The 71,029-nt window shown below is 45.9% G+C and overlaps 1 protein-coding gene across 13 annotated transcripts; it reads left to right on the top strand.

The window, feature by feature from the left end:
• Positions 1–21,209: 21,209 nt before the first annotated feature.
• Positions 21,210–63,430, top strand: KCNJ15 (potassium inwardly rectifying channel subfamily J member 15). Of its 13 annotated transcripts, none has more exons than XM_071566917.1 (3): positions 35,995–36,171; positions 49,734–49,857; positions 61,340–63,430. In XM_071566917.1, the coding sequence occupies exon 3, from the start codon at positions 61,356–61,358 to the stop codon at positions 62,484–62,486; it is 1,131 nt and encodes a 376-aa protein (XP_071423018.1). In that variant the 5' UTR covers positions 35,995–36,171; positions 49,734–49,857; positions 61,340–61,355; the 3' UTR covers positions 62,487–63,430. The 13 variants fall into 13 exon arrangements, 12 of the variants coding, with proteins under 12 accessions (XP_071422984.1, XP_071423037.1, XP_071423018.1 ...); XM_071566849.1 differs by lacking the exon at positions 49,734–49,857 and adding an exon at positions 56,825–57,129 and having other exon boundaries at positions 35,995–36,408; XM_071566845.1 differs by lacking the exon at positions 49,734–49,857 and adding an exon at positions 56,825–57,150 and having other exon boundaries at positions 35,995–36,408.
• The last annotated feature ends 7,599 nt before the right edge of the window (positions 63,431–71,029 follow it).

The raw sequence follows: 71,029 nt of genomic DNA, 5'->3' as shown, positions 1-71,029 counted from the left end.
TTGGGACCCTCAAGATGATAAAAACACTGAGGGGCTGGAGGCTGTGCAGGAAAGGGAATGGAACTGGGAAGGGGCTGGAGCAGCAGCTGAGGGAGCTGGGGGGGATCAGCCTGGAGAAAAGGAGGCTCAGGGGGCACCCTCTGGCTCTGCAATCCCTGCCAGGAGGGGAGAGCCGGGACAGGGGGTCGGGCTGTGCCCCAAGGCACAGGGACAGGAGCAGAGGGCACAGCCTGAGGCTGAGCTAGGGCAGGGCAGGGGGCACAGCAGCAGGAATTTCTGCCTGGAAAGGGTGGGCAGGTACTGGAAGGGGCTGCCCAGGGAGGTGGTAGAGCCACCATGCCTGAAAATATTTAAAAGATGTGTAGGTGGGGCAGCTGGGGACATGGGTTAGTGGTGGGCTTGGCAGTGCTGAGTTGGGCTCCATGATCTTGGAGGTCTTTTCCAACCTAAAAGATTCAATAATATACCTCAGTTTAGCAATCTCTCTTCTTTCCAGATGATGTACCTAACATAAAAAATGTTTTTCTAGTCCTCATGTCATGAGTTGCAATCATGAGTTGGTCTAGGAGGGATTTAGCGTGGTTGGAGCTGTGCAAGTTGGGAAAAGCAGCAAGAATATTTGAATTTTTCCTGCTGATTTATCTCCCCCTGAGCAGGGTCCTTATTAAAATGAATAAGCACAATGTGTAAAAGGTCAGCCTGTTGTTGAACTGCTCCTGGAAGGGAAAGGTTCTTCTGGCCATGGAATTTCAGTAGTTTATGGTTGCTGATGGATAGTTCAAACCCTTCATCTACAAAACAGAGATGGAAAAGTAACATCTCAATGCTTTCCACTTTCACTAATCTGTGAAAAACACAACTTTCAGGGAGGAATTTCAACACTTTCATTCCTGGCCATGATCTGAATCTATGATGGAGTGAAAATGATTATTTTTCAAGTGGCTGTGAGAATTCTCAGCCTGTGCAAGTACCATTGAACAGTAAGTTCCTCTGATTGCTTTCTGGCAAGGAAAGCTTGAATTCTTTCTAGGTTTGCTTTTTAATATCCAACATATCCAACTTTCATAAGAAGTCTTGCCTTGTAGTGACTGGGATATTGATTTCTCGAAACAAATTGTTTAGTGTTTGGCTTCAAATGAAGCAATTCTTACCCAGCAGCTCAGCCTCCCTGCTCGGGGCAGAATTGCCTGGTTAGAGCAGCATTTAAAGTAATGAATCATCTGCCGTTCCTCTGGTTTTCCAATGAATTATTTGCACTTCTTCAGACAATGGAGGAGATTAAGTGGAAACCTTAAGTAATGAGTATCATCCATTGTCTCTCTGAGTACAGCTGAAATTATCTCCTCAAGTCTGTGCTATCCAGGCTGTGATTTAACAAGTCATTTAATCATGTTGCTAACGGTTAAATGTGCAAGAAAGAATCTGTTTTCTGACTGAAATCCTCACTAATTTGGGGCTCCAGACAAGAGGGACTGTTAAAAAAAACTCCAGCTTGTTTTCATCAAAGAAAACCAAAGCATTACTTTAATTTCAATTCATATATAAAATAATAACAGAAGGATGTCTGTTCATCATATATTGTGCATAATTCAGATACAACTGTTTCTAAACAGTGAAAAGAAAGTCAGATTCACACCTTGAAACAGTGATGTAAATCCCAGCCACAGAAGGTGAGAAAATGCTGTAAAAGAAATTATAACTTCAACATTTTGCAGCACAAAAAATAGAGGGAATGAATTCTAAACAGGTGTTTAAAATAAATTCTTAACTGAGTGAAAGTAACTCCCCTGTTAAGGGGAATGTTTGGCTGAATTCAAGGACTATTCTCAGCACAGAAGGGAAAGTTCACTGAGCAACACTTTCCCTTGGATGAAGGCAGTAAACAAGGGAAGCACATCTGGAGCTGTGACCATGGCCCTGAAACTTTGTCCCTCTCCCCATATCAGCAACGTGTCCTTTAAAGACTTCAGGAAGCAGCAACATTTGTTCAAGACATTTCCACAGTGCTCAGAACATGCAGCTGCTCTGGGATGAGTAAGATTCATGGAACATCCAGAAGATGGCATAGATGTAGCAAGCCTGGTGTGGGGAAGCCTTTAAATGTCCTTACACAGGAGAAAAAAAATAAAAAAGAAGAGAAAACTTCACAAATCTTCACTGGGATATATCAATACATAGAGAAAAGGGATGGAGCAAACAGTTTGTGGGGAAAAGTGTGGCTAGGGAGGGGATGGAGCCCCTAACAAAGGCTGGAGGTTACAAAAAGTGAGAGGGAACGTGATGGGAGAGGCTGCAAGGGATGGATGGAATTGAAATTTGGGATGTCTGTAAGGAAAACACTGAGTAGGGAGGCCCTTTGCCCTCAATAGCTTCTGGTGCACAAGGCTTTGAAAGGGAAGGCCATTCCTCTGGATGTTATTGAGATGTTATGAATGTGGATTGTTGTAATGGTGGTTTTATTAGGTGCTAATAATGGCTATTATTAAATTAATTTGACATTACTAAGTGTGCTGCTATTATCTACTTTGCATGGATGAGGAGGTGGAACAAGTATGATTTTAGTGTTTCTACACTCCATTATTCAGAAAATATGTTAAAAAAAAATCTGAGTGACTCCTCTGGTGTTTTTACCAAAGCAGAACTAACACAGAGGCAGAGTGAAAAGACAGTCTCTACCTGACAGAGCTTTCAGCATAACATCTAATTTTAGACAGTATATTACTATAATTCCCTATAATGTGATTCTCTAGAATGCTGTTTTGTCATTGTGCCCAAAATTGTGACCAAAAAATATCGGTCACACCCCAAGGCTGAAAGTGGTGGTGGCAACTTAGAGATGGAGAAAGGCATTAATCATAGAATGGAGTGGGTTGGAAAAGACCTCCCAGATCATCGAGTCCAACCCTTGGTCCAACTCCAGTCCCTTTACCAGATCATGGCACTCAGTGCCACGGCCAAGCTCAGTTGAAAAACCTCCAGGGATGGGGAATCCACCCCCTCTCTGGGCAGCCCATTCCAATGCCTGAGCACTCTCTCTGCAAAGAGTTTCTTTCTGCTCTCCAACTTCAATTTCCCCTGGCAGAGCTTGAGCCCATCGTGCCCCCTTGTCCTATTGCTGAGTGCCTGGGAGAAGAGACCAATCCCCACCTGGCCAGAACTTCCCTTCAGGGAGTTCCAGACAGTGCTGAGGTCACCTCTGAGCCTCCTTTTCTCCAGGCTGAACACCCCCAGCTCCCTCAGCCTCTCCCCACAGCACTTGTGCTCCAGTCCCTTCTCCAGCCTTGTTGCTCTTCTCTGGCCCCGCTCCAGCCCCTCAATCTCTTGCCTCAACTGAGGGGCCCAGAACTGAACACAACACTCAAGGTGTGGCCTCCCCAAGGCAGAGTCCAGGGGAAGGGTCACTGCCCTGGGCCTGCTGGCCACGCTAGTTTGGATCCAGGCCAGGATCCCCTTGGCCTTCTTGGCCACCTGGGCTCACTGGTGGCTCCTGTTGAGCTTCCTGTCCCTCAGTCCCCCCAGGTCCCTCTGCCTGGCTGCTCTCCAGCCACTCTGTGCCCAGCCTGGAGTGCTGCAGGGGGTTGGAGTGCCATGATCTGGCAAAGGGACTGGAGTTGGCCCAAGGGTTGGACTTGATGATCTTGGAGGTCTTGGAGGTCTTTTCCAACCCAATCCATTCTATGATTCTAAGTGTCACAGCCTCGGATTCTCTTTGCTGGATCCTGCTCTTTCTTAGAAATGCTGATATTTCCTCCCATTTGTTCCCTTGGTGCTCAAAGGCCCTGGTGTGAGCACTCACCTCCTGGCTGAGCCCTCTGGCACTCCCAGCTGGGCTGTTGCCAACCACGCTTCACCTGTGACCTCCTTCATGCCACAGGACTTCCCTCTACACCCTTTGCTGGGCTCCAGCCCAAACCTGGCTGCCAGGAAGGTGCCCTTTGTTGTAGCCAGCAGCTCAAGGTCAACCCTAATGGAACATTTCATTTGGGGTGGTCAGCTGGGAAATCATAAAACTTGGGGTGAATGAGGGTTTCCCTGCAGGAATATGATGTTGTTAATAGGAAATGAGCAACCAGCTCTCCCGGTCTGTGGTGTCAAAGACACTCAGCTCCCAAACTTTGGTATGACCTTTAGGGCTTCCACGGTAAATAATTAAAAATACTTCTTGCTTGAAGAGTTGTCAGTTCAATTTAAGGTGAAAAATCCCAATTTCTGTGAAGAATAAGGAAAAAGAAGAAAGCAGAGAGATCAGGTTTTTCTCCTGTTTTAGTGGCAAAGCTGCTGCTCTAAAATATGATTTCTTGCTTTGTGACTTCAATATCACCCTAAAACATATCAGTGGGAGTATCTTCTAAAAAGCACAGTATCGTTTTTCAAGCAAGGATACCAGTGTCAGACTCCCAAAATCAAACTGTTCTGCTCCACCAGGAATACTGAAGCTTTCTGTAGGGACTGGTGTATTTGTTAGTGATGCTACTTGTGGTTGCTGAGCAGGGAGTTGCAGGGGCTTGGAACCAGACAACCCTTAAAGTTCCTTCCAATCCAAACCATTCTATGAACAGGTTATAGATTGTGAGCTGAGAATAAGGAATTGCTTATAATGATGGTTGCAAAACCTGTTTCTATATTCAGGAGGCATAAATGCAGTGTTTGTTTCATGGAAGAGGAAACAAATTTCCTCTTCTTTATCCAAGTGGCAGAGAATTGGCAGTTTGAGAGATATTTCACCACCATTTATGAAAAAATCCTTCTAATTCTGAGATTATATTGTACTTGTTGCTTTGGCCAGAATTCTTATATATAAAAGGCTCTTCAGTTCATTAACTTGGATCCAGGAGAAAATTAAAGGCCAATGAGTTAGTTTAAAGGCATAATTGTGAAATAAAACTTATTTAATGGTCATGTTCCAGAAAAATCATACAGTTTCTTCCATAAAAATGTAGCTGGTCTTATAAACATCTCAGAGTTATATAAAACATTCCCTGGCACATTCTGGCTTGGAGCAATTGCTGGACATTCACTTTGGTGTTCACAGCTTGATGGATTGAGGGGAGCACTGTTCCCTCTCCTGTCTTCTCAATATTTTCCCTCTGAAGTTTGTTGGTTGACTTGTTATATTTAAGTTCCATCACAACTAGATGTCAGCCCAGAGTTTTCTCCCTAATCATGTCTTCAGCCAAAGGGTGGATAAATTGCACGAAGTGCCTCCAAAGAAGACATTCCAAGCAGCTCTGATGTGAGTGTGGTAGGACTCACACAGCTTCAGGATAAGAAGAATACCAGGGCAGGGGCAGGTGGCACAGCAGCAGGAATTTCTGCCTGGAAAGGGTGGTCAGGCATTGGAAGGGGCTGCCCAGGGAGGTTTGGAGTGCCCAGCCCTGCAGGTGCCCAAGGCAGGACTGGCCGTGGCACTGAGTGCTCTGGGCTGGGGGACAAGGTGGGCATCGAGCACAGGGTGGGCTCCAGGGGCTGGCAGGGCTTTGCCAAGGTGGGCATCGGGCACAGGGTGGGCTCCAGGGGCTGGCAGAGCTTTGCCAAATTGGGCATGGGGCACAGGGTGGGCTCCAGGTGCTGGCAGAGCTTTGCCAAGGTGGGCATGGGGCACAGGGTGGGCTCCAGGAGCTGGCAGAGCTTTGCAAAGGTGGGCATTGGGCACAGGGTGGGCTCCAGGGGCTGGCAGGACTTTGTCAAATTGGGCATTGGGTACAGGGTGGGCTCCAGGGGCTGGCAGGGCTTTGCCAAATTGGGCATCGGGCACAGGGTGGGCTCCAGGAGCTGGCAGGGCTTTGCCAAGGTGGGCATGGGGCACAGGGTGGGCTCCAGGGGCTGGCAGAGCTTTGCCAAGGTGGGCATGGGGCACAGGGTGGGCTCCAGGAGCTGGCAGAGCTTTGCCAAGGTGGGCATCGGGCACAGGGTGGGCTCCAGGGGCTGGCAGAGCTTTGCCAAGGTGGGCATCGGGCACAGGGTGGACTCAATGATCTTGGAGGGCTTTTCCAAACTAAATGATTCTGTGATTCTCTGTTTGCTCTACTCCTCATGGGCAGTTGTAAAACCAACTTGGGTTAAGGTGAAGAAGGTCAGCTTGAAATAACCTGATAAAAAAATTACCCATAATCTGAGGGAAGATGACAGTCTCCACCTGCCTCACTGACTCTGCCTTTGAGTAAAGGAATTGAGTAATAAGAAAGAGAAACCACGGGGGAAAATGTAAAGCTCACTTTTCCCTCAGCCTCTGGAACAATTTATTGAGGTCAGCAGAGTGATGTCAGCAGCACTGCTGATACAGTTACCTGAAAACCCTGAAAGCTTTTGGGTTCTGCAATGACCAGAACATGCAGAGAAAGAAATGGAAACACAAGGCAACAGGATTAATTTCAGAGAGTTGCCTGTCTGGGCCCCCCTCTTTGCAGTGAGGTGAAAGGGTTGGGAGGGACCTTACAGATCATCCAGTGCCACCCACTGACACCTCCCACCAGCCCAGGTTGCTCCAAGCCCTGTCCAATGTGACCTTGGGCACTCCCAGGGATGGGGCAGCCACAGCTGCTCTGCCCAACCTGTGCCAGTGCCAATCCAACCAGCCCCTTTCACACCCTCTGTAGGCACAGAGATTTAGCACCAGCAGGGAGTTGAGGGTTCCTGAGGCCAGTCCCACTTCCCATTGTGCTCTTGCCGTGTGAGGGGATGTGGCACCAACGAGGAGCTCCAGCAGGTTGACTTCTCCAGCCACTCATTGCCTATTCCCTTGCCTACTGCCTGTTCCATTGCTGACTCTTGGAGCTTGTGAAGCTGAAGCTCAGACAGCTTAGACAGCATTTCGTGCAGCAAATAATTACCCCACCTGTCCATCAGCCTCGGGAAACTGAGAATTGCTGTGCCAAAAGATACTTGTTTTGTAACCACATCTTTTTTTCTGAGCTCATAAGCCTCAGTGCTCAGTTAGTTAATCACAAATCACCAGGATACTGATTTTTTTATTAACAGTAACAAAGTCCTTAGTTTTGGCTTTCTGCCTTTCTGTAGACTTGGCTGCTCTGGCTGAAATGACAACTTGTGAACTTGAAGTTGCTTCATAAGCCCATTTATTTTTTTTTTGTTTGTGTTTTAAATTCCCCACTGCTTATAAGACTTACCAGTAATCGACCTATACATGAAGTTTGATACTGATTTCCAAACATAAGCCCTGAATTTTAACCTGCCTGGAACTTAAACACATCCCTCTCCTCCTCAAGCAGTCTTAAAGATTAAAACAGTAACTTGACACAGAGGTTTCAAACACAAACATCTTTCCAATCACTTAATTTCAGAGACGGCTTGATGTGTTTTAGACTTTGACAAAATGCAAGAATTTGATGTTTGCTGCTTGCCAAGAAGCTGCACATGCTCTCCTGATAGCAAGTGGAATGCTGCTCCCCTTTTGAGCTAATTTATTGTTATAAATCCAACTGCTGACTCTCCATTTCTAGGCAGAATCAACAAAATTCAACCATGTCAACTGGAGTGGTTGGAACAGCAAAAGAACTCCCCCGGGATCTTGTTCCAGTGCTGAGGAGCAGTGGGTGGAGAAGGAAGGTGCCTGAAGAGCTGGGATTGCAACCTCCCAGGCTAAAAAGAGGTGGAAAGCCCAGAGGTCACTCCAGGGGGAGTTCTGAAGTATTTTAGGAAAATTATCACAGTGGATAAGGACTTTTAGAAGATGATGCCACCTGTGTGGACATTTTGGATCTTCTCAGGAAGAAGCTGCTGAGGGTTCTCTGCCCATCAACCCAACTTTTGCAGGGGCCAGAGTGGGCAACCCAGAATGGTTCTGCACAGCTCCAGACTGGGAGGAGTGCTCTGGGCTCTGCACATAAAATCACAGAATCATAGAATGGATTGGGTTGGAAAAGACCTCCAAGATCATCAAGTCCAACCCTTGGGCCAACTCCAGTCCCTTTACCAGATCATGGCACTCAGTGCCACAGCCAAGCTCAGTTGAAAACCCTCCAGGGATGGGGAATCCACCCCCTCTCTGGGCAGCCCATTCCAATCCCTGAGCACTCTCTCTGCAAAGAATTTCTTTCTGCTCTCCAACTTCAATTTCCCCTGGCAGAGCTTGAGCCCATCGTGCCCCCCTGTCCTATTGCTGAGTGCCTGGGAGAAGAGACCAACCCCCACCTGGCCAGAACTTCCCTTCAGGCAGTTCCAGACAGTGATAAGGTCTCCCCTGAGCCTCCTCTTCTCCAGGCTAAACACCCCCAGCTCTCTCAGCCTCTCCCCACAGCACTTGTGCTCCAGTCCCTTCTCCAGCCTCGTTGCTCTTCTCTGGCCCCGCTCCAGCCCCTCAATCTCTTGCCTCAACTGAGGGGCCCAGAACTGAACACAACACTCAAGGTGTGGCCTCCCCAACTCTAGGGATAGTTTGGAATGAAATTCACTGACTCCATTGTCAGGGACTGCATGTCTTTCTTTTCCCAAGGGACTTCTGCATGGTAATAATGGGGGTATGTAATTAATTAATTTATTTAACAGGTTGTGGGTTTTAAATATTTTTTTTTCTGATTTTTACATGAAAAATAAAACCAAAACCCTTCTTGCTTTAACTCTCCTGATTTCTTGCTATATTAAAATCTAACTCTAGAACCATTTTGGCTTTTGCACTTTTTTTGTCCCTACCTGGCAAATTCCTGTAGGACCACCAGGAATAACTTATCTATTCCCTTCTGCTTGAGGCACTGCACCCTCATGAGGGACAGGACCAACCAAAGACTGCTTAAAATTATCAGGGAGGTGAAAACAAGAGAGAAGTTTGTATGAATTACGTGTTTGGGTTAAGGAAGACAACACTGAGTTTAAACAGCAGTTCTTCAACTACATGAAAGATGTGGGGAGGAAGAGTCTGATCAAAACAAGTCTCTGTGTGTGGGTTCAGTGCACAGAGAACCTGAGCAGTGCTGGAGATGAACCCTGCCCCAAATCCTGTTTGCATCATGCACCATTGGTTCTCTAACCTAATGCTGCATTTAGATCTTTGCTAGGGAAATATCCCCCCCAAATTATCTCAACATGTGTCTTTATATATATATATATATGTCTGTCAGTTTGTTTTCCATTTAACTTGAAATAGTTGTGTCAATTCATTGCTCTCATTTCTCTTGGCTGAAGTTCTGGGTGTAAAAGACTTACATCTGCAAGGCTGAGAAAGTTGTTCTTGAAATCCTGTTTATGGCAAAGGGAAAGTACAATTTATGTAAGAACAAAGCCATGAATTCATTAAAATCTGAAGAATTTAATCCTTCTTCATGAAGAATGTGATGTTGATGTTTCTTCCTCTCTCTGGGGTTCACTTGGGATCATTTTTATCTTTCCTAACATGCCATTACACCTTTGCTTTGACTTTGTTGGTCTCCAGCACCCTCTTAGATCTTGAGTTTACCATACTGAGGGCCTTTGCCATATGTTAGATACTGTTTGTCACTCCTAAAATTGTAGTTATTCAAGCTTGTACCCCACCTCTTGTCCCCTCATCCCTGTTAACCCTTTGTGTTGCATCCTTTGTCTCCACCTCTCTGCTGCCATAGCAAGGTTGGGTTTCTTTCAGAACATAAAGCCATGAACACCTAATTCTGTAGAGGCAGCAGTAACTAAATTTTCTAAAGAAATTAATCACAGACACGTGGTCAGTTGGAGAAATTGCTGCCACAATTACACCAAATAAAAGCAAACTGCAGGCTGAGAAACCTCACTCTCTTTATGACCTGGGACTAAGGATGGCAATTCTGTAGTCCAAGACTACAAGGTTATAGTTCAGGTTTGCTCAGAGCCTCAGGACTACCCAAGCTCAAAGCTGGGGAAGAAAAAACTCCCCCAAGGTGGAAAGTACATGGTGAACTTTCTCTCATGCATCAGTAGGAAGAGGCAGAGTGTGTTAGTCAAGGTGATGGTCAACACTAGGAAAATAATGGCATTTTGAAGTTTGTGGCTTCCAAGGGTAACTGAGAGCCTGCAGGTGTTTACTGAGCACCCTCAGACTCTTCAGAGCCAGCGCTGAGCTCACATCTTTGCTGCAAAGTCTGTTCTCAGATGTCATCAGCCACCTTCCAGCTGGGAAGGGAACAGCTGGAGCTGTGGCAGGGCAGGAGCAGGTGGGATCTCAGCCAAAGGCTCTTCCCCCAGAGGGTGGTGGGCACTGTCCAGGCTCCCCAGGGCAGTGGGCACGGCCTCGAGGCTGCCAGAGCTGCAGGAGCCTTTGGGCAACGGGACAGGGGGGACTGTTGGGGTGTCCTGGGCAGGGCCAGGGCTGGCACTGGATGATCCCTGGGGGTCCCTCCAACCCAGGATATTCCATTTTTTTGTGATTTTCTTAAATTCCCACATGCACCTCTGACGTATCCAAATGAGTTTGTTTTCTGCAGCTTGGGAAGCCCAGAGATGGATGAACATAAAAGGATGTTTTGAAATCCACATATTTAGCAAAGCATTTAGGCTGATATTTCCATGGAATTTGTCTCAGTGGAGAGGGTCACAATTTTCTGTGCCTTGTTCAACAAGGAGATACATAAAGTGCACACGAAGAACCTGCTGAGATTTGATGCTCAACCAGAAGCTTAATTGGTTGAAACCCCCACAGTTGTGCCTTGAGCTTTTCTTTCTCCAAGAAAACCCCTTTGGCTGCAGTGAGATGAGTCACTGCTCCCTGAGTGCAACTGTGCTTATTGCAGTCAAATAATATAAAAATCACCAGGCAGGAGGGCACTGTTGGCTTCTGGTTAAACCAGGAACAGTTGTAGATGATCCACGCTCAGAATTGCACTAAAATCAAACAGAATCTGCTTCCAATTCAGCTTCTTAAGGGGAAAAATATAGAAAAGGGCTGGGAGATGACCCTCTGGACATCAAGGGCCAGAGGAGGATTTCTAGGTAGGAAATGCAGCTGAAGAGGCTCTACCAGGACAGTGGTCAGACTTCAACACTCCTCCAGTCCCAGAAATTAAGGATAACCACCTTCTACAAAAGCTCTTGAAATTCTGTGTCTTGGCTGACCAAAAGGAATTCAGAAGACTAAAAGGGAGATGAAAATCAGGTGTTTCTGAGTCCTCAAGTGGTTCTGAGTGGCAGTCGGGGGTTATTGGACATTTTTGATGTCAAGTTATGTTTTTGCACAGCAAGTGAATTTGATAGAATTTCGATTCAGATCTAATGGATTGGATTGTATTAAAATGTATCAGTTTGAGAATTGGGTAAAGTTTTGAAAGGTGCAAAAGACAGTATTTTGTTCGGGCCACGTATAACTACAGATCCACTTATATACATCTTTAATCCCTCAGAGTGAATGATAGAAAAGGTAGCAGATGTTTCCCTTGCAATGTTTCTTTTTAACCTGGCAATGATATTTTTCACTTCATGAATTATTATATGTTTTTAGAGCACTGTCCTGCTTCTTCCCAGGTTAAATATTTCATCAGGAGTGGCTGGAAAAGTGTTGTTAAAAAGTGCTAACAGTGTTAAATTCTGTGTTTGGACATTCAGGCCCTTACAAGGCTCTTTCTTTACACTCCTCTTTGGCAATTGCACTCTGAGAAAGGGGACAGAACTTTCAAGCACAACCTGAATTCAAGAATACTCTAAAAACTCCAGTGCAATCAAGAAAAGCTTTCAGAGTGTGAACTGTTACTTGGGGAAGAAAAAAACTGCAGATTGCAGGAAACTTTAAACATCTGGGAAATGTAGACTGCACGTGGAACTGCAAAGGAACCCAAACCTGTGAAAACACCCAGTCAAACCACCCAGACAACTTTATCTGGGCTCCCTCTGGTGCTGCCTTAGGCAAGAAAAACAGAAGCCCCCAGGCAACTTTATCCAGGCATTGCTAAAAAGTCTTGTTTCATTAGTTATGGTCTACTGGCATTCCCACAGCCTGGGAAAAGCATCCCCTGGATGCTGGGGGATCTTTTAAGGTTTGCTGGCCTGTGTTTTCACTTGGAGCCTCCAACAAGTGCTGCTCTTTCTAAATGGCTTTATCCTGCCTGAATGCAGCTGTTGGTTCCCTCAGGGTCTGCACAGATCTCTTGAGTTTACCCACATTGCCTTGGCACAAGGAATTTCTGTAGGAGCATTTCCTCTGGCAGGTTGGAAGGAGTGGAGATGTGTCTCCTGCTCATCACTCCTTCTTTGGGGGTAGATAACCAGCATTCCAAATTTCTGCTGCCCCAAGCCCTTCCTCCCAGCTTCTCTGGAGCAGATTCAGAGAAGAGCAACGAGGCTGGAGAAGGGACTGGAGCACAAGTGTTGTGGGGAGAGGCTGAGGGAGCTGGGGGTGTTCAGCCTGGAGAAGAGGAAGCTCAGGGGAGACCTTATCACTCTCTACAACTACCTGAAAGGATGTTGTAGCCAGGTGGGGATTGGTCTTTTCTCTCAGGCAACCAACAGCAGGACAAGAGGGCAGGGGCTTGAGCTCTGCCAGGGGAGGTTTAGGTGGGTATCAGGAAGAAATTCTTTCCAGGGAGAGTGCTCAGGCATTGGAATGGGCTGCCCAGAGAGGTGGTGGATTTTCCAACCCTGGAGGTTTTTAAGGCGAGACTGGACATGGCACTGAGTGCCATGATCTGGTAATCAAAGTGGGGTTGGATAAAGGGTTGGACTTGATGATCTTGGAGGTCTCTTCCAACCCAACTGATCCTATGATTCCATGATTCATAGTGCACAGCCTGGCTCTGGAGCTTTTCAGTGAGTCAAATTCACAGTTTTTCTATTCAGCTTCAGGTTGGGGATCTCAGCCTGTTCTCTCCTCTCTGTGTTTCCTACTGCCAGCTTTCCCTCTTTCCAACTGGCCATTGGATCAACCCTCTCTTGGTTTCCACTACTTTGCAGGAAAGAAAAGGTTCATGAGCTACATCTGTCCCTCTCACATACTCAACACTGGCATTAACATTAAAAACTCAGCATTACTTGTTGTCCTGATTCAGCAGGTGGGACCAGTTTATCCCTGTGTGGGTGTGACCAAAGCTGGGCATTCTCCACCCTCCATTCATTGCCCACCAACTGTTCCCAATGGCCCATTGGCAGCAGCTGCCCAGGGCACAGCTGAGCCCTCAGGCTGGGAGCTGGCTGGGAAAGAAGCCTGGCAGAGGAGCTGGGAGAACTGCCCTGCAGGGACTCCTTGGCACCTCCCCACCCACCTGAGGGCTCAGCTCTGCCCATGGGCCAGCAATGACTCCAAAATCCCCCCTGACTGCCAGAGTCAGATCCCCCAGTGTGGAACTCCCTGCCCTGGGGGAGGCACTGGGGGCTCCCACCTGCACCTGAGGGGAGAGAATCTTGGGGCTTGGGACTTGGGGAGCCACTCATTGGATCCAGAGGAGGAGCAGAACCTTGAGAGGAGGAGCCCACCACTCTCCACCAGACTGTGCCATCATCTGCACCAACAGGTTTGTCCCTTCCTTTTCCTTTGGACTCAGAGGAACCACGTGGGGCTCAGCACAGGGGCCACCAAACCCCCCTGTGTTTGTGCCCCAGGGGGTGGGTTATATTTGTGGGTTTTGTGGGTTAAACCCAAATTCTCTTTGTGCCATTTCATTCATTATAATATTTTTATTAAATTGTTACTCTGACTTATAATCTCTCTTGTGGTGGGTTTGTTTCTCCTGCCGGTTTACCTTTAAACCAGCACACTTGTCCATGTAGAGAGGACCCACCAGCCTTGTGGCCCTCATGAATTACCTCCTGGGCACACCTGTCCATGTAGAGAGGACCCACCAGCCTTGTGGCCCTCATGAATTACCTCCTGGGCACACCTGTCCATGTAGAGAGGACTCACCAGCCTTGTATCCCTCATGAATTACCTCCTGGAAAATGATCCACCATTTAAAATGTCCAAAAGGGTTTCAGCTTGCCAGGATTTGAAAGTCTCCTGCAGAGCCCCCAGCACTCAGCTCCTGGGAGGTAAATCCAATGTGGGAAAATATGTAGTGAAAAAACACCCAATTCTCTTCACTTTCCATGTGCTAAGGAGGGAAAAAGGGGGGAAATGTTTCCTTCTTCCTTGCTTTAAATGTCCCAATGTGTGAACACAGCAGTTACTCCAGGCACAAGTTGAAAGAGGGGCTGAAAATGCAAATCCTGTGATGGATGTTTAGACTCAGAGTCACTCCCAACACCTTAATATTCCTGCCCATGTATGGGAACAAGATGGGCATGTCCACACTCAATCAGCAGCACATTCCTCCACATTCCCCCTTATTTGTTTTACTCCACACAAATGAAGCTCAGGAGCCACTTTACAGACATATAATTAGACAGTTCCCTTCCCTTTAAAACATTTTAGGTCGAGTTGTCTCAAAAGGCACAGGATTGAGGCATGACTTTTATAGAAAGTGAAAAAAATAAAAAAGAATGACCACAAGGAGCAAATTAAAGTAATAGTTAAAAAATGAACTGCTAATTCAACCACATCTTCAATGGAAAATTCATATTACAATGAAAACACCAGCATATTTCTTTCTCCTTTGTGAGTTTAACTTGGAACCTCACCACAGCTTTAAAACTGGATGAAAAGCAAAGAGTTTTGGAGTGAGAATTTCTAGCATCTGTTTTGCTGTGGCAGCACTACAAGGGAAAAAGGGTCTTGTGTTAAAAGATAGCTGAGGATGTTTGGCTCACTTTTCTGACCTTGATCTTCATGTTGACAGAGAAAATCTAATCTCTATACCCTAATTTATTTTTCCTTAGTGCAAACTATAATTCTACATTTTCAGATTATTTCTGTTGTTATTTGAGAGACATTTCCACGACCCCAGTAGGACAGTCAGGTCTTGGGGGTTTTTTTGTTAAATGTTACAGGATGTATAATTTGAAAGCTGTCAAATTAAATAACCAGTACACAACAATCAGTTACAGGAGTTAAACAATCAGTTACAGGAGAGCCACTAATCTGATCAGAGGGCTGGAGACCCTTGCTCTGGAGACAGGCTGGCACAACTGGGGTTCTTCAGTTTGGAGAACAGAAGGCTTTGGGCACAGAGTGGCTGGAGAGCAGCCAGGCAGAGGGACCTGGGGGGACTGAGGGACAGGAAGCTCAACAGGAGCCACCAGTGTGCCCAGGTGGCCAAGAAGGCCAAGGGGATCCTGGCCTGGATCCAAACTAGCGTGGCCAGCAGGCCCAGGGCAGTGACCCTTCCCCTGGACTCTGCCTTGGGGAGGCCACACCTTGAGTGTTGTGTTCAGTTCTGGGCCCCTCAGTTGAGGAAAGAGATTGAGGGGCTGGAGCGGGGCCAGAGAAGAGCAACGAGGCTGGAGAAGGGACTGGAGCACAAGTGCTGTGGGGAGAGGCTGAGGGAGCTGGGGGTGTTTAGCCTGGAGAAGAGGAGGCTCAGAGGTGACCTCAGCACTGTCTGGAACTGCCTGAAGGGAAGTTCTGGCCAGGTGGGGCTTGGTCTCTTCTCCCAGGCACTCAGCAATAGGACAAGGGGGCATGATGGGCTCAAGCTCTGCCAGGGGAAACTGAAGTTGGAGATCAGAAAAAACTTCTTTGCAGAGAGAGTGCTCAGGGATTGGAATGGGCTGCCCAGAGAGGGGGTGGATTCCCCATCCCTGGAGGTTTTTCAGCTGAGCTTGGCCGTGGCACTGAGTGCCATGATCTGGTAAAGGGACTGGAGTTGGCCCAAGGGTTGGACTTGATGATCTGGGAGGTCTTTTCCAACCCAATCCATTCTATGATTCTACGATTCTATGACCTTAGAGCTCCTTCCAGTGCCTAAAGGGGCTCCAGGAGAGCTGGAGAGGCACTTGAGACAAGGGATGGAGGGACAGGACAAGGAGGAATGGCTTCACACTGGCAGAGGATGGGGTTAGGTGGGATATTGTGAAGGAATTCTATCCTAAGAGGGTGGGCAGGCCCTGGCACAGGGTGGGCAGAGCAGTTGTGCCTGCCCCATCCTTGGGAGTGTCCAAGGCCATGTTGGACAGTGCTTGAAGCACCCTGGGCTGGTGGGAGATGTCCCTGCCCATGGCAGGGGGTGGGATGGGATGGGCTTTAAGATCCTTTCCCACCCAAACCATTCTGTCATTCAGTGAGTTTAAACTGGCAATTAAATTGCTCCGTTCCTTTGCCTGGTGCTAATTATTCCGAGGCCCAGCCCTGATGCAGCACCTTCTGCCACAGCAGCAGGACCATGAGCAGGGATTGTCCCCACACATCCATGAGAAGCTGGTTAGACCCTCAGTTAACCTCTGGACCTCTAATTGGTGCAGAAGGATGTAGGAACTCTGAGAGCAATTACTTGAGGGCAGGAATGTACCCTGTGATTACATAAGAACTGACTCAGCGTATATTTTCAAGATTTTTTTCACCAGGAATGGTTAAAAACCACCCAGGATACAGTTCATACACAACAGGAGTGTTATTGATGTGCAAAATGTTGCAGAAGATGATGTACCTGAGCCAAAGATTTAATGCCATACTGGTTCCCTTTGCATCACAGACAACTTTTGTGCCTGCAGATTGCAGGTTGTCTGCCAAAGAAGTGCTGAATCTTGCCCTTTGTGTTGTCAGAAGTGATTTGTCATGTGCTTTCAGTCACAAGTTTTACCACTGGCCTGATGTTCTGAGCAAAAAATGAGAATAGATTTTTTTTTCTCTTTTTTGGAAAGCACAGTGTGGTTTTATCAGTAAAAATACAAGATTTTGGTTGTTTGCTGAAGCCTTCTTTGGATTCCTGAGTTTGCATTCTCAGATGCCACATTGGCACTGAGTTTTAGCTTTCATAAGAAGAAGAAGGAAGGGACTTTATAACAAGCCCTGCAGTTAATGGATTTGTCAGAGTGTCTTTACTGCACTAACAGTCTCATTAAGTGCAGTTTCAGCTGAAAAGAGTGACAGTGACAAGGAGAATGCCAGCAAATAAATTGTTTCTTACAGGAGTGGACTAAGTAATTGATTTTTTTTATCCAAGTTATCTATGGGAAATGCAATGACAGTTGTCCAAGTAAACAGGAAAGAACTAATTTCTCCTCAAGGAAAACTCCTATTGATCAACTGAGCCCCATTAATCACCCACAAGTCAGACCATCAAAAGGAACTTTCAGGAAATCATTTTCCTTGCAATCCATTTCCCTTCCCCAGTACCAGAAATTAGCTTTGACATGACACAAACCTGGTTTGGTGATCCATAATCTCAACTGGGTTTATAATTCCAATCAGTTTAGAACAACTCATTGGTCACACAGTTCTGCTCCTGCACAGGGCCAGCATTTTGCTGCTGAGATCAGCTAAGCCCTGAGTTCCTGCCTAGATTAACAAGGGACTGGCAATTTCTTAACCTCTGCTGCCCCAAGGTCAGAGTTCAGGCCAGGACACTTAGGACACCTTGGCAGAATCAGAACCCCTCACAAGATGTGCCTCTGATACTTTGGTTTATCATAGAGTTATAGAATGGATTGGGTTGGAAAAGACTTCCGAGATCATCAAGTCCAACCCTTGGGCCAACTCCAGTCCCTTTACCAGATCATGGCACTCAGTGCCACGGCCAAGCTCACTTGAAAAACCTCCAGGGATGGGGAATCCACCCCCTCTCTGGGCAGCCCATTCCAATGCCTGAGCACTCTCTCTGCAAAGAATTTCTTTCTGACCTCCAACTTCCCCTGCAATTTCCCCTGGCAGAGCCTGAGCCCATCGTGCCCCCTTGTCCTATTGCTGAGTGCCTGGGAGAAGAGACCAAGCCCCACTTGGCCAGAACTTCCCTTCAGGGAGTTCCAGACAGTGCTGAGGTCACCTCTGAGCCTCCTCTTCTCCAGGCTGAACAATCCCATTTAGTGCATGACAGAGACAGAGAGTTCAGTGCTCAGCTCTCTTCTGCATGGTCTGGGATCATGCCTCAGAAGAGCCTTCTGTGCCTGAGAAGAGCCCTCTGTGGCTGAGAAGAACCTTCTGTGGCTGAGGAGAACCATTCAGGCATCCCATTTCTTGGAGGAGAATTTAAATCAGCTGAGAGCTGATAGAAACCATAGGTACCATCTCCAACCACTGCAAACCCCTGACTTGTTCCCACAAAAAGAGTGTATGATCAAACTCAGAAGAGCTCTGCAAAAGAGGTCTCCTGATTGCTCCCTAGGGTTAAATTTTGGATGCTCCTCTAAGAAGAGCCTTGCATGGTGTCCAGCAAATCTGGATTAAAGCAACAGGACAGAGTAGGAAGCCTTGGCATCTCCAACTAAGCTACAGCAATTTCTGAGGCTACTCAGCTGGAACTCCAGTGAGGGATCTGGATGGCACCAGACTCCAAAATTCTATGTGGTTTTCCCAAAAGGTCAGGGCTTCCTACTTTTCCCTGTTGCTTCACCCTTGAAAGGGTGCAAGAAAATGCTCCTGGGGGCTTTTCTGGATTCTTTAACATCAGTAACAGGCATGATCTCAGGGTTTTGCTGCACACAAAAAACCAGGTGCCTTCCTGCAAACTGAAACCTGCCAAATGACCCACCTCAAGAATGTGGCTCCCTTTTTTCAGCAGATTTCCAAGGAAAACAGTGCAAAGGTAAATCCTGTCCCGTCTTGTATCATGAGAAGTTGGTGTGAGAGACTCTCCTTTTCACATCCCTGCCCATTCAGACAGTTGTCACAGAAATGAGACAAAGCAATGACTGAGCCATCTCAGTCTTGGGCAGATCTAAGAAAATGGACCACCAGGATCAGTGGTTGGAGCTGCCTTGTGGTGAGAGGATCTGTCACCACCCCCTCCCCATAACCCACCAACCTGGATCTGGATATAGGGATTGCCAGGATATCTCTGGCATCTTACTTGGATCTGCCTGGGGGAGACATTGCAAGTGCCAAGGGAGGCAGAACGAGATGAAAATCTCTATAAACTTGTAGCACATGAAATTCTGCAGTTGCTGTGCTGACTTCAACCTCTGCTCTTTCTTCCTCATGTCTCCCTAACCATGTTTGATGATGGATTTGCTGCCAAACCATTCTTTGTTGTAATTTTTTTTTACATTACTGAGATGAAAATCAGCACACATCAATGCAGACACTGATATATTTTCATATACACATTCTGCTTAATGTAACTGGAGGCACGAAATCCTGAAACTTTAACATAAACTCCAAATTCTGCCAGTCCTGGCAGACCACAAACTCTCTGTCTGTCTTTCCTAAGTGGAGACTGTTCCTAAGAAGTTGCAAAGATTATTGTCCCTCACTTAACTTTGACACCTGAGTGTCACAGGCACTTCTCGTTTGAGTTTTCAAGGTTATTGAATTATGTGCATTGTTGTATTTCCATAGAACTGCAAACACTGATCAGGTGTTTTCAACAGAAGATCAGGTTTGACCTCAGAGGCTGTGAAGTCACTTTTGCCTGTTGTACTGTCCTAAAACAAATGTAAATGTTTGTCTTGGTTCTTCTAACCAGGTATCAAAATACACCACTGCTTGTTTAGGAGCCAGTGAGCTCTGAGTGTGCTGGAATGGCTTTATAATCCTGGTGACCAAGAGGACCAGTGGCATATTGGCCTCTATCAGGAATAGTGTGGCCAGCAGGACCAGGGAAGTGACTGTCCCCTTGTACTGGGCACTGGTGAGGCCACAGTTTGAATTTTGTGTTTGGTTTTGTGGTTGTGGCAACAAGAAAGACATTGAGGGGCTGGAGCAGGTCAGAGAAGGGGATGGAGCTGGGGAAGGGGCTGGAGAACATGTCCTGTGAGGAGCAGCTGAGGGGGCTGGGGGGTTTGTCTGGAGAAGAGGAGGTTCAGGAGGGACCTCATTGCTCTGCACAACTCCCTGACAGGAGGGGGCAGTGAGGGGGGTGAGGTTCTTCTGCCATGGCCCAGGGGAAAGGGGGAGAGGAGATGCCTCTAAATTGTGCCAGGGGAGGTTCAGATTAGAGATTAGAATAAAAGTTTCCATGAAAGAGTGGTCAGGTCTTGGAATAAGTGTCCCAGGGTGGTGGTGGAGTCTCTGTCTCTGGAAGTGTTCAAGAGGCACCTGGATGTCACCCTTGGGGACATGGATTGGGGGTGATTCTGGTGGTGCTGGTAAGGGTGGGACTGGATGAGCCTGAAGGTCTCTTCCAACCTTGATGACTCTGTGACTGTGCTCTCTACATGTAACTGCATTCCTCTGTGTGTGTGTCTGTCTGTGTGCAGATCATGCTGGAAGAGTGTGGTTTACTCCAGTGTGTTGAAGTTGTGCATGTTGGACATAAGGAAAAATTGCCCAGAATTATAAATGACTGTGCAGAAATGCAGGTTAGAAAAGTTGTGTCTGTTCTACAGGAGTAAAAGCTGAGATCACCTTTTTTTTCTCCCTGTACTGTCATTTCTGTGGTGTATTGTTAGTCCATTTCATTTACAATAGTCTTAAAAAATGCCAATCTACACACAGCAAAAATAAAGTGATACAATACACTTGGAATTTTAACATCAAGAATAAAACCAGTAAAACTTTACCAAAAAATCATCACTGTAAACAAGCCATGCTTTATGTGTTTAATTCATCTGCTTCATACAGAGGCAGCATCTGTTTTCCAGTGAGATGTTGCTTTTTTAGCTGTCCTTTCCCCAACTCAGCAGCTGGAATAAATGAAGCAGCAGTCAAAGGCCAAATTAACAGTTTGAGGGCCACAAGTCTGCTGGAGTGATGGCAAGAGAGGACACCGAGGAGAGCAGTGACAGGAGGGATTGTAACCTCTGCATGTCCCAGTACAACTCCCAGCACACACTCCCCTAATGCTGTTTGTATTCTGCTCTGTCTCACGCAGGTTCCTTGCAATGGTGCTAATTCCTCTGTTATCCCTTTCCTCCTTGCAGGAAGGAGGTGAGTGAAGGAGAGGTTCCCCTGAGCCCACCACACACCTCCAGTGTTGGCAGCTTCCCCCAGGACACGGCCCACAGCGTTGGGAGAAGGATAAACCTGCCTCACTCCACTCCCAAATGAGACAGCCAAGCATTTTGGCCTCAAGTCACGTTCTTAAGCTTCTCCCTGGATTCCAGCTCCCAAAATGCCAAAGTATAAATTCTCTTCTTTCTTCTTTGCTCTCCAGCTCCCCGACTCACCACCTCAACCTTCTCCAGCAGCAGGGAGTGAGGAAGCTGAAGGAGCAGCCAGGAATTAGGAGGGATGGAGTCTCAGGAACCAGTGGGGCAGAACAGGGGAGAGATGAGCTGCTCAATCCTCAGCAAGTGACTCCACACACACTCAGGAGATGCCACCAGGAAGAGGAGCCTGCTGAGGAAGGACCAGGAGTACATGGACTGCTATGCAAAGGTACTTGGTGGTGCATGAAGAGAGTGAGGGGCTGGCAGGACTAACAGCAAGGAATAATATAATGGTTTTAAATTGTCTTCATTCTAATGAGGAAAATTTTGATCAGCCCAGTTGAAATAATCAAGATTTTACCTCACCAGATTGTCCTGGTTGGAATCAGAGCTCTGTCACAGCTTGAATAACCAAGTGTCTGTGTTTAAGCACCACTTCTAGCTCTATTTTCTGTTGGAGGGTCTGAACCTTTCTTACCCTTAGATATCCCCTTACTGCCAGAGAGAACTGAGTGGAACTGAGAATAATACCTGGAATATTCTCCATTTTCTCCTCCCCATGGTTGTGCAGCCCTGCAGAGCACTTGCTGCTGGTTTTCCCTTTTTGGGGGGTGAATGCTTTAACAGGGGCACTGGAATTAAAGTGTATAATCCCTCTCCTGCCCACTCCCATTTTCCCTTACCTTTTACAATGCTTAATGTGAGCCCACCCAGCTTAATGTGAGCCCACCCAGCCCGATCCCTGGGAAAGGATCACCCTGTGAGGAGCTGGATTGTTTGGATGAGAAGCCCTAGACAAATGCAAGATGATAGTGCTGATAGCATTAACTACCTTGTAATTCCATTTTCGGGGGTTGGAGACCACTGAGTGATCTCCAGACTGTGTTTGCAGTAATAACTTTGCACAAAAAGGTCACTTAGAGATAAAGTGGCAGTTAATTCAAACCAGAATTTCAGGCTTAGCTTTGCCTTTTTCCCCTTCTTTGAAGGAAATGAGAGGTGACACAATTGGATTAGATACACATTTTAGGCTTTTTCAGAATGCAGGATATTATTTGCTGAAAAGATTGTAACAGTTCCAGGCTGATAAATGCAGTACATTGTTTTTGGCATGCATATGGATTCTTAAAACAAATACTCTTTACCAGAAATTTTGTAGAAGCTCCTTTGGACTCTCAGCAGTCTAGTAGGTAAAATATGGGCTTTGCAGCACTACAGGAAAATGTGAAGTTTTATAGAAGCTTTTCAAAGTTTGGCAGCTCCATCCAGCCTAACCTTCTTTATTTTATAACAAAGCTCTTGAGATAAGAAAGGGAGGGGAATAAAGGTGTACTTTGATGGGCAAATGTGCCAAGGGCAGAGAAATAAAAATGAGCAGTTCCAGACCCCTGGGAGGAGCAAAGGACCCCTTCCTTGTCCAACACCACCATGTCTGGGATCACAGGAGGTGAAGGAGATCTGCTCTGCCAAGGAATGTGTGAAAAGCTCTCTTTTAGAAACACATTCTGTGAGTGTGCCCAAATTCAGGTACCACCTCAGTGCAGATACAAACATATAATACAATTATTTTCATTCAATTGGCCTCCATGTCAGAAACTGCTGGCAGCAGGTACAGCAGCTCTTTTGAGAGGACCACTTCTCTCAGCCTTCTCCATCAGCCAGCTGGTTTCATCCTTGCTGGAGTTCTGTGAAATGTTTTACTTGCTGTGGAACTACAAATAGGGAAGGATTCACCTGCTTTGGAGAGTGTGCCTAAAACCAGAACTGGCAGGACATCTTGTAATGTCTTGCTTCCAACTACTGTCTTGCCAATGCTGGAATGAAATTGTCTCACTTCAGTTTTGATAGCTCCAGGTTCCTGGAGGTTCAACTTATTGGAAATCCAAAGCCTTTTCCATGGCCTAGGCCCGATGGCCAAGCTCCAGAATAAGATCAGTGTGGCTCATTGTGTTCTTCTGGACAGAAGGGGTGAGGTTTTGGCCAGCAGGAAGGAAGAGCCACGTCAGGGCCATGACCAGATGTTGCCTTCTTTGTCCAAACCAGGCCTGTCTCCATCACCAAGGTGGGAACTTGGGGTGTCCTCTGAGACAGACTCACCTTTGTAGCTCTGTGAGTTGCCTGCTTGGAGTCTTTGCCTTCAACTGGCTCAGTAGGATCTTATCCAGGATATTCACTGGAAATTTGATGGCTTTGGTTGAAGGAGAGTGTTTTCCTGTTTGGGTTTACCTGTGGGAAGCACCTCAACCCTCCTTTGTCCAAGTGCAGGACTGTGTTAAAAGACCGTTCTTGGAGACAACCCTCTAAGGTGGTTTTTTGTGACTTTTCAGGCCACTGATTTGCAAGGATGAAGAAATCTCACTACAGATTGGCTGGGATATATTCAAGGAAGTGATAAAAAACAAAGTGAAGGAAGTTATTGAAAAGTACACATAGTTAATGACAATCTAGATGAGCAATAAAACAAGGCAATATGGGGGAAAGGTAAACAAGAGGCTGAAGGGAAACAAAAGAAGTAAAAGTGTCTTGCAGAACATTGATAAAATCACTCTGAGACTGGAAAAGCAGGGAGAGATCTGAGGGAAGATCAGGAGAGCAACACACAAGGGCAGTGTGCTAAAGGGTAATTTCTGTGGAATTGCAGTTGGGCCATAATACCAACAATTAAGGGGAAAAAAAGAGTGGTGAACCACATAACCCAAAGGTGAAGTAAAGATAGAGGAAATATTTTGGAGCCTGCCTTAGCCAGCTTGAGAAGATTGCAGTTCCTCCCTGCAGTGCAAACACCATAGGCACGTTTGCTCAGTCCCTTCAGCAGAAAACTCTGCTCCAAGAAGGAGTTAAAAGCAGATGTGCTCCAAGAAAAGATAAATATCACAGCTGACCTTCTGTGGACAGATTCTGTCAAAGCAAAAAAAAAATCTGCAAAGGTCTTATTGGAGCAATTGGAGGGTCAAGGTAGCTGGATAAAGAAAATAGTGGAATGAACCCTGAGGAAAAAGTTCCTTTCATTCCAAGCAATCCAGAGGTGTAATTCATTGTCCTGATGAAATCAAGTGTCAGCAGGCTGCAGTGAGACACAGAAGAGGGGAAGAGACAGAGGGATTTCAAAGCAGGGTATGTTGAAGTGGTGGAGGGATCAGTGTTCCAGTAGTACATGGAAAAGCATGGAGGAAGGAGGAGCTCCACTGTGAGTCCACTGTCACTGTTTCTGCTGGATTCATCATATTCCGCTGGGATGTGTTGTGGGAAGGAGAAGAAACACAGGGAGAATCACAGATTCACAGAATGGTTTGGGCTCAAAGGGACCTCAAAGATCATCTGATTCCAAACCCCTGTCATGGGCAGGGACACCTCCCACCAGCCCAGGGTGCTCCAAGCCCTGTCCAACCTGGCCTTGGACACTTCCACGGATGGGGCAGCCACAGCTGCTCTGCCCAACCTGTGCCAGGGCCTGTTCACCCTCCCAGCCAAGGATTTCTTCCTAATCTCCAGTCTAACCCTACTCTCTTTCAGTTTAAATCCATTTAATGCACTGATAAAGACTATGCTTGAACACAGCACAGAGCTCTGAGGGTTTAGGGGGTTAAGCAATTGCTTCATATAAAAATTTAGTGAATGACAAAACAATAGGACTTCACCATCATTCCTTTTGCTTTCATCAGGTGTTAGAAATTCTAGATGTCTATTAGAGGAAAGGAAAATCACTGAAATCCGGATTTTAAGGTTCACATGAAGGTGCAATTGCAGATCTGCCAGATATTCTTAGGCAGCAAACAAGACTGGAGGGATTATTTAACAATAATTGGCAGGTAGATGTATTAGTTGCAGGTAGGAAAAGGAAGTTATAAAACAAGCAGCTTGTTATGTGCACCCTGTAAACTTCATCTTAGCCAGGCATTCTGTTGTGCTTGAGGTTAAAAGTGTGGCATTGAAGGGTTGTATTTAAACTTAAATATAAATGTATCACGGCAGTGCATGAACAGTGTGGGTTTGTGGACTAAGTGATGTACTCAGCAAAAGCAGATAATCAGGTACTCAAAGGCAGAACTTGGCACAATAGAGAATGTAAAGTGAAATCATTTGAAGACAAAACTGCTGGAATGCAGCTCTGAAGAGAAGGACCTGGTGGTCCTGGTGGACAGTGACCTGCCCAGAGCCAGCAGTGTGTCCTGGGGGCCATTGGGATCCTGGAGAGCATCAGGAAGGGCAGGTCAGGGAGGGGATTCTGCCCCTCTGCCCAGCCCTGGCAGGCACATCTGCTGTGCTGGGTCCAGTTCTGGCTCCTCAGCACAGCAGGGACATGGAGCTCCTGGGGCAGGTCCAGGGGAAGGTGACAAAGGTGCTGAAGGGCCTGGAGCATCTCTGGGAGCAGGACAGGCTGAGGGAGCTGGGGCTGTTCAGCCTCCAGAGCAGCCCCTGAGAGGGACCTCCCCATGGCTGGCAGTGCCTGCAGGGAGGGGGCAGAGCAGGGGACACTGAGGGCACCTCCCCATGGCTGGCAGTGCCTCAGGGAGGGGGCAGAGCAGGGGACACTGAGGGCACCTCCCCATGGCTGGCAGTGCCTGCAGGGAGGGGGCAGAGCAGGGGACACTGAAGGCACCTCCCCATGGCTGGCAGTGCCTGCAGGGAGGGGGCAGAGCAGGGGACACTGAGGGCACCTCCCCATGGCTGGCAGTGCCTGCAGGGAGGGGGCAGAGCAGGGGACACTGAAGGCACCTCCCCATGGCTGGCAGTGCCTCAGGGAGGGGGCAGAGCAGGGACCAGGCTCTGCTCAGGGTGCCCAGCAATGGCACAAGAGGAACGGGCAGGAACTGATGCCCAGCAAGTTCCACCTGCACAGGAGGCAGAACATCTTTGCTGTGCAGTGACCCAGCACCAAACAGAGACCAGAGAGGGTGTGGAGTCTCTTCACTGGGGATATTCCAGACTCACCTGGACACAACCCTGTGCCATGTGCTCTGGGATGGCCCTGCTGGAGCAGGGAGGTTGGACCAGAGACCCCCTGTGGTCCCTTCCAACCTGACCCATCCTATGACTCTGTAAAATTAGAAAACTGGAAGGAGAATCAGAGGTGAAATCAAGGCATGGGAATACCTGAACCTGGGAAGATTATGATGGTGGGAACACTGCAGAAATCAAGCAGATAACAAAATGCCAGAGATAGTCATGCAAATGCAGCCAAGGTCAGCTCAAGGAGAAACAGCCTGAACAGGTTGGTCTGAGTTGGTTCAGCCAAGGGGGCTGGAGATCCGTGCAGGGGTGCAGCCAAACAGGACTCAGAGGAGGAACAAGTTCCTGGGCAGGGACAGGCAGCAACACATTGCTCTGTGCCCAGTGTCTGCTGAAAGCCTGGGGGGTGCAGAGAAGGAAGACAATTGATGGTTGCCTGCAAAAGTTTTGATTTATCATTTAAGGTTTCAGTATAACTTGCCTGGTCTCCTCTATACCTGCTGTGATGTTTCACTGAAGACATTTCCTACCTGCTTCTAAAAAAACTAAGCTCAGATTTTCAGGCAGCCTGTGCCTGAAATCTGTGAGTGAAATCCTGTAAGACCAAACCATGGGAGGCAAACTTAGAGATTAATATTAAACAGTCCAGTTGTATTAAAGATCAGATTTTCTCCTGCAACTTGGCACCAAATGAAGCTGTAATCTGGAGGGTGTGCATCCTCATTAACTAGACCTACTGAAACAAATATATTTGCACTCCCAGAGACCTTTGAACATCTCTAGTCTTTATAGTGGCCTGTGAGGAGACTGGCTTTTCCTGTCTGCACACCACCTTTCAGACATATTTTCTGTGAATGATAAAATCAGGAGAGTGTGTGAGGGTATATGAGGCCACCTGGGTGCTGTGTCCTAATGGCAGACGTGGGAGTTTGTTCTGAGGTTGTTTATGCTGCTCAGCATCTCAATCCTAATACATGGTCTGTGGTCTTTAAAGCCCCTAGAGAGCATTTGCAACCATGGGCATGTGTAGTTTGGCATCTATATCCCTGTTTGAAGGCTCCTTCAAGTCGTGCTTTAGAGAAATGCAGAGCATTTCATGCCCTTGGCACTGATTTAACCAGCCAGTGGCAATGGATGGGAACGTGTACCCTTTTATTCCTTAATTACCTGCTTGAGAAAAGCAAGTGTCCCATCCAAGAGACACTCAAAGGGACAAAACAGACCCAGTCTCCTCTCATGGTGTGTCTTGAAGACTGTATTTACCACACTTGTCAATAGTTGTCCCTGTAACCCAAGAACTCCTCATATGAATATGGTTGTCAGTAATTTTCATTAAAGGCTGTTCTTGTTCAGTATCTCCCAGTGAAAGCTCCTTTTCCTTTACCTGCTGCCATTTGCAAGCCTAAACAGTCCCTGCAAACATTAAAATCAGGAGAGCTCTCATTCGTTTTTCATGCTTTTAATTTTCTGCTTTGCATGATGGATGGGAGGATTTCTTGTAGCTCAGAGGAGCAAACCAGTTATTCCGTGTGCCCCAGGCAAGCTGCCCTGGCAACAGCCAAAAATAACAGCCATGCTCCCTGCAAAGGTTCTGCTCAGGCTTTCTGAAGGAATTCACCTTTGGGGCAGGGAGCAAGCATGGAAAAATGCAGCCCCAAAGGTCAGCATTTTGCAATGCTTGTGGTGGATGAAAATAGGGGGTTCCAGTGGAAACTGTGGTGCAAGCCCAGCAAGGACAGGCGTGGCTGCCCCTCTGCCACCTTCTTGTCACGAAACAGTCGTTTGCTTCCCCTGCAACATCATGGACTGTGTCTGACTTCCTCTTCAAGAAGAGTTCAGTAGATGAATGATGACAGCTCTGCTTTCTACAAAAAAAATATTGATCTTAAAGTTGAGTTTTTTCAGCGCTGTCTGGACAAATGTTTGTGCTTTGAGTTGGGAAGATCGTTTTCCAAATGTTTTCATAGCAGGGATGCCATGATCCATGTTGGTCAGAGCAAACCTTGGGACAGTCTTTGTTCATACACCCTGCACTGAAAACTCTGTACCCTTCCCTTTATTGCCCTCTTTTCATGCACTTTCAGTGGTGTTTTATGCTCTGTCAACCTGAGGAGTTGTCTGTAGGCTCACTCCATAATCCTCCTTGATAAAGTTTGGCAAAAGTACACACTTCGGTTCCTTTCATTCAAGCCAGAAGCTCTTTTTCCAGGAAGACACATTTAAAATGCACAAAGGTCCTCATTTGATTTGTTCTGCCTTTTTACTGCTGCTTCCTGAGAGCTCATCAGTTCTGGGTATCTGAACCTGGTAACAGTAATGCCACATTTTTGTCCCAAACAGTCAGATTTTTACAGGTTAAAGTTCAGTAAAGAAAGCCCAAGCAGGTATTTTCACAGGGCTTTTACTGCTGCTCATGAAAATGATTTTCCAAGTAAAGCAATTCATTTTTTCTCCAATTATTCCAAAGCAGAGGTCTATTAAAACATCACAGAGTTTTAAAGGTAGGGGAAAACTAATCTACCTGCTGGACACAGCTGAGAAATATGCTTGAGAATTAGAGATTTTGGCTTCACAGTTGGAGAATTCAAAGTGGACTTTCCAGATTCAACAATCCCAATAAACTGAATTCTGACTGGGAGAAATTTTTCTTCCCATTGCTGTCCTCCTAAGTGTGCTGGTGAAGATGTGTGACAGGATATAACCAGGAGGAACTGAATATGAAATTTTGTCCGGACTGAGAAATGCTCTTTGTGCCGCAGAAAACACATCAATAGGAAGGATGGAATGGTTGAGGAGTTGGGGTTTTCCAGCAGTTCCCAGGAGGATTTCTGGTCATCAGGGTGGCTCTTAACGAGGGAAATTCACACTTGAGGAGAAACCACAGAACACCAGAGAGACAGTTCATCATGGGTCAAGCAGAGGACGATGACAGACCAGTCAGAGCTGCCCCCCTTTCTTGTGGTCAGTGGTTCTCACAGCTGATCCTTCCAGCTCTGCTTCTCCACCATCCCCTGGTGCAGCTCTTCCAGACCATAACCCTAGATCATGTCTTAGGCCAGATATCCTGCTTGGAGCTGAGAACAATATTCAGGATTGTGTCTTGCAGAGCATAGTTCTCCATAAATATGGATCCAATCCTACTGCAACAAACATGCCACGTTGTAGTTATGACCTGAGTGACCTGGAGAGTTGTCTGCTCTTGCTTTCATAAGGATGAGCATGGAAGTTTTGTAGGGAAGCATCTTTTCCTGCTGGGATGCAGCCAGCAATGTGAGCAGACCACCCTCATGGAGACATTTGTGCATCCTGCTGGCTCCTGATGGGGCAAACTGAGCATGTACCCACCACACAGTATCACAAAGCAAAGAGACGTGGCCCAGTTCCAGGAATATGAGGTCAATTTTTGTTGCTTTGGACATTTTGACCACTTTGGCAGGGGAGGGGAAATTAAAATCCCTTTTGAATCTGAAGCCCATTTTCATTTTCTCTCTGGTGTGGAAAGTCAGCTTGGATTTGAATTCCTGATTGTGGATCTGCCCTGGATGTGGGAAAGAACCAAACCCAGAGTGTGCTCCTTTCCACAGCAGGGACAAGGTGGCCACATGTGCCTGGCAATGTGTGACTTTTCTCAGGAGACTGTTTTTTCTCCAGAGTCTTCTGCTGCCTGGTAATCCTTTTGACATCTTTGGCGATAACATATCAGTACATCTGTCACCAAGAAGCAACACCTCTGGGCAGAAACTTAAATTTGGAAGCAGAGATTTGTTGTTGAAGTCCTTCCACCCCTTATAGAACAACAGCCTTTCTGAGGCACTGAAACTCTGAGCCAGGTGGATGAAGAACAACCACCTTCCCTAATGTGAAGAGATAAGACACATCTCAGCAACTGCAGCTTTCTCACACCCAAAATCCTTGGGATGAAGCTGAAGCTTTTGGAGGAATTAATTGCTGCAGTAACGGGGTTTCCACAAAGGTCACTTCACTTCACTAACAGAGCTGAGATCTCCTCAGCCAGATCCTTCCATGTGGAGTAAAACCCTGCTTCAATTATCTGCTTTTCATGAGCACAAGTGTCCCCAAGGAATGACAGTGCCAGCCACAACCTCTCCAAATGCAAAGGACATGTGGTGGAGGCCTTGTAGATGAACCACCATGTTAACCCGGAGCAGGAGATGGAACATTCTGTAAATTCCATGGGGCAGCCACTGCTGCACCATCAACAGGGAGGTGACAAAAGACAGAAGGAGGGAAAATGTAGATAGACCATCCTAAGATCACATGTATGAGGTGGGAGCAGGATTTCTGACTTCTTTGGGGTGTGAACATTCGTGTCCCCAACAGTGTTCACATGCTCGACCAGCACAGGAAGGACATGGAGCTGCTGGAGAGGCCAGAAGAGGCCCCAGGATGGGCAGAGGTTGGAGCAGCTCTGCTGGGAGGAAAGGCTGGCACAGCTGGGATTGGCCAGCCTGGAGAAGAGAAGCTTTGGGGGGAACTCAGTGTGGCCTTCCAGGAGCTGAAGGAGCCACAATAAAGATGGAGAGAGACCATTTCCAAGGGATGGAGGGACAGGACAAGGGGAATGGCTTCAAAGTGCCAGAGGGCAGGGCTAGGTGGGATATTGGGAAGGAATTGCTGGCTGGGAGGGTGGGCAGGCCCTGGCACAGGTTGGGCAGAGAAGCTGTGGCGGCCCCATCCCTGAGAGTGTCCAAGGCCAGGCTGGACAGGGCTTGGAGCACCCTGGACTGGTGGGAGGTGTCCCTGCCATGGTTGAAACTGGATGATCTTTCAGGTCCCTTCCAACCCAGACCATTCTATGATTCTGAGAACAGCATTTTCTACAGCACCTTCAGGTCCAAGATTTTACCCAATCTCATGGGAATTTCTATAATGAATTTTAACCCTTTCAGTTCTTTTTTGTTTTTAATCAAGAACTTCATCAATAAGAATCAGGTGAACTATTTGTTTCAGAGTTTGGAGGAATACTCTAATGCACATGGGAAAAATGCAAAACACAGAAGACTCTCTACAAACAAATAAAGAAAACATAGAATACAGAAAGTACAAAGTCAGATGAGAGTCCATCTGTGTTTAACAAGAGCCAGATTTGGATTAAATACTTTGGCCTCCTCCCAGGTAACAAGGACAAGAGGAAACAGCCTCAAGCTGTGCCAGGGGAGGCTCAGGTTGGACATCAGGAAGAATTTCTGCATGGAAGGGGCTGCCCAGGGAGGTTTGGAGTGCCCAGGCCTGGAGGTGCCCAAGGCAGGACTGGCCGTGGCACTGAGTGCTCTGGCCTGGGGGACAAGGTGGGCATGGGGCACAGGGTGGGCTCCAGGGGCTGGCAGGGCTTTGCCAAGGTGGGCATGGGGCACAGGGTGGGCTCCAGGGGCTGGCAGGGCTTTGCCAAGGTGGGCATGGGTCACAGGGTGGGCTCCAGGGGCTGGCAGGGCTTTTCCAACCTCAGGGATTCTGTCATTCCACTATTCTATAATGCCTCTTATTTAAGTATTCCAGTTTGGAAATTACACATCTATCTCCATACAATAAAGTCAATGAAAGTTTAGCTGCAGAGGATGTTTAAGCAGCTTTATGGCCAGGAAAATAAATTTAAAGTTGGGGTTTTTTTACTTTTAAAATCAAATACTTCCATGTGCACAGCAATGGGGGTTTTTTTACCATTTTTAATTAGTGCAATTTTAATCCTAGAGGTGTCTTGTACTGAGTGACTAGATAGAGTTCAAATAATGCTTGATAAGGTGGGTTTTCTTCTTCATTTTACTATTAAATGAGTGGTTTCAGTTGCACTGGATTTATAGTACTTGTTTTATAATCAAGACACATTTGAAATAACAATTCCATGGGCAACTCGGGCAGGATTCCTCCCAGCTTTTCACTAACCCTTCAGCTGAGGGCCTTGCTATTATTGATGCAAGTTTTCAAAATCCTACCATAAAACCAGCAAAAATACACTTGGGTGGATGTCCTGGATCCAAACTAGCGTGGCCAGCAGGCCCAGGGCAGTGACCCTTCCCCTGGACTCTGCCTTGGGGAGGCCACACCTTGAGTGTTGTGTTCAGTTCTGGGCCCCTCAGTTGAGGAAAGAGATTGAGGGGCTGGAGCGGGGCCAGAGAAGAGCAACGAGGCTGGAGAAGGGAGTGGAGCACAAGTGCTGTGGGGAGAGGCTGAGGGAGCTGGGGGTGTTCAGCCTGGAGAAGAGGAGGCTCAGAGGTGACCTCAGCACTGTCTGGAACTGCCTGAAGGGAAGTTCTGGCCAGGTGGGGGTTGGTCTCTTCTCCCAGGCACTCAGCAATAGGACAAGGGGGCACGATGGGCTCAAGCTCTGCCAGGGCAAATTGAAGTTGGAGAGCAGAAAGAAATATTTTCCAGAGAGAGTGCTCAGGGATTGGAATGGGCTGCCCAGAGAGGGGGTGGATTCCCCATCCCTGGTGGTTTTTCAACTGAGCTTGGCTGTGGCACTGAGTGCCATGATCTGGTAAAGGGACTGGAGTTGGCCCAAGGGTTGGACTTGATGATCTTGGAGGTCTTTTCCAACCCAATCCATTCTATGATTCTATGAAGGTGGAAAGGCAGCTGGTACAGGCAGAAAACATGAAGTTCTAGCAGTTCAATACTGAGATATAAAAGCAGTGTTTGGCTGAGGTGGCTGAAGCACCCAGAGCACCACGAACCAGGTCAGAGCAGTTCTGGCCTCCAGTCAGCAGAGCTGAACATTTCACCAAAGGGTTTTGACTTGGAGTGTGCCCTAAATATAAATTCTACTTCTGGTCCTGTGTCTTATATAATAATCTCAATTTCCTTATATCCCATGTCTGATTTTTAACTCATGAACTTGGGATTCATGGAAACAGAGAAAAAGAAATAAGGCTTGAAGGGTTGCTGTGGGTTTTCCACACTGCACACCCATTTGAGAAGCCTAAAGTACATTTTCAGTAAAAACACTGACTATTGGACTGAGGGAAAGTTGCAGGTGCAGCTCTGATGGGCAGGACTAACTTTTCTGCCAGAGTTTTTAGTTTCATGGTCTCTTTTCCTTACTTAGCTTTATCCAGAGCCAACACAAAATCTGAAAATGCCCTGAGCAAGCCTCTGATCTTCAGGGGATTTCCTGCTTAGCTTTATTGATTGAAGAAGTTTGGATAAAGTATTTCAGCTTATCTAACCCAGACTTTTGAACTCACCTGTTGTTGCTGGAAGGAGACAGATTTATAAGCTCCAGGACTGAGGTAAATCTGAAGAAACAAACCCATGAACTTATGTATTTTGAGCTACCAAATCAACTTTTCCTTCTAGCCCACCTCATGAGACATGTGGGAACAGCCCAGGAGCAAGTGGTGACCCCAGGAAGAGATCCCTGTTTGAGATGGTTGGCTTGTAATAAAGGAGTCAGGACTGAGCATAGACAGCTCTTGGCAGGCAGCTGGCCTGTGGTAACCCATGTCCTGCTCTTCCTCTGCTGGTCACACTCCCCACTCCTCTTGTAGGAGTTCCCAAACCTCCAAGTGAAGTCCTTCAGATCACTAGACTGGCAGAAAAGTCACCCTGTGGAAGGGAACAGACATGTGGCACTTTCTGTCTGATTTACCAGCTGAGGGACTCACTGAGGGGGTTGGACAAGCACCAGGGGTGGTTCAAAGGTGGGGAATGGGACAGCACAGTCAAAGCAGAGAGAAAATGGGGGATGAGAAGACCTCTTTGTGTGGCCATGAAGAGGGCAGTCAACTCAGTCAGGTTCTGGAGCCTCTGTATCTTCCTGGTAGAGAGGGTTTGTGGTCCTCCTTTGCTGCCAAGAGCCCTGCCTTGCTGTGGGTTCTCTGCTGAATGCAGCAAAGGAGACCTGTTTAAAGAAAGGAATTCACCTTTCCAAGTCAAGCATGCAAAGCTGGGAAATTCCCCTGCACCTCCAATTCTACCCTCTGCTCTGCTGGGTGTCTCTCAGGCTGGGAGAGCAACCCACAGAGCATTAACAGAACAGCAGAGGAATTAAACCCTGAACTGTTGTGTGTTTGCACAGTGTGAAAAGCACCTTTCAGAGCATGTCCTCAGGTTCCAGTCTCTCAGCAACCCCTCACAATGCAGTGGATTTCATGGTCACTGTGTTGCCATGAATGCTCATTTGAGGGATGTGTGGGACAAGCATGTTCAAATATTCATCTTCAGTTATGATTTGGGCATTTCACCAAACTCTTCTGGAAGAAAGAAGAGGAAATCTTTAACTGGAGGTTTTAAATAATGTCTAATTCAGTTCAAACATAATTTAATTGGATAGCAAATGAGAATTCTGAGTATAGGTGCTTTATCCCATGACACTGCACAGGGCTCTGCAAAGAGAAGAGCTCATCTGAAAGCAGAAAAAGACATTCACCAGCTTTTTTATATATAAATATATACATATATTTATATATAGCTGTTGCCATCTCTCTCATAGTAAATATAGAGAAAGACATGTGAGTGCAACAGGTTCATGGATTTGGGGAACAATCCAAGTCGTGTGAAATTCTTCAGTCTCTGGCAAAGTGAAAAAAAAAAAATCACATCTAAACTGTTGCCCTTGTAAATGTAAAACAGCTGCTGCCTCCTGACACTGCCTGAATTCCTACACACTCCACCACTTGACTGCAGAATTCCAGCCTCTAGTTTCTTATGGTTGTATATCATGACATTATGAATATCTGTTAATGGCATTTAAATCCCCTGTTTACCAGGGATTTTGCTTTTGCTAATGTGCCCTCTGGGAATTTAAGGCAGGCAGGGCTTTGGGAGCAAACCACTCACCCCATGTGTTGTTTCCCTCAAGGAAAAGGGAAGGAAGTGAACCTGGCAGCAGTTGGGCTGTGGGATGTGCCTGCAGGTGATGCTGAGCTGCAGGTGTATTGGGATATGTAATTCCTAGCAGAATATTCCCCTTGAAATATGGACATAGAAGAATATTGAGTGTTGTGTTCAGTTCTGGGCCCCTCAGTTGAGGAAAGAGATTGAGGGGCTGGAGCGGGGCCAGAGAAGAGCAACGAGGCTGGAGAAGGGACTGGAGCACAAGTGCTGTGGGGAGAGGCTGAGGGAGCTGGGGGTGTTCAGCCTGGAGAAGAGGAGGCTCAGAGGTGACCTCAGCACTGTCTGGAACTGCCTGAAGGGAAGTTCTGGCCAGGTGGGGGTTGGTCTCTTCTCCCAGGCACTCAGCAATAGGACAAGGGGGCACGATGGGCTCAAGCTCTGCCAGGGGAAATTGAAGTTGGAGATCAGAAAGAAATTCTTTGCAGAGAGAGTGCTCAGGCATTGGAATGGGCTGCCCAGAGAGGGGGTGGATTCCCCATCCCTGGAGGTTTTTCAACTGAGCTTGGCTGTGGCACTGAGTGCCATGATCTGGTAAAGGGACTGGAGTTGGACCAAGGGTTGGACTTGATGATCTTGGAGGTCTTTTCCAACCCCATCCATTCTATGGTTCTGTGATTCTATGAATGATGTCCAAGGGTTATCACATTTACCTTTCTGGTGCTGCAGCCACTTCCCTTTCACTGCTGCTCTCTGCATCCAGTTCTGGGAATGCCATCAAATCCCAGCGTGGTACCAACGGTCCAGGCTTTGCATCCCCTCTGTGTTCAAAGTACCTGATTTCCCCTGCTCAAAGCAGGGCTGTCTGTGCTCTCTGCAGCCAGGAAACAAGAGTAGAGAGGCACTGGAGCAGACCCAGAAGGAGTCATCAAAGGGAGAGAGTGTTGTGACTAAACTTTGGTGGTCAGGGATTCGGCTGCTACAGCTCAGTGTGTCACAACCATAGCACGAATTTATTCCACATGAGTTTCAGGCTCCCTTTTTGCCAACAGGAAAGGGGTGATCAATAATGTTGACTCTTTCTTCTTCTTCCTCTTTTCTTAGTATTATACAACCGCTCATTGCCTTATTTATTTAGGAAATAAGGCCTTGAGGGGACTTTGATCAGCCTGGCTGAAGTTTCTTCAAAGATTAACTGACTTCTTTAGAAGTAAATCAGCTTCCTCTGAAACAGGTATTTGTTCACCACCTAACTGGGTGTCGAGTGCTGTGCAGTTATAAAGTTTGCTGGGCTCAGCTGTAGATTTCCTCAACACACTCTGCTGACATCACTGAGTCTCCTCTCAGACTATTTTCTTTTTTTTTTTTTCCCCTCTCTTTCTCCCTCCCTCCCTCTCCTCCCTCCCTCTCTCCAGTTTCTTTATTCAGGTAATTCCAACTCAGGCTTATTTCAACTTGTTTTGGACTGACAGCGAGGGAAGGGAGACTCTCTGAGGGGTTTATTTTGTGGTGTGTTTTCTGTTGTTTTTTGGTTGTTGTTTTTTTTTTTTTAACATGCACACATGCTTTACTGAAAAAACATCCAACCTCTTATAAAAAAAAGGATTGTTTGACTTGTCATGACGATAACATCTAGTAAGGAATCTGAACATTGCTCCTTTACAGGTAAGAGGCATTTGTCAAAAATACATACATGCTTAGCAGTGCTTTGGAAGCTGCGTGGAACTGGAAGCCAAGGAGTAGGTGCTTTTCCTATTTTCCTTTTATTTGAGTGGTTTAAGGGTTTAGAAACTGTGTGTAAAAGGAAAAATGTTTATAAGACTGTGCCTTCTTGTGAATTTGGGGATACAGGCAGTTCAGTGACAACGCAAAACCTGCCATGGTTTGGTCTTTCCACTGGTGGGAGATAATGAATGGGTGGTTTGTGGCTGATGTTTTTATGTGTATTTATATGTTTATAGGTCTTTGTAACTGTTCTCCTGCCAGAAATTTTTCCTTGTAGAAATCTATAGTGCTTTATAGGGTGTTAGAAGCATAACTTTCAGTCAGCTCTTGCTTTTTATTCATTGCAGAAATCAGTTTTCATTGGCATAGTGGGAAAACTTGCCTAGAACTTTATCCTGTCCCTTTTACCTGTCTGTGTAAGAAAAGAGAATGTGAGTTTTCTGTGGTGGGTATAAAGAATGTGAACATGTCTGAGTTGGAGAACTTCAGGCATTGTCTCCCAACTTTTGCCTACTTGTTTATGGCAGGTTTGGCTTTTCCTCACTGACCACAGTCTCAGCCTGGGGTGCAAATCCCCCTCTCCTTCAGTGCAGCTCCATTTTCGCCTCCCTTTTTATTTTTACTTTGGGATCCTACTGTAATGAGATTCACAGATAAGTCCTTTTATTCCTCCATGACGTGCTGGTTGTAAAAAAGATCAAAGCTGCCTTTCCTTTGTGAACCAGGAGTACCTACATTACTTTTTAACTAACCTTGTTCCCTCACTTGCCTTTGGCTATATTGTATTTAGAGGTATTTTTAGGGTCTTTCTGATCACACTGCCTGTGTACCCGTCTACAGTGTATGTGTTTTGCTGTGATATCATTACCTGTGAGATATTTTATTTTTAATTGAAGGGGAAAGAAGGCAATTTGCTGCTAAAGAAACATCTTCTTTATTTCCTTGCTTGTAAAATGTCACTGCGCTCTCTGCACTAACAACCAACTTATAGGGGGGAGGAAGCAAAGTCTGGCACGTAACACAGTGCTGGTTGTACAGCACAAAGTGGCATTGCTTTTAAAAAGCAAAGTGTAGACCAGACCAAAACCTTCCCCATGAATTCCATCCCAGCAAATGAGGCATGGCCTGGAGACAAAAACAGCAGCAGATGACTTGGGCTTCACTCTTCCAACATACATCCAATAATTCAGCCCTGTTGCTTTTTATAGAATTTCAAGGGAAAACAAATAGTTCTTTTTTATCCTGGCTCCCTATGCAAGGAAGCAAACAAGCCCTGATGGCAGATGAATTTCTAATTTGTCTAGATTTCACTAAAGCAGTCTGGAATATTATTCCTGCCTCCTGTCCTGGTTCCCTCTCCCAAGACACAGTTCCCAGAGACAGACTGTATTCTTTGGGAACAGGTAGAGGAAGAACCAAGAAAAACAGAGGTGTAACTTTTGCAGCCTGAACCTCAGAACATTTCAAAATAAATTTTGATTGACTTTGCTTCCAGGTAAAACAAAGTAGATTTTGGAATGATGTATTTTTGGTTTATCTGTTTGTTTGTTTGTTTGTTTGTTTGTTTAATGGAAGGAAGCCTTTACCTCATAAGCTACAATGTGGATGAAAATTAGAAAAATTACTGGTTGGTGTATCAAACACTTAAAATCCAAAGTATGTGTATTTTGAGGGGGGGTAGAGCCATGTATTCTGTCACACTGAAATCACAGAATCACAGACTATTCTGAGTTGGAAGGGACCCACAAGGATCATCAAGTCCAACTCTTAAGTCAATGGCCCATATAGGGGATTGAACCCTTGACCTTGGCATTATTACAACCAAGTTTTAACCAACCGTGTCAGTCCAAATGGATTCACTAAATGCTAAATATCTGAAGGATCTCTTTTCATCCCTTGGGATGAGAGAACATTCATGAATGACTTGAATGAGTTACCACAGGCTGGAGGATCATTTTAGGCTTCATGTTTGTTAATAGGGCAAATAGCTTGGGGTTAATAAGGCAAATAGCTTGGTAAAAATCACATGCATGGTCCTGGAGTAAACTGCTGGAAAAAGCAGCTCCCTGAATTTTGTACTGGCTGTGCACAAATTGAAGTGCCTGTTCATCCCTTATCTATCCTGAATGGTGTGAAATGCATGTGGAGAGCAGCCCAAACCAGTGGGTACAGCACTAACCAGAGCATCTCTGCCTCCTGCTCAAGCTGAAATGGGCTTTGTCTGACTGGCACACTCACAGAAAGTCAGAGGTGTGGTGGGCAGGGAGGGAGCAAGAAATCATAGAATCATAGAATGGATCGGATTGCAAAAGACCTCCAAGATCATCAACTCCAACCCTTGGGCCAACTCCAGTCCCTTTACCAGATCATGGCACTCAGTGCCACGACCAAGCTCAGCTGAAAAACCTCCAGGGATGGGGAATCCACCCCCTCTCTGGGCAGCCCATTCCAATGCCTGAGCACTCTCTCTGCAAAGAAGTTTTTTCTGCTCTCCAACTTCAATTTGCCCTGGCAGAGCTTGAGCCCATCGTGCCCCCTTGTCCTACTGCTGAGTGCCTGGGAGAAGAGACCAACCCCACCTGGTTAGAACATCCCTTCAGGTAGATACCTGAGTGCTCCAGGTATCATCATCCTTTGCTGGACAAATGCTGCATTTTGGGGCTAACACATCTGCAGGTATTTACACCTGCTGGGGAGAAAGGTTTTGCAAACCTTCCCCTGCCTCTGGGGAAAGGCTGGAAATGAACTGCTGGGACACAGGTTGGACTGACCACGTGCAGTTTCCCCCTGGCTGCAGGACACCCTTGGAGACACCAAGGCTGGAAGAATCCTTGCTGAGGAGTCCTGGCTCACTCTGCTGCTGTTGGTGGTGGGCACCTGAGCATTTTTGATCTATTCCATGCCCCTTCCCTCCCTGCTCCGTGTCTCCTCATGTAGGAGAGCCTTTCTAGCTGCCTTTTGGTGGCCTCCCGGGAGAGCTTCTGGATTAAGAAATTCTTTCTCCCACTTTGTTCAAAGCAGAAACTAAAATCTGACCTTCAGGGCATGTGTTTGAGGTGGAGGGGGGTTTGGAAACTGCTGTTTGGTCCCTTTCCAACCCACACCTGACTCCTTTCTGGTTGCTTTTCTCCTGGAGGTTGATTTGTCTGTGCTTAGAGAGCCACATTCTCTTTGGAACTCATAAGAGGGAAAGTAAAATAAATAAATTTTGACTGGGACAATAGTAGGTCCTGATTAGATTAATTTAATCTCTATTGCTTTAACTGAGGTGTTTCACTGCTTGTTAAATCACAGCTTGCAGGACACCTCTCTGGTTTTACATGATGAGTTTTCCTTATCTACAATTAGCACTTTTGCATCGAGACAATATGATAAAAATGTTTGTCTGTCAAGTGAATTACCATAATCTGTAGGGAAGCAACTTATATAACAGTGCACCTGCTTAGATGACTTGTAAGGGAAATTCTTAGCATGAAGTCATGAAAAGGGTAAAATATATTGGAATAGAAATTTTCCCTTTTCCTCACCAGAATTACACAGCCTGAAAAAACATATAATAAAATGTATAGAAATATAATAAAATAAAAAGAAATAAAAAGAAATTAAATAAAATAAAAAGAAATAAAATGAAATAAAAAGAAATAAAATGAAATAAAGAGAAATCAAATAAAAAGAAATAAAAAGAAATTAAATAAAATAAAAAGAAATAAAATGAAATAAAAAGAAATAAAATGAAATAAAGAGAAATCAAATAAAAAGAAATAAAAAGAAATAAAAAGAAATAAAAAGAAATAAAAAGAAATAAAATGAAATAAAAAGAAATAAAATGAAATAAAGAGAAATCAAATAAAAAGAAATAAAATAAAATAAAGTAGAATAAAATAAAATAAAATAAAATAAAACAAAATAAAATAAAATAAAATAAAATAAAACAAAATAATAAAATAAAAAATAAAAATAAAAATATAATAAAAAATAAAATAAAATAAAAAACAAAATAAAATTAATAAAATAAAACATAAAATAAAATAAAATAAAATGAAATAATGAAATGAAATGAAATGAAATGAAATATAAAAGAATAGAAAAATATAAAATGAAATGAAAATAAATTAAATAAAATAAATAAATAAAGTAAAATAAAATAAAGTAAAATAAAATAAAGTAAAGTAAAATAAAATAAAATAAAATAAAATAAAGTAAAATAAAATAAAATAAAATAAAGTAAAATAAAATAAAATAAAGTAAAATAAAATAAAATAAAATAAAATAAAATAAAATAAAATAAAATAAAATAAAATAAAATAAAATAAAATAAAATAAAATAAATAGAATAAAATAAGTTTTCCCAACATTTTGGCCAGTAAGGATTTTAATTCCACACAATATCTCCCAAGGAAAATACTAAGCAGAAAATGCCTCTAAGACCTTCTGACCTTGTCTATAAAGTTCCCTCCAAGTGTTCCCTTGTTTTCTGCTCAGCAATAGTCCCACTCCAAGCTGCCTGTCCTCACTCCTGGGACCTTCCATGCCAGCTGTCCTTTCCTGAACCCCTTCCAGCCTCTCACCAAGCCAACAGGCTGCAGTTTCCTGCTGCCTCAGCCACAAATAATGTTTCCTGAAAGTTTCCTTCCTCCAACACTTCAGCACCAAAGCTTCCAGCAGTGCCCTCTCTCCACCCTAAACAGCCAAACCACAGCCCTGACCTGCAGGAATGGATAAAAGGGTGGAGGGAAAACCAGCAAAAATACATTTTCTGTGATTTTTCAGTGCAAAGTTCTGCTGCATTCACAGGCCAACGGGAGGGGGTGTTTGAGTGATCCAGAGCACTTACAACTCTGATTCATTTTCTTGTGCAAATGACAAAACATTCACACAAAAACAGGATGAAAAAGAAGAAAACCTTTTAAGACAGTTGAGTTTGGTTTACTGGCAGACTTACTGGCCTCTGTGGCACTTACTTGGTCTCTTGACTGTTCCCAGTTTATTGGGTTATTTTAAATCAAACCTCTTTTCCCCTTAAGATTAGGCAAAAAGTCAGTTGTTCTGAGGGACTCTGTTTCTGAGTTATGAATTAACACAGTGAATGTCAGCCCAGGGGTGCTGAATGGCCATTACCTGCTGTGGAATGTGCTCTGCAAAAGGTGCTGAAAGTTCTTGTCAAGGCACAAAAGAAATGGCCTGGAGTGTAAAATACTTCCCTGAGACTTAGAGGTGAATGAACACAGCGAGGGCAGGGGTGGGAAAGCCAACAATGCTGGTTTAATCCATGTCTAATGGACAAACAAAAGGTTCCAGGTCTGATTTTTGTTCTCCCTCTGGTCCTTTCCTGCTGCTGTGGGAGATATGGAGGCCAGGAGGGATCCTCAGTTGGTGGCATCTCATCATGAGCTCCAAGCTGAGGTCTTTGTTTGTATCTAAGAGAACAGAATTCAACAAGAAAAATCCATAAAATCACGCCTGTACTTCAATTAGTTTTAGTCTCAAGCTCTAACAAGCCATACTGCTAAAAATCTTAATAATGTATTTTTTTTTCCTCATACCTTTGCTCTTCTTCAGCTAATTATGCCAAAACATTTAAGGTCACAATCCTCACTGCCTGTCCTCAGGACAGGTGACAACATTTATGCTCCTTCAGCCCAAGTCTTAAGTCTTTTAAGTTCATTCCTTCTCTGTTCTATTGTTGCAGTTAAAAAAAAAATAATTGAGTCCCCAAAAACAAACCCCAACCAAAAATAAAACCACCCAAAAAAAACCAACCCAAAAAACTTCCCCAAAACCAAAAAATCAACCCCAAGCAAAATAAAAGAGAAGTCAACAAAACAAAAGCATCACCACCACCACAAAAAATCCCCAAATATGTACTGAACATTAAATATATATTTTTGGAACAAAAAAGGTATAAAATTTGGTGTTGATTTCTTTTCTTGTCAGAGTAAAATGTCCAAAGTTGTAACTTGATCATGACCCCAAATAATATTTATTGGTAGTAAATCTCCCTCCTCTTTGTAAGGTGTCAGGGGATTGGGAAAATAAAATCCTATTTAAAAAAAAATTAGTGTTTATGTGCAGAAATCCAAAAAGACACATTTCAGTGGAGCAACCCCAGTGACTTGTCCTCCTGCTGCACCTTTTCGAGGGTGTTTTGCCTTTGCAGATTTATTTTTGGTTGGCAAACAGTGAAAATGGGAGAGGGAGCACCGTGCTTTTAAATGCTCCAGTGCTTCTTTAGATCTCACAAACAATGAGGAAAAGCTTTTGTCTGTGATTGCTTTGCAGGATCCTCAGCAAGTTGTGGTCCACCAAGATGTCTCATAAAGGCTGAAAATGTCACAGAAATCAGTGCTAACCTTTGTGTTCTCACTAGAAACTCGGATTTAAGCATATTTGTCAACAGTGGAATCTGCAAAAAAAAGCTGGCAGAACAACCAGATACTCAATAAAAGAAATGGTCAAAATTTTGGAGTTTGCTGAGTTCCTAAAACTCCAGAATCTACAAACCTGAATTATTTCTGATCTTCAGCTTTGCTCAGCTTAAGGCAATCAGTGCCCCTGAATAGCTCTGCTTTAGCCTTGTCTTTTTTAACTGATCACGGGCTCCATCTGGCTGAATAAATGACATGGTGAAAAGCAGAGGTGGGTTTGGACCTGGCAGTGAAAATGGGAACATTTGGAAGAAGCAGCAGGGACCAAGATTTAGGATGTGTGGGATTGTCCATAACCAGCACCAGATGTTGTATTTTGGAGCTGCACAGCTGAAAACCTTGGGGGTGCTGGTTGAGTGCTGGCTGGGTATGAGCCATCAGTGTGCCCAGGTGGGCAAGAGGCCAATGGCATCTTGGTTTGGATCAGGAATAGTGTGGGCACAGCCCCAGGGCAGGGACTGTCCCCCTGTGCTGGCACTGCTGAGGCACCTCCAGGGCTGTGCCCAGTTCTGGGCTCTCATGGAGGAGACACTGAGGGGCTGGAGGGTGTGCAGGGCAGGGAATGGAGCTGGGAAGGGGTTGGAGCAGCAGCTGAGGGAGCTGGGGGAGCTCAGCTGGGAGAAAAGGAGGCTCAGGGGGGACTTCACTGCTCTCCACAACTCCCTGCCAGGAGGGGGCAGTGAGGGGGATCAGGCTCTTCTGCCATGGCCCAAGGGAAAGAGGGAGAGGAAATGGCCTCAAGTCACACCAGGGGAGGTTCAGATTAAATATGAGGAAAAAAAAGTTTTTACCTGCAAGAGTGGTCAGGCCTTGCAATGAGTGTCCCAGGGAGGTGGTGGAGTCACTGTCCCTCGAAGTATCCCAGAAGAGTCTGATGTGGCCCTTGGGGACATGGATTAGGGGTGATTGTGGTGGTGCTGGTGATGGTGGGACTGGATGAGCTTGAAGGTCTCTTCCAGCCTTGATGATTCTGTGATTCTGTGATCATGGATGATCCCATACCCTCACACATGACCAAACCATGTTTTGGTAAAGGATATGGTGATACTTTCCATGCTGAAGATGCAGACAAGCCATCTGACCTGTAGAAGGGAATGTCATTGGACAGACCATATAAAATAGAGCAGACATGCCCTACCCCTTATTTTAGATTCTTAGGTGGGTTGTTTTTATATAAGAATCTTGTTCATCAGCTTCAGTGTATAATTTTTATTCTCTGACAATAACTAAGCTATACGTGATGGAAAGAGCACGTCATGTTGTGCAATCCTGCATTGAATTCCACATGGCACAGCATTTTCTGTGGGATTTGACCTGAAAAGCTTCCCCAGCACAAGACAGACTGACATGTGTTTCTTTAGGATATTCCATCTTCAAACATACACCTGTACTTTGTCATTTACATGTGTAAGCCTCGTGCTTCCAGAAATAATCCCACACACACTGGAACAGTTGATTGTCATGCCATAAATAGACTTGGCACCTTGTAGAGTCACTGGCCTGGCTATCCAGGGGCAAGGAAAAGACAATTTTAACTGTCTAAAACTTCAGGATCTGGTCTCAGGTCATCTGGTGGGCACTTCCAGGAATTGGAGGAAGAGGCAGACTCAGTATGGAGGTGTCCAGCTCTTCCCATTGACTCTGCCTTAGAAATTATCTCAGAGAAGTCAGAAACTTTAGAGAACTAACCTGAACAGAGAGGATTTCAACCTACTGAATGCCACAACTGGCCTCCAAATGCACCTTTAGAAAAGGCTCCATTTGGTGGAAGTTTGGCAGCCAAGCCAGAACTGCAGTCTCGGAGTGAGGTTTGCAGGTGTCTGGTACTCCCAGACAAATTTTAAGAAAAGCATATCCCCAAATTTCTTTTTGGACAAGACTCACTTGGGCTCATCCCACAGTGTGGGCAGCAGGACAGGAGGGAATTCTGCCCCTCTGCCCCCTCAGGTGAGACCCCCTTGCAGAGCTGCTCCAGCCCTGAGGGCAGCACAGGAAGGACATGGAGCTGCTGGAGAGGAGGCCACAGGATGGGCAGAGGATGGAGCAGCTCTGCTGGGAGGAAAGGCTGGCACAGCTGGGATTGTCCAGCCTGGAGAAGAGAAGCTTTGGGGCGACCTCATTGTGGCCTTTCAGAACCTGAAGGAGCCACAAGAAAGATGGAGAAGGATTATTTCCAAGGGTGACAGGACAAGCAGGAATGGCTTCAAATTGACACAAGAGTAGGTTTAGGTAAGATATTAGGAAGGGATTTTTTCCTGTGAGGGTGGTGAAGCCCTGGCAGATTAATAAAGAAAAGGAAAACTTCAAATCTGCTGTAAATTATTTCAGATCTAACAGAAAGTGAGGCATGATGTGACACACGAGAGGACCTTGCCAGGTGAACACAATGATGGGGAGATGTTTGTTGAAGTTGTGATGTGTTTCAGAACAGGTGTATTTTCAGGATATGGTGAAGGGGAGAATTCCATGTATGTCTCATAGGAAACTACTGTGGAATGGCCTAAGAGAAATCTAAAACAGGAAGGGAGCAAAAATTCACAAGGAATTGATTTGGTGAAAAAGAGGAATGAGACACCAACAAGGAGCAGAAAGAAGCAGAGCTGCGGGGGCCAGGGCTGGGAGTTTTAGGGGTATAAAGAAATGAAAGAAGTGTTTGCATTAATGAAAGAGGTGTTTGCATTAATGAAGGGGAAAATTAGAGTGTCAAAGCAGCAGAAAGGAAAGAAAATTTTTACCCTGGAAGTCTGAGTGATTTGGCCATGGAACAGATGAGAAGGATTGTGAGCAGGAGGTGCATTGGGAAATGGTTCATTTAAAAACTGAAATTCTGGGCTGGAAGAGAAGGTGGGGTTTGGAGATGCTGTGGCATCAAACTGCCTACAGACATGAAGCCATGCAGCAAGTGGAGCAGTGGAAGTGCTTTTTAGGAAGAAATGCTTTTCCTTTGGGAAAGGCTGGGCTTGACAGCAAGTCACCTGAGCAGGGAATGAAGGAGTTTTCTGCATGGCCACCTGACTGGGGGAGTCACAGTCTGTGGACCATCTTAAACCCATGTGAAAAGTGCTGCTGCAATTTGAGATAGTCAGAGTCATGCTTAGCTGCTTTTTGCAAGCACTTAAATTTAGCAATTACCTACAAAATACAAAATCCATCCCACAGCACTAAAATGGAATATAAACAGCACTAAAATAACATATAAAGGCCTCCCAGTTACACGTTTCCCACCAAGTGTGGTTTTCAATGAAAACGGAGGCTTGATTAAATTAAATATTACAGGAAAAGTACAGAGGGTTAGAGATCAAAAAGCTTGATTTTTTTCCACTGAAAGAATGATTTCTTGTGGGAGGTGTAGTTGATTTCCTCATACCCCAGTTATTCTTTATGCCTTGGACTCCTCAGCCAGGCTGTGTTTTCATTGATGGTTCGAGCCTTATTACAGAAAGTAATTGGGGAATGGTGGTATTTCTCATTCCCATAAATCAGACTGCTTGGAAAACATCAAAGAGCCTTGTGAAATTCACAGCATCTGTAAAACATACCAAAAAAAAAAAAAGAAAAAAAATGAGGTAGAAGTTGCTGAATGTGGTAAAATTTTAAAAATAAGTTCTGGATGTTGTCGGAAAATATCCTTGGCAGAGCAGGAACAATGTTCTATTCAGTCTAATCATTCCAGTGATCAAAGCTGCACCTTCCCAAGTTCCCAATGGCAAGAGATTGAAGAGATGACATGGGATCATAAAGGAGCAGCCATAAAGATAAGGTGTGTGTAAATAAACAGCCCAAACAGCCTCCTTTGACTGTAAGGAAACGCAGTGACTTTGAAAAACAGCGTGAGGTTTTCTCTGCTTTGGGCACATTCTCACTGGTTTTATGGAGGTTCCCAAGACACTGTGAGACAAAGAGAACTGGTGAGTGAATTGCAGTTATGAACCCAAATCCCAACAACCAGGAGAGGTTGGGTTCTCCAAGTGTCATTTGTCACCAAACCAGGAAACCCACGAGGTCTCTACAGCAGAAGGCTCAGATTGTCCAGCCAAAAAATCATAGAATCCAAGAATGGATTGGGTTGGAAAAGACCTCCAAGATCATCAAGTCCAACCCTTGGGCCAACTCCAGTCCCTTTACCAGATCATGGCACTCAGTGCCACGGCCAAGCTCAGTTGAAAAACCTCCAGGGATGGGGAATCCACCCCCTCTCTGGGCAGCCCATTCCAATCCCTGAGCACTCTCTCTTCAAAAAGATCTTCCTGATATCCAACCTAAACCTCCCCTGGCAGAGCTTGAGCCCATCATGCCCCCTTGTCCTATTGCTGAGTGCCTGGGAGAAGAGACCAACCCCCACCTGGCCAGAACTTCCCTTCAGGCAGTTCCAGACAGTGCTGAGGTCACCTCTGAGCCTCCTCTTCTCCAGGCTGAACACCCCCAAGCTCCCTCAGCCTCTCCCCACAGCACTTGTGCTCCAGTCCCTTCTCCAGCCTCGTTGCTCTTCTCTGGCCCTGCTCCAGCCCCTCAAGATCTTTCCTCAACTGAGGGGCCCAGAACTGAACACAACACTCAAGGTGTGGCCTCCCCAAGGCAGAGTCCAGGGGAAGGGTCACTGCCCTGGGCCTGCTGGCCACGCTAGTTTGGATCCAGGCCAGGATCCCCTTGGCCTTCTTGGCCACCTGGGCACACTGGTGGCTCCTGTTGAGCTTCCTGTCCCTCAGTCCCCCCAGGTCCCTCTGCCTGGCTGCTCTCCAGCCACTCTGTGCCCAGCCTGGAGCGCTGCAGGGGGTTGGGGTGGCCAAAGGGCAGGACCTGGCACTGAATCTAAAGGACTGACAAGTGTAGGTTTACATGAAAGACCTCATGGATTCATGTGAACATGACAGAACAGCTCAGGCTGAAAAAGCCTGAAAACAAACTGGAAAGGTAAAAAAATTCCATGCTGACTTTGTGGGAGCAGAATGTCTCCATCTGTCACTTCAAGGAACGTTTTGCTCCTCACCAGATTTAAATACACATATATTTATACAAACATCAAAGCAAAAGGAAAGGTTTAGTTTTGGTTTAAATTAACAGCCAGAATTACCTTTTTATTTCTTTCCAAAATTGAACCTTTTTTTGTTTGTTTTTTTTTTGTTTGTTTGTTTATTTTTGTATTTCTGCTTTGGCCAGAAAATTCAAAAATATTGATGTGCACCAGAACATGCTGGTTATTTCCTCCCTTTCCGAAGCCACAGTCTCTGCAGCAAACTGAGGGTCTGTGTCATGAAAACAGGCAGGGATTGAGTAATTCCGGAGAGCAATGAGGAAAACAAATATTCTTTTCCCTCTGATTCCTTGGGAGTTTATCTGGAAGACACACAATCCTGGGCTGTGTGACCTCCCAGTCAAGAAACTCAGGAAACAGCTTTTTCTTGAAAATACATTCATAATTATTCCAATTTTTACATCTCTTTCAGTGACAACAAGCGTCTGTAAAATGTTAGCATTTTGCTGATGGAAAGGATAAATAATTAACCTGGCACATTTTAATTTCCATCACCTAAGAGTGAAGGGATACAAACCAGCCCATGTCTTTAAATCCATGGGCTAATTTCAGCTTAACTTGGCAGGTGAACAGAGGCTTCAGAAATTACATTCCAACAAGCTCCACGAAACTGGGGAGCTCTGCAAGTCAGAGAGGCTTTGTTGATGCCCTCACTCATAACAGGACATCAAGGGGACCAAGCTTAACCAGACACCAAAGAATCCCCTCAGAGGCAATGCAGTGGAGAAGGCTTTGGATGGACCTTGTGTGGTGTTGCAGCCCTGAGGGTCACTCTGGAGGTGCAATAACAGGAGGGGGTTGATGGTTCTTTCCTCATGGCCTGGGGGGCTCCTGCCATCCCATGAGCCACACGGCAGGTCTGTGGGAGGGAAGGTGTGGATGGAAAGGTGGAATTCCTGCAGCCTTCCCTCTGCCAGGCTGCCCTGAGGAACAAGAGGTGCTGGAGCAGGTTCAGAGAAGAGCAACGAGGCTGGAGAAGGGACTGGAGCACAAGTGCTGTGGGGAGAGGCTGAGGGAGCTGGGGGTGTTTAGCCTGGAGAAGAGGAGGCTCAGAGGTGACCTCAGCACTGTCTGGAACTGCCTGAAGGGAAGTTCTGGCCAGGTGGGGGTTGGTTTCTTCTCCCAGGCACTCAGCAATAGGACAAGGGGGCACGATGGGCTCAAGCTCTGCCAGGGGAAATTGAAGTTGGAGATCAGAAAGAAATTCTTTGCAGAGAGAGTGCTCAGGGATTGGAATGGGCTGCCCAGAGAGGGGGTGGATTTCCCATCCCTGGAGGTTTTTCAGCTGAGCTTGGCCATGGCACTGAGTGCCATGATCTGCTAAAGGGACTGGAGTTGGCCCAAGGGTTGGACTTGATGATCTCAGAGGTCTTTTCCAACCCAATCCATTCTATGATTCTATGAAGAGGAGCCTTTTGCTCCTGGTCCAGCACCTTTCACAGAATCATAGAATGGATTGGGTTGGAAAAGACTTTCATCAAGGTCAAGGCCAGGCTGGACAGGGCTTGGAACAACCTGGGACAGTGGCAGGGAGTGGGACTGGATAATCTTTAAGGTCCCTCCCAATCCAAACCATTCTGTGACATTCCTGGTAGCCTAAAACACTCTGCTAAAGGGGGCAGAGAATGGCACAGCCGAAAACTGCAATTTCCACTTAAAACTCCCCAGTGTGTCGCACCATTTATTTTTGCTTTATTTTTTAAAACACCAGTGCATTCAGGAGTGTTAATCACTTCACAGAAGTAGAGTGGAATCCTACCAACCAGAAGCTTTTTACTTTTTAATTAATAATTTTTAACTCTCTCTAGCACTCCACAATTAAAGCTGAGAGTCCCAAGCAAGGACTGGGGCTTGGACCTCATGCACTTCAGGAACAGAGAATTCCCCTGGAGACCACTGGGATTCTTTCCTGTTCCTGCTCTGAAATTACAGGTATAACTAAATTCCTCCTTCTCCTCTGCAGGATTCTCCCCCTTAAATGTGCAGAAGTGGAAAAAAGGGCATTTTTCCATTCATTGCAAGGAGAGTCTGGAAGTTTGGCACACAAATGAGCCATGTCCTGGAATTTGGGTGGGTCTAGGAAAAAGCACAGACCTCAGTGGAAAACATATATGGGTGTGTGTGTATGTGTGAGAAAAAGCCTTCTAAAACTTAAATTAACCACATCCATGGATTGGTCAGGAACAAAAAATAAATAAATAAAAAGAGAAATCTGCCCTGAAATAAAACTCTTGGGCAGAAGTGAGGACAAGAAACCCCACAGCAATGGGAAAGTGTCAGTGGGATTGTTAATTCCCCCCAGATCACCTCAAGGAGGCAGGTGGAAGACCTTGGTTTATACATTAGTCCAGAATTTAGTGGTTTATAGGACCTTCATGATCATTTCTGTCCTTCCTGGAGCTGTGGCCAACCCCCATGGGGCTGGTGAGGAGGCTTGGATGGGGCAGCAGGGCAAGGGATGGAGAAGAGGATGGGAACAAGGTGTGTGAGTGCCCATAAATGTTTGCCTGGGGAATATCACATGTCCTGATTTTATTGGACACTATGAAATATTCTTTCCAGCATTTAAAAGTTTTAAGGTTTTGTTTTTGTTAAGCAGCTCCCAAACATTTGAGATGAAGTAGAGCTTGATCTCTGTTTATCAGACCTGCACAATCAAGGGAAATGGGTGCTTCATGCAATTTGAAATCTTTGTAGTGCAGGGAAAATGGAGTGGAAAGGAACATTTTTGAAGCTCAAAGTCCCTCAAAGAGAATATTGGGCACACTTACTCTCCAATTCACAGTAAAGTAATTCATTATCAAAAATAAGTAAGTTATCTATAACATTTCCCTGCTGTGCCAGCAGCATCACCTCTGCTTTGCCTAAGAAAGAAATCCAATTCAAAAATAATTTAGATTTGGTTGAGGGAAGTGGATACTTCATCTCACTTTTCACCAGCATGGAAGAAGAGTTGCTTTCTGCAAACAATTTCCAGAGCATGAACTTGTTCACACAAGCAGGGCAATTCTTCAGAACCAAACAGCTTCCTGCAAAACTCAGCTCGTAACAAGTTGTAAGATGAAGCCATGAACAAACCCATCCTTCTTTCTTGGAAATGTGCTTTGCAGGATTGCAAAGATCACCAGTCCAAATTCACTGGTATGTGCTGGCCGTGCAGAGGAGACAAAAATGTGGCTTTTTTGAGCAGGTTGCTCTGCATTTGTTACTCTGCCTACAAGAAGCACAAATCAGCTCCACCACACAGGTAAGAGAGACCCAGAGAGTGGCTCAGAGGAAAAGCTTTACTACTGGAACAACATCCATCATCCTGCTGGGTCAGGGTGTGCTGTTTCCCCACTTAGATTTGATTCTTGCTATGTTAAGGATAGATGAACAAAAGGTTACCAATACACAGACCTTGAAATAAAATGATTTTTCCCCTTGCGAGGTTCTTGGCCTTTTGCAACCCTACCATTACTTTCAGTACTATTGAGTTTTTTAACATATTTAAAAGGCAGAGGAATTTTTTAATTTTTTTTTTTTGTTGGTTGGTTGGTTGGGTTTTGTTTGTTTTTGTTTATTTTTGTTTGTTTTTGTTGTTATTCCTGTTTTTTGTTTTGGGGGATTTTTTGTTTGGCTTTGTTTTGGGGAGGGGGAGGTTGTTGGTTTGTTGGGGGTTTTTCTGGTGGAAAATGCTTTTCATAGCCTGCTCTTTCAGTTTTGAGATGGAAAACTCTGGGCATGTTTATCCCTGCAGTGTTTGTGAACATGCACACGCAGTGGGATTTTGGGGGGGAACTGAAGCCCTTCTTCATGAGCTTGTGGTGTGGGCTAAAGGAGGGCTGTGATTTATGGGAAACATGGAGAAAACACACCCCAAATTGTGCCACAGCAGGAGCCTGGCAGCCTGCAGGGAGCCTCCCCTCCCAGCCACACCTACAGGAGCTGTGAGAGCCCTGATGTGCAGTGACTAACAAAGGACAAACCCCAACTTGACTGGGATGCAGTGCAATGAATTGGCATCACAGATGGTAATTAAGAGAGATCTGCTGAGCCCCTGGATGTGTTTATACCACAGGGTTGGCACACGAGCAGGAGGTGATGCCCCTGAGACAGGGCTGGTGCTGGGATCTGGCATCTGGTGCTGGGTTTGAGGCTTCAAGGGGTTTGTCATCCAAGAAAACAGAGAGGCACAAACCACCCTGAATGGTGTGAAATAAGTCCTGGGGAGAGGCTGAGGGAGCTGGGGGTGTTCAGCCTGGAGGAAAGGAGGCTCAGAGGTGACCTCAGCACTGTCTGGAACTGCCTGAAGGGAAGTTCTGGCCAGCTGGGGGTTGGTCTCTTCTCCCAGGCACTCAGCAATAGGACAAGGGGGCACGATGGGCTCAAGCTCTGCCAGGGGAAATTGAAGTTGGAGAGCAGAAAGAAATTCTTTGCAGAGAGAGTGCTCAGGCATTGGAATGGGCTGCCCAGAGAGGGGGTGGATTCCCCATCCCTGGAGGTTTTTCAGCTGAGCTTGGCCGTGGCACTGAGTGCCATGATCTGGTAAAGGGACTGGAGTTGGACCAAGGGTTGGACTTGATGATCTCAGAGGTCTTTTCCAACCCAATCCATTCTATGATTCTATGAAATGCCCCACTGCTGCCTAATAAATATCTTTCATCTCCCAGCCGAGAAACAGGGAGAAGAAGCAGCCCTGGGGAAGAAAAGTTGCAGCTGTTTTAGCCAGATTTTGTGAACTACAGCAAAGTGCTAACTTTTCTCCCTGTCTCTTGCATAACCATGACTAGGCTCACTGCTCTTCATTGCCAGCCACCTGCTGACTGTTGAAATTAAAAATCTAGAGGAAGTGTCTGGTTTTGGGGTTTGTTTGCTCGCCTGTTTTTAAGCAAAACCAGATTTTTATTAGACCGAGAAATGAACTTGGAGAGGGGAAAAAAGCAAACAAACAAGAAAAGAAATCAGATAAGTATTCTGTCCCACTGACCCTTCTGCAGGTGTGAAATAAAAGCAGCAGATTTCAAAGCAGCTGCAGGAGGTTGGCAAGTCCATCGCTGCTTCTTCTTCTTCTTTTCTTCTTCTTCTTCTCCTTCTTCTCCTTCTTCTTCTTCTTCTTCTTCTTCTTCTTCTTCTTCTTCTTCTTCTTCTTCTTCTTCTTCTTTTTCTTATTACTATTATTATTATTATTATTATTATTATTATTATTATTATTATTATTATTATTCAGTGGCAGAGTGGGTGTCTGACAGATTATGGTGGGTGAATTCTGGGAGGGTTAAAAACAAGGTGCTGTCATTTACCTGCTGTGAAAGAAGAGAAAGCAAAGACACAGCCAACCTACAGTGAGCAGGGGCTGACTGTCCCAGCAAGCTCATCACAGATTGTGTTGGAAAGGACCTTAAAAATAATCCAGTTCCAACCCCCTGCCATGGACAAGGGACTTTCCACTAGACCAGGATACTCAGAGCTCCACTCAGCCTGGCTTTGAACCTCCAGGGATGGGGCAGCCACAGTTTCTCTGGGCAACCTGTGTTGGGGCCTCATTACTCTCCCTGTAAAGAATTTCTTCCTAATATTTAGATTAAAACTTCTATCCTTCAACTCAAGGCCATTCCCCCTTGTCCTGTCACTCCATGCCCTTGAGAAAAGTCCCTCTTCAGCCCTTTTAGGTACTGGAGGGCTGTTGTAAGGTGTTCCTCAGACGTTCCTCAGACATTCCCAGTCACACTTTTTTCCTCGCAGTGACCTGAGAGGGGATTCCCTTCCCTATGAACTTTGTCAGACTCAACAACCTGAGCAGCAAATGCCTTCAGACTCATTATTTTCCATATTATTACCTAATGAAGCTGCCACCAGGTGACTAAAATACTAGAAGGAAACACAGTCGTCCCTTGGTTGGGCACAGAAACATGAAACTCTCTTGGAACATGAGCTGTGCAGCAGATTATAGCCAGGTGATTTACACTTATGAAAAGGCATAAAGGGAGGTAAAACACACCTTTGGGGCAAACAACTCAACCCCGTTGAGCCCCAGCCCTGAAATCAGAGAGGAGGCAGCACAGCCTTTCTGGTGGGATTGTGCTCCAGAGGGGTGGTCTGTCCTGACTCTGGGATGGGCAAGGCAGCAGGAGCTGTGTGAAAACACTCTCACAGCAAGTGGAGCAGTTGGCTCACAAAGGGCCTCTTCCCAAAAAAGGAATTAAGGACTTAAGTAGGACTTAGGTAGGCCTTAGTTGACTAAGTGAAAAACTATGTTGCCAAAAATCCCTGCCCAGCTTGTGTTCCGTGCAGGTGTCTTCGTTTCTGACCCTCATCTTGCTGGATGCTCAACACCTCTGTGTTTGGGCTTGTCACAGAGCACCCTGCACAACACCAAAGGGATCAGTTTATCTCGTGTCTAAGAGGGAAGAGCCAAAACTGAGGCATTCCTTGGCTTGCCTTCAATTTTCTCCCCACATTCCCCCTGATCTTCTCCAGCTCCCTCCTGCATGGCAAAGCTCCTCGATCCATGTGGCTGCTGCCACTCATGTTACCAAATCTGATCACTGGAAGAGGTGAAGATGAGACTCCTCCCCATGCTTGAGGTTTTGTTCCCACATTCCCAGCCTTGCAGGGGTGTTCACTGATAAGGAGATGGGGAGATGGGGAGGGGAGACCTTGCAGTTCTAATGAAGCTGCATCAGGGTATGGATGAGGATTTATCAGGACAGAAAGCAAGAAGGCACTGACATTACTCTATGGACAAGCTGTTGGGATGCTCAGCAGGCCACAGAGAGGGTGACCTGCAGATCTGCTGATGTGTTCACATCTGAAGAAAAAGACACCAAAACTGGCTTAACATGGATGCAGAATCAGCTCCAAGCACATTTTTTTGGCTCTGATTTTGGAACTGGCTATTTTGTTTTGACTGATACCTTAAGCAAACACATGAATAAAGTGTTCACTTGTGACCAGTCTCAAGAAAAGCCTCAGCTCAAAGGGCTGAAGTTTTGCAAAACTTGTAATCAATGAAAACAAGAGTCCAACCCATGGCAGGTGGGTTGGAAGTAGATGATCTTTAAAGTCCCTTCCAAACCTAAAACATTCTGTGATTCTACGATTTTATGATATTGTGGAGAGGTCAGGAATAGGTGCTGTGAACCTACAGTGAGATGTTTGTTGAACATAAAGCAGTTTTCTTGTGAGAAACAGCTCTGCTGTCACAGCTGCACACTTGTCTGGTGGTGGTGAAAACACAACTAGCTTGGATTTTTTGAATCAGAGGGTGGGAAGGAGGAGAGGAAGGGGATGCAAAGCAAAATGGGGTGAACAGGATAATGAGAGATACCCTCATGGACTAGAGAAATACCTCAGGGAGAAGGAAAGACAGGATTTAGCTGCTGAAAGCCCCCAAAGACATCCTGGCATGGAAAAGTGAAGAAATAGTGGCAGTGACTGCAGACCAGGACAACATTAGGCTTTAAGCTCTCTGAAGGTCTAGTCCTGGCTTTATATTGACTGCTAACCTTGACTGGGGAGGGACAATCACTCCCATCCTCCCTCAGCTCAGTTCCTGCTCTGTGGTGTTGCTGAGATGTTTAATGCTCCTAAGGCAGGCCAAAGATGTAACTGGAAGTGGAAGCACAGGGCATGAGCTTGCTAAGCTTAATGCAACAATAAATGTCCCTTTCAGCCTTGCAGAGCAGTTCTGGCACCCAGTTTCCCAGAAACAGAGAGGACAGAATTCGGGAGTCTGTTTAGACTTGCCCAGGTAGAAAGAGCCAGGTACGGTTTGCTCAGCAAGAATGAGGAAAGGGTTAGAGGGTGGGAAGAGCATCACAGCACAGGCAGGTTTAAAATGCTTGCCTGTGCTCTCAAAGTGTTTGAAAAGAGTTTGAAGCAACAATATGCCAGCAAGGGAGACATTCAGAAGGATTTTATGTTGCCCTGCTGAAGAAAAGCCTTTTGTTTAAATTACAAAGCAGGACAGATTTCTGGGGAAGCTCTTTTTTTTTTTCCCCAATAGTATTGTATAAACCATATTACTGAACACAAGAAGGAGAGTTTGATGAGTACATTTACTTCCTCCTGAAAGAACAAGTTGGTGTCCTTGAAGGTTCCTGGACTGAAAGCTGTGCATGGCCAAGTCTCGTGTTCATCTACAGAGCTCAGGACAGAGCCTGGAGAGCAGGTTTTTTTGGAAGGATGGATGTTCACTTGTGGTGTGTCAGCTGCTCAGACAGTTGTAGGATGTGCTTTTTCTCCACTTGGATGCTTGATCCAGAGACCTGGATAATCACTGGGAGCTTTTCCATCAGCATTGAGTCATCTTGTGCCTTCTCTCTGTGCTCTTGGTTGTTTTTCTGTTTCTTCACATCAGTGGAGCTTCCAAGGCTCATCTGTGTAGATCAGTAGTTAGTGCAAAGCTTTACACCCTGCCCTGTGACACAGCAAGATCCCTGCACAAATATCCCTCAGAAACAAAGAACCATCAGACTTCTCCAGCTCCAATTCATCTTCCATGCCCAGATGTCAGGACGGATTTGGGTTTTCACCTCCTTAACGCTGGCCTGCCAATGGTTGTTGCCCTGGCAAAGCATCCCTTTTGCAGCCACTGCTGCCCTCCCTCTACCTCTGCTCCCTTTGTATTCCACCACTCAGCCACAGAGTGGGGTTTTGCTGCCTGACAGTTGTACAGCATAACCTGCTGCACAGCCCCGAGGGAGGAGGATGTTCATGCTAGGCAGAGCACTGAGAATTCAGGAGGGACTTTTGTAACCTACTGAACCACAGCAGACCTAGGAAAGATCTGAAGATTATGCAGCTCTTTTCAATGTTTTCTTTCCTCACCCCTGCTTTTCTTTTTTTTTTTTTTTCTTTTTTTTTTTTTTTAAATGCCAAGCCTGCTAATGGTTTTTTTTGCTGGTTGAAAAAACAGCTCAAGTTCTGCCCCTGTATCAGAGTGGCAGTGAAGCATGCCTGAGGATTTGCTCCAGTGGCAAAGCAGATCTGATTGGGAAAAAAAGCAAACAGCAGAGGCCATTCGAACAAGTCACGCTCCTGAAGGCTCTCAATCGGTGGTGGCTGCCAAAAAAGGGCTTGCACAAGCAAATCTGGCTTCATGCAGGAGGAACATTTTTGCATGTATGCAAGCTGGCTCCGACTCCTTGCTAATGTGGTCTCTGGAAGCAGTGGTAATGTGCTTCTTAGATCCCTGGCTGCTGGAATTACCTTAATGGCAAGGTATTCATGCTTGCTGGTTTGGTATGTAGCTCTATGTTTTATTGACTTTGTCTGCACTGAACTTCCTCAGCAGCATATGCTCTGTTGGGGAGTCTCCTTTGGCTGTTCCAAAGGGCTGGTGAGGAAAGGAGGTAATTCATAGGACATTAGAGTGCTAATCAAGGCTGAGGTGATTTTATTGTCTTCCCTCTTGAAGTATGTTTCCTTAACTGTACTTCAATTCACTTTTATTTGCAGCTACACTCTGATTTACAGTAATAAAGGAATAATTTATCAGTGTAAAACCAGGGAACAGGCAGTAGATGTTCTTTTAATTTAAAAATGTGTGCTATATTATTATTATTATTGAGGTTTGTTTGCTTGTATTACTGCAGTAGACATGCTTTATGATTTAGACTGGTTATAAACCAACCAACCAAATCTTTTGGCTCAGGTGCTGGGGTTGGTTGTCAGGGCAAAGAATATGAGATGCCTCTATGAAGTATAGGATGATAAATGGCAATGAAGGTGCTACAACATGGGGCTTTTTACACATACAGACACCCATAAATCATTTATTGTGGGATATAGGACTGGTCAGTTCACTCAGGAAGCTGTGAGGAAGTGGGGGCAGGGCAGAATCCTCCTCTGAAGCCTGGATTTTTTTTCCCATGGATGGTTTCATCAGAGTTTCTCCCCCCAGATTGCTGTTGGCTGCTGCCAGCGATAAGGGAGGGAGCAGGGGCAGCATGACAGATCCTCCTCTCTTCCCATACCAGTGGGGCAGGGAAGGGAAGTATTTCTGCAGGGAAAGGAAACCAAGATGCATTTCTCTGGGGAGGAAAAGAGCACTACAGGAATCCAGGATCACACAGGAAAAAGTGATGTGAGAGAAAAAAAAAAAAAAAGGAAGCAAATCAACATTAAAAAAGAAAATGCCCTGTGACCAAAAAAAAAGCACCAGAAACTGGCTGGGATCCATTTCAGGAAATCGGTGTAAAGCTCAATAACTTTGTCACACAGAGAAATACAAATCAGGGGAGGAGACAAAAGATGATGGGGGAGCTCTGATGCAGCCTCTTTCATCTGTGTGGGACTCCAAAATCACCTGCTCTACCAAGATGACCTCACGTTGTGGAGATCAACATTACACATGGGCACAGGAGAGAGGGACAGCGAGAAACAGCCTTGGATGTGAACTGAAACACAGTCTGGGGTGTGACAGACACACCAAAGCTTCTCTTCTCAGGTTAAACCTGAAATGGCCAATTTTGCAGCTGTCCCTCTCTGTGTTGGTGTAGCCCAGAGAAGACTTTGTGCCCTGTAACTACCCTATTTTCTGCCATCTTTCAGGGGAGCTCTTCTGCCACAGCACTTCGGGGTCGTATCTGTGGTGTTAGATGTTCTCCAGCAGGTCTGGAAATGTGACAGGATGCAAAGTCAGGATTTTCTTCATTTGGGGCTCCTGGATAGGGCAGAGCAGAGACAGAGGCAAGAACTCTTACCAGCAGGCCCTTGTGTGGGTTGAGCCTTATTCTTTACAATGAGACTGGTCAGGCCATGGCACAGGTTTCCCAGAGAAGTTGTGGCTGCCCCATCCCTGGGAGCGTCCAAGGGCAGGTTGAACAGGGTTTGGAGCAACCTGGGCTGGTGGAAGATTTCCCTGCCCTTGGCAAGAGGTTGGAATGAGATGGGCTTTAAGATCCCTTCCAGAACAAACCACTCTGTGGTTCAATGACTGTAGTTATTCCCACCTGATTCTGGCTGCTCCAGGTGACATCTGGTCATGTCACCTATTTCCCAGATGTGATGAGCTCCTGGGATGAGCTCCCATCAACCTGTGGACCTGGCTAGCGCTGCAAGCCAATGTCGTGGTGTACGTTTTACCAAGCCTGGCAGAGGATGGAAGTGGTAGAGTGGTAGAACTGCTGTCCCCAACATGCCCACTGCATCCCAAACAGATTCCAACCTTGTGCAGCAAACAGTGTCTCTGGAGCCCTGTCCCTGCCCCCCACAGCTGGAGCCCACCAGTCCCTGCCCCCCACAGCTGGAGCCCACCAGACCCTGCCCCCCACAGCTGGAGCCCACCAGCTGGAGCCCCGAGCAGGGAAGGTGGAGCTTTGGAGTCTCCATCCCTGTGAGCTCCAGGGGAGGAGGAGCTGGCAGCCCTGGGGAGTTGCTCCCAGGAGCAGGAGTGCAGGTAGGCTGAGCAAGAGGGTGGGATGGGGATGTGCCTCCAGCACTGCACTAGAGAGGCCAACTCTCTCCTGGCCTAGGAATTTGTGGCAGGGAAACTTGTTCTGGCAACGTGGAAATAATGGCTGAGGGGAAGTGTGCTTGAGAGGGAGAACTGTACTTATTTCAGGACAAAGTTTGGCACATGTTTTATATCCAGAGTGAGGCTTGGGGTGGGGAATGAAGCCCCTTCCCTTAGCAATTCCCTGAGAGGTTTCCCATTACAGGTTGCACGTATTTATTGCACACTGGCTATGGTGTTTGGTTCTGGGTTTGCCTGAAGAGCAGTTGCATGCAAAGCCCTTCCCACCCCTACCCCTCCCCTCCCAACCCCCTCCCCAGCCCCCCCATTTCCTCCTGTTGTTCTTTTTCAGATCACTTGAAGGTTTTTTCCTGTTTATTATCCGGACATGCTGCTCACTGTGTGTTATTTGACTGTCACATAAGGAATCTCCTACTGGGATCATTGCTGCATTCCTTTCTTTTATATATTTATATATATATGGCAACGGCTTCCAAGCTGTGGGAGACAACTGCTGGTGACTAAACCAAACCTGGAATAAGCTACAGTTATTAATGGGGTTTAAGTTTAATTACCCTTTCCCAGAAAACCTGCAACAGTGTGATGAGTACAGTCCCAAACAAAAATTCTTCTTAATTGACATAACAGGAAAGGTACTTCAGTGAGCAATTATGCTGATGTCCTGGGCTGGCACATGTGTGTGCCACAAATATATCTTGTACTTCCTGCAAAATTCTTTTAAGTAGCTATAAGGAAGACATTATTTTTTTCCTTTTCTCTTTTTTTTTTTTTTCCAGTGGCTCACAGAAACTAATCACTTACTTAAGGCTCTTTTTGAGGAAAACAATGGAACAAAACAATGCCTTTTTGTAAGACCTGCCAAAGCACAAAGGATGCATGGGATGTTTTTTTTCTTTGTTGCTTTTGTCAGCAGGAAGTTTTGTTGTTGGAAACGACTATAACATGCACTGTCCTCGCTCTACGTAATCGCTGTCTGGTCCTGCGAGCCGGGGCTTGTTGAGCTGCCTCATCATCAAAGTGGCACAGGCTCGGCTCTGCTTCGCTCTGGGGGCTTTGCTCAGCCCGGAGTGTCCACACTCTTAGCGCTCCATCCGGGCTGATGCACAATAAACAAACTTCAGGAGTCGGGTGTTCCAAATGATTGCGGGGTTTTGCAGGTCAGGGCCCACCTTTAGAATGCTGACTTTGTGAATCGCCTCCTTTTTGGTTTTATTTTTATTTTTTTCCCCCCTTAGGGAGCTTAAAATCGCGGTGCCTTGCAGTGCAAGCAGCTTCAAAGGGCTGCCTGCATTCAGGTGTAAATACTCCTTTCCAAAACTCGACTTTGATGTGTTCAGGTCTGCTTTGTTTCCCTCCTAGGTTAGTTGTAGGTTCGTAACAAAAGAGCCAGATCCGACTGAGTAAATCACTTGTGGAAGTTAATTGTTCACAGTGAAAGCTGGTCTGGCTCATTCTGCCTCGGTCGCAGGAAGAGACAGAGGTGGTGCTGGATCTGCTCTCTGAAACCAAAGCCTTGACGCGACTTTAACTCTGATCAGATGTCTCTCTTCAGGGCATTAAAGAAAACCTGCTCACTAATCAAAAAGAGCCTCTTCTCTAGAGAAACGTAAGGAAAAAAAAATATTTAATGCCTTTTACAGAAATAAAGGACTGATATAAAAGCTCAGCCTCGTGGAATTTCTTTTGCAGGCTGTCATAAAAGAAAGTTTTCCTTCTTCATACTTGGCAGTCACCAGAATCAAAGAAGGATTTTTTTTTCTTTCCTGGAAAAAAAGTGTATCAAATTATTTGCAATGTCAGATACTGTATGATGAAAACTTTGCATTCCAGCTGGTTTTATTCACTGTGTGCTGTGTTTAGGTTGTGTTTGTGCCTTCTCTCCATCAAATGCTTTCCAGAATGGGTTGTGTGCTTTGACTTCATGGAGTAACATCTTTTGCTCTCTCTCCTTAGGACTGAAGCAGTGAGAATGGAAACCACGAAGATCAACATGTCCCGTGTCCCCCTGGTGAACGGGGACATCGACACTGCCCTGCTCAAGGCACACAAACCCCGTGTGATGTCCAAGAGCGGCCACAGCAACGTGCGGATCGACAAAGTCGACGGCATTTACCTGCTCTACCTCCAGGATCTCTGGACTACAGTTATAGACATGAAGTGGAGGTACAAACTCACCTTGTTTGCTGCTACTTTCGTCATGACCTGGTTCCTCTTTGGGGTTATCTACTATGCCATTGCATTCCTTCATGGGGATTTGGAGATCAACAAGTTCACGGCGAAGCGTGAGCCGTGTGTGAAGAACGTGGACTCTCTGACTGGGGCATTTCTCTTCTCCCTGGAGTCTCAGACAACCATTGGCTATGGCTTTCGTTTCATTACAGAGGAGTGTCCTCACGCCATTTTCTTGCTCGTGGCCCAGCTGGTCATCACCACCTTGATTGAAATCTTCATCACAGGTACCTTCCTGGCCAAAATTGCACGACCCAAAAAAAGGGCAGAGACTATCAAATTCAGCCACTGTGCCGTCATTACCAAGCACAACGGAGAACTTTGCCTGGTGATCAGAGTGGCAAACATGAGGAAGAGCCTCCTGATCCAGTGTCAGCTGTCTGGGAAGCTTCTTCAGACATATGAAACCAAAGAGGGGGAGCGGATTCTGCTGAATCAAGCCAGTGTCAAATTCAACGTTGACTCCTCCTCAGAGAGTCCGTTTCTCATTTTGCCTTTAACCTTCTACCACATTTTGGATGAGAGCAGCCCCTTGAGGGATCTCACACCTCAGAATCTCAAGGAGAAGGACTTTGAGCTGGTGGTGCTCCTGAATGCCACGGTGGAGTCCACCAGTGCTGTCTGCCAAAGCAGGACTTCCTACATCCCCGAGGAGATCCACTGGGGCTATGAGTTCGTGCCCGTGGTTTCCCTCTCTCCAAATGGAAAGTACGTTGCGGATTTCAGCCAGTTTGAGAAAATCAGGAGGAGCACAGATGCCACTTTTTACAGTATGGACTCTGAAAAGCAAAAACTAGAGGAGAAATACAGGCAGGAGGATCAGAGGGAGAGGGAACTGAGAACAATGTTGTTACAGCAGAGCAATGTTTGATTGAATGGACAAGTTATTCTGATTAATCCTTTTTGCAAAATGGACAAACCCCTACTCTCTGTGCTGTACATCTGCTGTGAAACCAGCAGGGAAATCCTTCTCAGCAAGTAGCTTTGGTGCACAGTAAATCTCTCCCTTTGGCTGAGTGGTTAATCAATTATTTTTTTTTTAATTAGGCAGGATTTCTTTGTTCAGGATCACAACAAAGCTGGATTTGTCCTAAGCCTTTGCCTTCCAGAACCACTAAAAGCAGACACGGCTCTTTCCGTTTGGAAAGTGAAACTGGGTGCACTGTGCCGGTTCCTTCCAATATTTATTTGACGTGGTTTTCCTGTGATCTGCAGGCACAGCACACAGCACTGCTCCTTTCAAATGTGTGCATTTCAAATGTATGTTCTCGTGCCAGGCATCGCCTCCTAGGGGGGGATTCCTGGCGCTGAAAGTAAGTTGAGTGGAGAGGAAAATGGTTGGATGTGAGAAGAGCCTGCAGGGAGGGGTTAAAACCCCTAAATCTTGAAGGAGGGTGGCAGAGTAGTGCCGAGTGGTGAGGAAGAGAACTCTGTCTGTGCTGCTCAGAGCTCGTTTTGTGATTGTTTTATGATCACTCACTTTTTAAACCTTGCTAGTGCCTGATTTATACATAATAGCAAAAAGGGGAGATGAGGGTAAGATGCACAGAATCATAACAGCAATCAACTAAACTGGCTTTGAGACACCTGGTTTTCATCCAGTGTAAATAGTCTGTAACAGCAGCATAACAATACAACTCAACAGATTGCTTGCTTTGCTATGGACCATATTTAATTCTGGTTAAAAGAAAGCTGTGTGAAATCTGTAGACGATATTTACTGTTTTTCTGGCAACCATAAAGGACAAGCATTCCTTTCATCCATTTCATTTTTGGTCTACTAAAACCATTCCATTAATAAAGGAATTAAATTCCAGCAGTTCCTGATCTCTTTGTGGCATGGGGAGAGGGTTTAATACCTCAGAGATGTTGAAAGAATGTTTGGTGCAGGTATTTGCTGGTTTTAGTACAAGATTTGGGTCTCTGGGCCAGATCTTGGCCTGAGAGCCACCAAGGTTGGCCACAATGAGAGAGTAGAACAAGATTGTTTTTAAGGTCCTTTTCAACACAAAACATTCAGGGATTCTGTGATCCAGTGACTTTTGGCATCATTGCAGTCAGTGCTGCTGTGCTGAGCTTCCTGGCACCGTGTGGCACAGTGGGATGCAGCCCTGCAGTCTGCCATGCAATATTCCATACAATCAATATTCAGAGCTGCAGCCTGAAGAGGGACATTGCAAGGTGAGAACAGAAGTGCCTGTGGCACCAGGAATGAGTGTCAAGAAGAAAGGAGCACACACTGCGGGGGTCTGTGGTTGCAGGGGTGGGTGATGGGGGTGGCAAGAGGGGACATGAGAGGCTTAAAACTGCTCATTTATGTGAGCTCTCCTGTGTGAGAAATCAGGCTGAGAATCACAGAATGATTTGGATTGGAAGGGACTTTTAAGATCATCCAGTGCCACCCCCTGCCATGGGGAGGGAAACCTTCCACTAGACCAAGTTGCTCCAAGCCCTGTCCAGCCTGACCCTGAACACTTCCAGGGATGGGGGCAGCCACAGCTTCTCTGGGCAACCTGTGCAACATTAAAATACTTATTTGAAGAGACAGACTTAATCCCAGAAGGTTCCCTGCCCACTACAACGAGAGAAAGGTTTCTCAAACCATTCTAATTGCACAGCCTGGCATCATATGTGGGAAGAATTTCCAGTGGTGTCACACTGTGTTGCCACACAGGTTTGCATTTGCATCCCATGTAGAGGATGTTGATATTGAAATTATTGATTGTTCATTTTCAATTTTCCATCGCTTTCCCCAGTTTCTTGTTTCATTGCAAGGAAGCTCATGTGTGTTCCATGAATTTTTTGCAGCCACTTTGTAGACCTGAGGTTCATGTCCTACAACTCAAGGAACGCTGCTTTGGGATGCTGAGGGGAAAGTGCAGAGGTGTTTTAACCCTTCATCTGCCAAGCTGTAACCTCCATGTTTTGATAATCAAACACTCCAATTCTTTCTTGTCTGGGCAAGGACTCAGATCATTCCTAAAATAATTGTGGCAGCTGGGTATTGACTAGAAAATATTCACTAGCAACAAGTGAGCTGGTTCTTCTCCAGAAATACCTGATGATGGACCGAGCCCTTTGCACACCATCCCAAAGTTCAGTCATTGTGTTCTCAAGGGGCAGCAGTGGGACAGCAATGGAACAGCAGTGGGGCAGCAGTGGGGCAGCAGTGGGGCAGCAATGGAACAGCAGTGGGACAGCAGTGGGGCAGCAGCAATGGAACAGCAGTGGGGCAGCAGCAATGGAACAGCAGTGGGGCAGCAGTGGGGCAGCAGTGGGGCAGCAGTGGGGCAGCAATGGAACAGCAGTGGGACAGCAGTGGGGCAGCAGTGGGACAGCAGTGGGGCAGCAGCAATGGAACAGCAGTGGGGCAGCAGCAATGGAACAGCAGTGGGGCAGCAGTGGGGCAGCAGCGGGACAGCAGTGGGGCAGCAGTGGGACAGCAGTGGGGCAGCAGCAATGGAACAGCAGTGGGGCAGCAGCAATGGAACAGCAGTGGGGCAGCAGTGGGGCAGCAGTGGGGCAGCAGTGGAAGAGCAATAGAACAGCAGTGGGACAGCAGTGGGGCAGCAGCAATGGAACAGCAGTGGGACAGCAGTGGGGCAGCAGTGGGGCAGCAGTGGGGCAGCAATGGAACAGCAGTGGGACAGCAGTGGGGCAGCAGTGGGACAGCAGTGGGGCAGCAGCAATGGAACAGCATTGGGGCAGCAGCAATGGAACAGCAGTGGGGCAGCAGTGGGGCAGCAGCGGGACAGCAGTGGGGCAGCAGTGGGACAGCAGTGGGGCAGCAGCAATGGAACAGCAGTGGGGCAGCAGTGGGGCAGCAGTGGAAGAGCAATAGAACAGCAGTGGGGCAGAAGTGGGGCAGCAGTGGAGCAGCAATAGAACAGCAGTGGGGCAGCAGTGGGACAGCAGTGGGGCAGCAGCAATAGAACAGCAGTGGGACAGCAGTGGGGCAGCAGTGGGGCAGCAGTGGAAGAGCAATAGAACAGCAGTGGGGCAGCAGTGGAAGAGCCTCAACTGCAGAGTGCTGATGTGCAGTGGGAAATTGTCATGACGTGGATCTGACCTGAATCACCAGCAAAGCTCAACCTCTTGTTGCTTGTGGCAAACTCTTCTGGTCATTTCAACACAGCTCTGGGGATTTACCTCTGCTGGGGAGTCTCAGGATGGAGACCATCCAAAGCTGCCTTACCCATGAGCAAGGACCATCCTGCCCATGTGGTGGTTGAGGGTGTGAGACCCTTCTTGTCTGCCAGCTGCTGCTTGTCCCAAGGGTGTTGGGGCAGAGCATCCACAGCTCCCTGTACAGGTCCCTGCACAACTGGCAGCAGCACCATCTCACTCTGCTCCTTGTCCCACAGCTGTCCCACTTTAGGAACCACTCTCCTCTAAAATGTACTAACTTTCTGAATCAATTCAAATTAAATCTGAATCTAAAATTTCAGGGTGTAAAGAAAGCAGTGGAATTCCTTGTCCCTACGTCCACTAGTGCATGGGTATGTCTGTCAAGTAAATTCTTCATTCCAGTCACTTTCTAAATGACAGAATTTTTAAAAAATCCTGTCATTCACTTCTTAAAATTTGCTGAGAAATATGACATATTTATGCTTCTTTTATTTTTGAGTTATCAGCAAACAGAAACATTTTTAGATTAGTTTTAATTGCTTAGACTTGTACAGGACACACCTGAGTGGGGACTTATTTCAGCTCATGGACCCTTTTGCTTTGGCTTCAATAATTCATTATTCTTTTTTGTTTGTTTGGGGGTTTTTTGTTTGATGTGGTTTGATTTCTTTTCCATGGAGGTGGGTGATTGAAGAATTATAATTTCACTGGTTGTTTCCTTGCAGAGGCTGCAGGCTGACTGTGCCAGAGCCAAATCCATCATCCTTCCCTAATGTTTCACTTTGTGTCACAAATGGATGGCAATGTCTGTGGAAAGCCAAGAACTTGACAGGAGGATCATAGTGGTCTCCAGAAAAACATGGTTCTCTCTAATTTTCTGAATAGAATTGAGAGTATACAGCTATTAAATCTAAAATACATGGGGGGAGGAGATGCAAACTGGCAAAACAGAGAATAAATCCCCAAACAGGCAGAGTTATACACATCCATATGGCTGAACATTTGCTACTTCCATAGGATGCCAGGTTAAAAAAGCCACCTCAGCTCACTCAGATTTGCTGGGATGACTCAAAGGACTGTGAAAAAGGGAATGCAAGTTCTGCATTTGAGCAAATATTCCTGATGACTTCTGAATGTGTTTGCTCAGAGTTAGTCTGATGACAGCCTGATCTTGTAAGAGAACAGGTAAGACTCTGTGATGACTCTCCCAAATCCCTGATGGAGAGAAGCTTCAAAAAGCACACTGTGTGCTCCAGCCCTTGCTTATTCTTTGCTATTACACTGTTTGGCTGCAAAGCAGTCGTGTCCTGGTTGCTCTCATCTTGCTGGGATTACCTGAATAAAGGAATGTTCCCTTGACTTGCCTGTTCAGCCTTTAGCAGATACTCTCTGCAAATATTAGATTACCAGAGCAGAGCAAGAGGGGCTGGTTGAACATCCTGTTGGTTTGAAAGAGCTCTTGGAGTGTTTCCAGCACGTCATACATTCCCTGAGCAAGGACTGTTTGAAGCTCCTGTGTTAGCACATGGTACAAGAGGGAAAATAATTCCACAATAGCACAATTTCCATGTGCTTTTTGCATCTCATCTTCACAATAAATTCTGCAGTGGTCACTGTGCACCTCCCCATATTAGAATCAGAATCATAGAATTGATTGGGTTGGAAAAGATCTCTGAGACCATCAAGTCCAACCCTTGGTCCAACTCCAGTCCCTTTATCAGATCATGGCACTCAGTGTGTGTTACATTCATTTCTCCTCTAGCAAGGATTTATCCTGACAAACCATGACTGAAACTAGTTATCCTGAGAGGAGGACAGTGTGTAAAGACACAGGAGTTAGGACTCTGACAGACATCTTGCTATGGATTCTTCCCAGTGGACAAAGACCTGCTCTACCTGCCTGCTCCTCTGCTTTGCCCAAGGTCTCCATCCTGCATTCCACAGCAGAATGGAGCATTGCCTGGCACTGCCAAAGCTCCAGCTGAGATCCAAAAGTGTGGCAGGCTCTGCTGAAACCAAAACCAGCTCACAGAGGTACGTTGGTGTGAAGATTCTGCCACTGTGGAGCTGTTTTGGTGACTTCCACGCAGAACCGAAGGGTGCAGCAACATGAAGCTGTTCTTGGCCACCCTCACTGTATGTCTGCTCTCCCTTGGGAACAGTCCAGCCTCAAATTAAAACCCACTGAGTCTGAGTTTCTATACATTAAAAAGAGCTGAGGGAAAGACTTAGAGGTCAGATGGCTCCAGGACCCATTAATGGCTTTTCCAGTACAAATTGTTCACTTCCTATAGACCTATGTCAATGTTTTTTCCCTTCTTTGCCCATATTAAGCATCTAATTATCCAATGCTGGTTGGGATCATAATTTATTTATCTTTCCTTTGCAACAAAGATATAGACTTGAATCACAAGCAGAGTATGATTTCACTTAACAATGTGGTTAAGCAACAACCTTCAAGTTGGGTAATTGTTATTCATTCTTTACTGGATGAAATTGGTTAAATGCTCTGTGAAATGTACCCTTTGCTGTGCTCCAAAATATGAAATATCTCAAAATAAATATCAAAGTCCTGGATCTGGGATGAATTAGGTGATTCATGCTAAATGACCAATCTTGCCAGTTATCAGAAAAAAACCTCAGAGGTTTATTTTCAGAAAAGAAGTATCGGAAATGCTGCCCTGATGGTAGACAATGTTCAGGAGGAACAATAGATATGTCAGAGTGGTTTTTCATTGTAAAGCTGCAGATGTAGAGCTGCTTTCCTGGAAGAAACACAACTTTTAGGCAAAGTTTGCTTCTCAAAATGTGTCCAACTGATATTTGTGTGACAGAATTTCTTACTTCAGTCTCAGAGCAGCACCATCAGGTGTCTGGGGAAGGTCAGAATGGAAGTTTAAGTGTCATTCTCAGTGAGATCCCCAGTTTCTTCTTAGAATCATAGAATGAATTGGCTTGGAAAAGACCTCCGAGATCATCAAGTCCAACCCTTGATCCAACTCCAGGCCCTTTACCAGATCATGGCACTCAGTGCCACGGCCAAGCTCAGATGAAAACCCTCCAGGGATGGGGAATCCACCCCCTCTCTGGGCAGCCCATTCCAATCCCTGAGCACTCTCTCTGCAAAGAATTTCTTTCTGCTCTCCAACTTCAATTTGCCCTGGCAGAGCTTGAGCCCATCGTGCCCCCTTGTCCTATTGCTGAGTGCCTGGGAGAAGAGACCAACCCCCACCTGGCCAGAACTTCCCTTCAGGCAGTTCCAGACAGTGCTGAGGTCACCTCTGAGCCTCCTTTTCTCCAGGCTAAACACCCCCAGCTCCCTCAGCCTCTCCCCACAGCACTTGTGCTCCAGTCCCTTCTCCAGCCTCGTTGCTCTTCTCTGGCCCCACTCCAGCCCCTCAAGATCTTTCCTCAACTGAGGGGCCCAGAACTGAACACAACACTCAAGGTGTGGCCTCCCCAAGGCAGAGTCCAGGGGAAGGGTCACTGCCCTGGGCCTGCTGGCCACGCTACTTTGGATCCAGGCCAGGATCTCATTGGCCTTCTTGGCCACCTGGGCACACTGGTGGCTCCTGTTGAGCTTCCTGTCCCTCAGTCCCCCCAGGTCCCTCTGCCTGGCTGCTCTCCAGCCACTCTGTGCCCATCCTTTCCTCCCTCTCCCCTCTGCTCTTTTCCATGAATTCATTTTTGACGGGATCTGTTCTGTAACCAAGTGCCCTGAAATAACAGGGACTAACAAATGGCAGCCTCACAAGCTCTGCATGAACATGAAGCATCTCTAAAAATCTGCAGATTTGGGTGCCTGTTAAGACAAAAAAATAAGGAAAATGCTTTCCAAAAGACAGGCAAGAAAGACAGGAAGAAATAAATACCTTCCCTAAGTGTGTGGCACTTCAGAACTGAGACTTGCATCCCACTCCAAATAAGTTGCACTTCAGTATAAGACAAGTTGTGTTTTCTTTCTAGAAAATTGCCCTAAAGCCATTTTTAACTTATTCCTGTGTGAATAGGATGGCTGATGTTTTCTCCTTCAACCACAGTGCTGGAGAGCTTGAAAGACACTCAAAACTAATGTTTTGTAAACCAGAAATGGTTGAGCTTTCTGAAATGTTGCAACAACGTTTACTCGGCTGTGAAATGTCCATTAAAGAAACACTGATTGCTTTACCCAGGCAGTTTTATTTAGACCAACCTCACAAAGCTGGGCAAATCTTTCACTCTGAGAGGAAATAACCAGGCTGAATTCACTCCCTGATAGACTTCTTCCATTCCCCACTTCTCCAGAAAAAAATGAGAGCTTGTCTTCACGTGGAGTTATTCCAGTGAAATCATTCAATGGCTCCAAGTAACTCAGCCCAGAGTGACAGTAAATGTGGATGCTGGGAATGTGGAATGGGGGGGTGTCTTTCCCTGCATCAAATTCACTGGTTTTCATGACCAATTCCATCCGAAATAAAAAAGAAATAAGCCCACAGCTGCATAACTTACTCCGTTTTTACCACTCTCCCACTCTAAATTTACAACTCCTCTTGTTCCAGATGCGTTTCTGTGCATGTGCAGACAAGCCTCAGCCTGAGAAGAAGGGCTCCAGTTTTGCTCATGGAAGTGGTTCTTCCCAGGAATTCTTGCTGGGTGTTAATGTCACTGAGATCCAGAGGCCAAATTCTTGGCTCCACGGGTCCCTTGTCTGCAGCATCCTGGTGTTGCAAAGAGGCCATAAAGCTGATCCAAGCAGCTGAACCTTTTCTCTGGCACAGGGAGAGGGATCATCAACACCAGGCTATTTCCACTGGAAAAATGAGCTCCGTTTTGCTCAAGAAACGAACGAGCTGCAATGAAATTTTACAACCCCCATAATAAGCCCATTATCGAGATTGTGACAAAAAGAAAAAAAAAGAAAAAGGCTTTAAACTTCCAGTAGTTTCATGCTGACCCAGAGGAACTGCAGCCAGCTCTAGTTCTGTTTTGTGATGATCAGTTGGTGTCAGACACAGTTTTGTTTAAACTTTATATTTTACAACCCTAAATTTGGCTTTTTGGCTGGAATTTGAACTTAGACTTCATTGCTAATCCATGGTCAGTGGCTGAGCTGGAGTTTCACAACTTTGCCTGTGGACTTTCATATCCTGAAAGTGTCTATTTTTAAACCTGCCTTCTGATACCACCACCCCCTTACCAAATAGTCACCTCATACCTGAATACAGCTCCTAGATAATAGTAACTCTGCCTCTTTTGCTTTTGCTCCTCTTTAGAGCAGGAGGAGTTTTAGTGATTCATTAAAGCAGTC

The sequence above is a fragment of the Pithys albifrons genome, chromosome 1 (genome assembly GCF_047495875.1).
Source record: "Pithys albifrons albifrons isolate INPA30051 chromosome 1, PitAlb_v1, whole genome shotgun sequence".
Taxonomy (NCBI): Eukaryota; Metazoa; Chordata; class Aves; order Passeriformes; family Thamnophilidae; genus Pithys; species Pithys albifrons.
The sequence above is the reverse complement of the archived record's forward strand: the minus strand, read 5'-3'. Positions and strand labels throughout refer to the sequence as shown.

What these genes read in the sequence shown, in the direction of transcription:
- KCNJ15 (XM_071566845.1), top strand. Translation starts at nt 57,008, where the DNA reads ATGCAGGAGGAACATTTTTGCATGTATGCAAGCTGGCTCCGACTCCTT. An exon ending in TATTCATGCTTGCTGGTTTG is followed by an intron (nt 57,151 to 61,339) that starts GTATGTAGCTCT and finishes CTCTCTCCTTAG; the next exon opens with GACTGAAGCAGTGAGAATGG.